Source organism: Anser cygnoides, chromosome 6, assembly GCF_040182565.1.
Source record: "Anser cygnoides isolate HZ-2024a breed goose chromosome 6, Taihu_goose_T2T_genome, whole genome shotgun sequence".
NCBI classification, from domain to species: domain Eukaryota; kingdom Metazoa; phylum Chordata; class Aves; order Anseriformes; family Anatidae; genus Anser; species Anser cygnoides.
Genome location: NC_089878.1, coordinates 12,551,663 through 12,623,073, shown reverse-complemented (window position 1 = coordinate 12,623,073; position 71,411 = coordinate 12,551,663). Strand labels below are relative to the sequence as shown.

Here is a 71,411-nt window from a genome sequence, read left to right as displayed (position 1 = left end):
AAATGGGAATTTCTGGCCAACCCAAAAGAAAAAGGTGTATTTTCTGGTCAAGTAAGATATTTCAGTCAGCCTGAAATGAAATACCTTACTTGGAAACTGAATGTTTTATACTGTAAAATTAAAAAAAAAAAAAAATCCTTTCAAAGCTTTAATTGAGAAAGGCCTGAAATATGCTGTTCTGATTTTTTTTTGCCAGATTTTGTTGTTAAAACCAAGCACTCAGTGAAACCGCTGCAAATTGTTTTTCTTTTAAATATCCATTTGAAAAATATCACCCAGCTCTACTTAATCTGGCTTTTTATGGCTTCCCAAAGCTCCAGCCAGCAATCCCTGAATAATTAGCTTCTATCTGCAATCTAGGAGCTCCACATCTGCAAGCCAAATTTCACCTGTAGGTGATTGTCAATAAAGCTGAGGACTGAATTTGAGAGTCTAGGAGTTAATGAAGAGGAAGATGTTTTTGGCACCAGTTTGGGAAAACATCTCAGCTCAGCACAGGCCTGTAGCATGTACTTAGATGCAAGTGTGCGCGTAAGTCCTACTTGGCACATGTTTGAAGTGCTTTCCTGAGTCAAGGCCTTCAATTTCAACCTCCTAAAAAGTTTTGGCAAACCATGAAATGTGCTTAAAGACGAGAAATGAAAACACGTCGTAGTTGGCAATAACCTTTGAGTTTTGAGGGATGTTCATTTTATAGGTCAAAGACATATGGGAAAAATTCATACATTTCCCAAATAACAATGCATAGCATTGGGAACAATTTAATCTGAAACAGCAACGTGGGGTTGGGTCATTAATGAATCTTGGATGCAGTCATCCATATGCTGTGAAACCTGGCCCAAACAGGGCGCCCAGCTAAGGACAGATGTGCCCCGATGTGTGGTGGGCTTGGACCACTGCTTGTGCCCCCATTTGCACCAACAGGCTGGTGGTCCAACTCATGACAACCGGCACAGTGCTGAGGTGGGTTCTCTGGGTGCTCAGGGCCGAGTGCCGGCCACCTGCGTGTCCCTCGCACCTCGTCCAAGGAGGTCCCCAGTGGCCAGCTCTTCCTGAGCCAAGATCTAGAGTTCCTCTGGAGCCATCCTGGCAGAGACAGAGGGCCTGTGAGTGGGGAGTCACTCTGCTCCAGTCCTACAAGTGCTCTGCAAAGACCTTGGCAGTATGAACTCGGGGGAAGCCAAAAACATGACAAGGGTGGACAGGCGTAGCGTGTGTGTGGGAGGCGCAGAGGTCGGTACGGAGACACGACTGCCTCCTCTGAAAAGAGGGAGGCTGAGCAGGGCCTGGGTAGGGTCTTCACAGGCATCCGCCCCTTCTTGTGAGATCTGACCTTGTCCCCCTCCTCGAATGCTGAGTTGGGGCAGGTTACTCTTCATCACGGTGGATGGGGTTTTCGAAGGAGCCCATTGGAGTTCAGCCCTCTGTTCTGAAAGATAACAGGAACGTCCCAGCCAGCAGGACTTGGATTGGGATTTTAACTGTACAAAGGAAACCCCAGCCTCATGATTCGTTATCCCCCTGCTCGTCACTTGGCTCTGTTTCAGATTCAGCCTGTAAAAGGCAGTGGAGAGATTACATGAAGGAGCTTGATTGCACGTCCACTGCATCAGTTGACCCCAGAGTGGCAGGGCCCCATGGACCCTTTATTTTTATCCTGGGCTCAGATTGCTTTTCAGTTTTGCAAGAGAGTTGGAGGTTGGGGACTGTGTGACTTCCAGGACAGGATGCAAGCTCAGAGCAAAGAACCCACCCTGTGCCATTAGCCAAAATCCACAGCTTGATTTTCCTTCAGGTTTGAGAGTAGGTTTGTGCCATTAGACCAGACAGCCCAGGAGGGGCTGACACATTCATGTGTGTATTCCAGCCCTGTTTCTAAACACAAGGGCTTGAGTAAGGTAGAGTGAGTATAACACATGCACACACAGCTCTGTTTCAGCTTCTGAGCCGTTTGAGCACAGCAGAGACCTTAATCTCAACTGCTGTTGCTTTCATTAGAGCATCATATGGGAAAACTCCCTCTGAAGATCTGCTGTCAGCACCTGGAGATGTTGTGGAGTAGATAAGGTGCAGGTGATGTGTGCATTTGCTGTTATTATATTTATTCAACCTGTTGGAGGAAGCAGCATAGTCCCACTTAAGCTCGTCACTATCACAAGGGGAGAACTAGACTTAAAACCTGACTTGGGCAATGCCAGATTTGTCCTTTTCCCAGGGTTCTTCCTCCCACCTCTCCCCCTCCTCTTCATTGCAGCTGTATCCACACGATGGCACTAACCCGCAGGCACTGAGTGAGGCTGGGGAGATGAAGTTTTCCCCCCAGCCAGGGGAAAGTCTCCTTAACAGCCCTGAGCAGAATGAAGGCCAAGTGGGATGGAAAAGCAGAGCTGGCTGAGCTGGATATGACCCCCACCACTCACACTGGGTGGGACTTGCACACATTTATTCCTGGCTGGAGGTGAGTTATGCTGTTATCAAATTCATCCTTAGTTGTTGTGGGCAGCAATTCACATTGCTTATGGCTTACCAGGGCATAATTAAACACGTTAGACTACGCAGGAACTGCAGGAACAGCCGAGCAGTCATCCACAATTTGCTCCCTGGCTGGGTTGATGCAGAAAAATGTGTACCCTTAGCTCAAAGCTATCATAAGATTTCAGAGGAGACTGACCCCACATCTCAGAAATCACCCTCTGTTCTGTTTCAGTGTGAACTGGGGTGTGAAGCAGTCTGGGCTGCACTGGTGCCTTGGTGTGAAGTATATCTCCTTGGCTCTCCTGACACTGCTAGGAACAGTACGCCTCCATGTCCTGGCAAGGACTGTGCCATGGGGGACCTTCACACCAGACCCAGCTGAAACCACCAAGCATGTTTTAGCCACGAAGCCCTGTGGAATGTGAACCTGCAGCACCAGGGTACGAAGTGCATTCAACTCCAGAAAGGGTCAGGCTGTCATGGTGGGCTTTTCATAACCACCTGAGGGGATTTCACTTTCAGTAGGATTTGAGTACCCAGATCCCTTAACCCTTCTTGAAACTGGCTGTCTAAATCACCTCCTCCTCCTTGTATGGCAGCAGCCAATGCATTTTCCCAAGTCAGCTGATGTGTCGTTAAGACAAGCAAGTACCAAGAACCATCACTGCTGGGAAGTTTGAAAAAGTGCAACAGGAGGGGTCAGGATCTGTAAAGCAACAGAAAAGCTGAACCTTTTGGGAGACTCAGAGGTGTCAATGGCATCAGAAGGGAGTGGAATAAAAAATAAATAAATAACTAAATAAAATAAAATAATAAAATAAAATAAAATAAAATAAAATAAAATAAAATAAAATAAAATAAAATAAATAAAACAAATTCCACTTCTGGATGTGCAGTTTCCCAAGGAGAAGCACAAATGATTTGTACTTTGTCTCATGGGGTTTTGGTTGCTCTTTGACACTAAGCTTTAGCTGGGCTTTAGGGTATGTATGAGTGCAAGTAGCAAACCTGAAAACCATCTGCATTTTCTGCTTTTCCCCTGTTCTCTCTTCAAAGTGAAGCAAGCACGATCATTTCTGACAGTGGTAGGTTTTGCTGGGGTTTGGTTTTGCATGTTCCAGCCCTGAGGGTGTCAAGCAGGGGGCTGATGCTGTGGGAATATCGGTGGCAGAGCCATTAAAACCAGCAGCAGGACTGCTGATCTGGCAAGAGTTGGCTGAGAGGTTATAAGGCTGGCCTGGGGCCATGTGTCACATCTCTGCCACCTTTATTTCTCCAGCCACCCTGACTGGCACTTTGTAAGTTGAAGCATGGGGCAGGATGCTGACAAAAGCTTCCTAAATAGCTCAGAACTCAGAGAAATAAGGAACTGCCCTCTGGTTTGGGGGAATGAAATATCTCTCTTGTTAAAGAGAACGTGAAGGGGGAAAAAAGTCAGTTCAGGGGTACTAAATGAAAATTTATGAGCCAAGCTCTTTGAGGAGGAAGGTAGAGGGAGGCAATGGTTTTGTTTAGAAGAGAAATCATCGGCTCCGAGCCTGACCTTTGGCTCCTCCTGACCCCAATACTAATGAAGGGGAAAGGGCCTGGTCGTATAAACATGTCACAGCATGAGGTTCGCTAGGGTAAGATCTGGTTACAGCCCAGCAGAGCTGTACCAGAAGTAGCTGCTCCCAGCCTGGGCTGTGCTGTTGTGCTGGGGCTGGATTCCCCCAGTCCTGCCATGAGCAGAGGAGACCCCGTGCACCACCTTATGCAGAACAGGAGCTCCCCCACTGCAAACTGGAGGGCAGGGCAGGGACAAATCTACTGGTGGTGTCAGTCCCAGTCATCACAGGTGGTTTCAGAGGTGTGCAGAGTGGGAGCTCTGCAGGTCTGTTCGACATCTTGAGGAAGCATGTGACTGACAGGAAAGAGTATTTTTTAATAACGTAAATTATCTTCTCACTCCTTTAGGGAGAAACTATTGAAAAGTATTGAATCTGCTGTGTTTGCAACAAAAATGCTGACATTAGGATTTTTTTCCCCCTTTGAGTAACCAATATTCAATTCTGTTTTAATGTGGCGTTAAAAAGGATGGCTTTGTAAAGGCAGTGCTGAAGTCCCAATGTAGAGGAACAGTGAGTTTAGTATGAATGAAACTCTAACCTGAAAGCAACACATGATATATGGAAAAGGGGTCTGAGGAAACGTCTGAAAGACCCATCCATCTCCTAACTGATGTATTCATGTGCGGTCCATTAGAACAGGCACGTCTTTGCTTACCTTCCTTTCTGCACTGCGTGTTAATCCTTTTCTTCCTCTGCACTTCTCTTTCCTATATGCACACCATTCCTTTTCTTATGGCTGGGGAAGGCAGTGCTCAGCCAGCACCTAATCAGAGGTGTACCACAGAAAAGTCTCAGCCCCCCCTGGACCTGAGGTGCAGCAATACCTGGTGCTACTGCTCTGCCCTGGGAGGTGATGGATGGCCCGTGGGCATGGGGCTGCATTAGCATGGGTGATCAGAGGAGGCTGGTGAGTGAGGGGTTGCTGGGTGAGCCACGGTGGACATGGCCTGAGCTGTCTTTTTGGTCAGGGAGTTCTCACATTTAGAAAAGCAGAGTGTCCCCAGCTGTGACGATGTGCATGGAGGTGCCTGGTGGCAGCAGCATGGGGCATGATGTCTGGATGTAGCTGACCCAGCCCGAGTGCAGGCAGCTGGTGGCTTGATGCAGCCCCATCGCTGCTGAGCAAAGGGTCATGGGCAGATCTGCCTGCAGGGAGAGTGAGCCAAGTGATATCTCATGCAAACATCTCTCCAGCCAACTCCCCTGATATCTATACCTGGAAAAAGAAAAAAGAAGGAAATAAACCTTCATGGCCTAGATGTTAAAAATGGAGTGCAGGCACAACCAGATCCGCTTCTCTCCAGGGGGCTTGGCAGCATAGAGCATCCCTACACTTGCCTGTCCCCTCTCCTGAGAGCACCTCTCCTGGCATCCTGGCTGGGGTACTCAGGAGGTCATCACAAGACCGTGACTCCTTGGCTTGTGCCATTCTCAACAAACGCTGAGGGTCTGGGTGAGATCAGACATCCTCGTGTTCCCCGGTAACGTTGGTGCCAGCTGGGTACTGCAGCCTGGTGCTGCGTATGTCCATCAGAAGGAAGGTGGCATTGGTGGGGCAATGTGGTGGATGAGCACCAGTCACGACCATCACTGCTGCTTGCAGGAAGCTCTGACGAAACATGGTCTGGCGGAGAACAGTGGGGTGGAACAGAGGTGTTCAGGGCTAAGCAGGGGGAAAAAAAGCTAAACGACTATAGAGATCAGAGGCCTCATCTCAGACAGGTCATAGAATCATAGAACCATAGAACCATAGAATATCACAAGCTGGAAGGGACCAACAAGGATCATTGATTCCAACTCCTGGCTCCACACAAGATCACCCAAAATCACACCAACGTGTCTGAGGGTATTGTCCAAATGCTTCTTGAACTCCAGCAGGCTCAGTGCTGTGACCACTGCCATGGGGAGCCTCTCCCAGTGCCCGACCACCTCTGGGGGGCCTTTCCCTAACACCCAGCCTGACCCCACCCTGTCCCAGCTCCATGCCGTCCCCTCGGGTCCTGTCGCTGTCCCCAGAGAGCAGAGCTCAGCGCCTGCCCCTCCGCTCCCCTCGTGAGGGAGCTGCAGGCCGCCATGAGGCCTCCCCTCAGCCTGCTCTGCTCTGGGCTGAACAAACCAAGGGACCTCAGCCGCTCCTCATATGTCTTGCCCTCCAGACTCTTCACTATCGTTGTAGCCATCCTTTGGATGCTCTCTCATAGTTTTATGTCCTTAATGTGGTGGCTAAAGAACATCTGAGGTGGGCCATGTCTCAGGCTCGCGTCTGGATGGGGCAGAAGTGTGGTCAGCCCCATGGATGGGCTCCACCAGCTCTAGTGTGAGCCAGACCAATGCAGCAAGAGGGGCTGTGCCCATGGAGCTCCCTGCTCAGCTTTTTGGGTCCATCACCCCACCAGGACTTGCTCTCCTGGCAGGCACCACTGGGACAGAGAGCCCCACACAGCCCTCAGCCTCTGCTGAGTGCCCAGAGGGGCAAGGAAGAGGAAGGAGCTCAGCCAGCCCCTCATGCTGGTTAGACCCATATGTGAGAAAGCGAGGGCTCTCGGAAGCGGAGGGTCAAGGTCCAAAACCAGCGGTGCAGGTGCTGAAGCTGTGTCCTGGCTTGAGACCCAGGCGGGCCGGGGGACTGTGGTGCAAGTCCCCACCTCCCATGGCGCACTGAGAGCCGCTGTCTCGCACATCTTCAGGACCGTGCCAGCTGGGTCGTGGCCCAGTTCCTGCTGAGTTTCCACCAGATCACTAATTTGGGAAAGAAAGCTGCAGTCTGGCAGGCCGCTTTTGAAAGAGGTTTCTGAAATAAGGGATGTTAGGAAATTTCATTATGTATCTTGTGGCCATGTGTTAAGCAGGAATGGTTTTTCAAATAACTACCCGGACAACTCAAAAGACGTGATGAACTGCAAATGACCCACAGAGCCCATTGTTTGTAGTAGCTGGTGAAAAAGCCACAGCGACTGAGGCAGGGGTGTTAGGCTGTGTCTGAAAACAATGCTGCTTGAGGTGGTGGCATGCAGCAGGGGGAGAGGAGAGTCCCCTTCACCTCCTGACCTGGTGGAGCCCAACTGAGGGGGTCCTGGGGGGCTGGCAATAAGGAAAGACCCAGAGCAAACCATGAAGTCCCCAGCCTCAAATTGCCTTCAGATGAGAGCAAATTTGCAGTGGTGTGCCATGCCTTCGAACTTTGAGCAAGCACGCCAGCACTGTAGAGGCTCAACTGGAAGCACATGCTTCAGCCGTATTCATCATCCAGGCTGAAGTACGGATGAGGGAGGCTAACCCTTTTGTAAGTGTTGGCCGTAGGAAATATTACTTATCTTAAAGAAATGAATCATGTTTCAGCAAATGCTTCCTGCAGAAATATTTTTCTCACAGCCTTTGTTTCGGGTTTTGGCAGATCTGGAGCTGCTGGCGTTAGCAAAAGCAGTCCCTCCCACCCACTGTTCCTTGGGCTTGAATAGGAAATAAGGAATAAAGGCAGAGGGTACGTGGAAGGCTAAATCCATCACCACTTCTGCTCCATGCTGCAGCAGGATGTGCAGCTTAAAGGCAAATTTCAAAGGAGTGCTCCCCAGAAAGTCAAGGAGAGCTGTGTGCTTGGCTACTCTTGCAAACTTACCTGTGCTGGGCATTAAGCTTGCAAATCTGCCTTTACAGCTTTGTAAAAATTCCTGTCAGGTGCTGAAGTTTGTAGGAAATCAGCCCCCAATTCCCTTTTTCTTTCCTGAAAGACAACATTTTAGTAGGGGTGACAGGGTAAACCTCCTGTTCTCGTTTCATAAAATGCACAGTTTATTCCCCCCACACTTCCCACTCCCTCACCCTCTCCAAAAAGGAAGAACAAATTATTAAATAAAAGATTATATTTTTATTTGCAAATCAATTGCTAGCTCCTTGTTTCCTTCTGCAAAGGCTTTGGAACTGTTCCTCTCTGCCTGCAGGGTGAGAGCACCATTTACAAGTGTCGTCTGGGGCCACGGTTCAGGAAGGGAGGGAGGAAAAAGTCCATCTTGATTCTGGAGAACTTCAAATTTTTTCTTTCCAATGGCAGAGAATTTTTCATGGGAAGGCAATTTCATTCCCCTGCCTGGTAGGCTCTCCGTTCATTTAAAAATAGACCCCCAGGGGAATAAGGCCTTTAAAAGCTCCATTTGCTCCCAGTCATTTTACACAGTAACCCAAGCTGAAGTGAAAGATCTTTATTTAAATATGAATTAAGCTCCAACCTTACCCTTTACTGGGTTATTTTCCTTTGAGGTTTACTTTGATATTATTTCAAAGTCTTGAAGCTAACAAAATGCTGGCCAATATTTAAAGTGACAGGAGAGTTCTGGAAAAAGATTTAGGAGGCAACTAAAGTCTTTCAGTGCAAGACTCTGAAACAAGACAGGAAATCATAAAAGGGCTGAGTGCACTTTACCATACTCAAAACAAATTCTGAGACTACAAAGGCGAGTGGAATGGCATCAAAACCACAAAAAGCATCAAAATACAGCTGAAAAACCTACATCAGCTTGAATTATTGCATTAAAACATGGCTGAAATGTTGGCAATGTATGGTGTTTGCTTCTCATCAGGGTTTAGGGGACCAGCTTATGGTTACTGATTTGGTGCTAGAAGTGGGAGGAAGTGTTAAAGATGAGGCATAAACTCATGATGTTTAATGCATTGTGAAGACAGCATGCCTGAGTGACGGATGAATGGGTTGTGCAAGAGGATCTTCTGCTGTGCTTGACCTCCCCTTCTACCTTTCATGATTTCCACAGTCCGTCTGATGCTGAAGCAGCTGCTGGAAGGGGGTTTGTCTGACTGAAGACAAGTCTCTTAGCAGCTGAAGGATCTCAACTGAAGTTCAGATGTTTGGATGCTGGAGATGAGCTGGGCAAGTCTCTTCTAAGTAAAGATCTGACTGCAATGTGTGCACACAGAGAGAATTTAGGGTCTTGAAAATGACTTCAGTTTTTCTCTTAATAAGAGCTCCAGTATGGATGCTCAGAGATTTGAAAGTGAGTTACAATGCCTGCAGAAGGTCCCAGTGGGACCTAAGTGGGACCTAAGTCCCAGTGGGAAGTTAGCAGGTTTCTTCCTGGTGACATGTGACATTAGTTTTAGTAAAGATCTCAGGCAACAACACTTCACATTTCTTGTGATTTCTGGGTACAGTTTTTGCCTTTATCTTTAACCCTGATAAAGGCCACTGTCACTATGCTTCAGAACAGCCATTCCTTTCTCTTGCAGAAGTCAACAGAAGGCTTATCTTTATCCTGATTATATAGCTGACTCCATCTAGGTGCCACTTGAAGTCCCACGGGCTCCCTCCTCTTCCAGTGTTGGGTGGGATGCATGTTGCCCTAGCCGAGGTCTCCGTGAAGCGATGACGCTAACCACCTCAGACTGACTACCTCTCTTTGCAGTCACCCTTTAAGGGGGGTTGAAATCCCCATCCCAGCGATGGTGCCTGGGTGGTCCCAGCCAAGCGAGGACTCCAAGTTTACAAGCATCTCTGGGAAAAATTGTCAGCGTTCCCCCTCCCTCGTCCCTCCTCCCCTACTCTCTGTCAGTGGCTGGGTGAAAACGGGGTGGCCCTGGGGGAGGCCAGGGAGAAAAGAAAGAGATTCCAAGGGGTTGGATGTGGGGCTTGGGTTTGTTCTGGGATTTTTTTTTATTTTTTTTTCATTTGGACTACATCAAGGACTCTAGCTGAAAACTTTTTCACTTTTGGAAATGGGGGGTTTGGCAGTGCTTAGCTGAGCTGGTAGTGAGTAAAAAAAAAAAAAAAAAGCACGCTTTATATCACGACCTCAGGACTTGGCTTCTTTCCAGTGAACACTTTACTTTGCTATTAGCTGGACCCCTGCACAAATAGCATGTGCTGGGTGTTTTCTGTAGCCTTTCACGTACGCAGAGAGCAAGCAGTTCAGGACCCATATTTAGCCAGGTCCTGCACACGCGGAGAAACCCCTGTTGTGAGGATCTGTCAGGTTTGGATGGGCCTAGTGCATTACAGGATTTTGGTTTCGTTCTCTTTTGCACAGGAGAGTATGTCTCTGTCCTAGGAAATGCCAGTCTCTCATGGGACCTAGGGGTTTCATGCACGGATGGTTAAAGGACGAATTTGGTCACAGTGGGAATTAGGGTGCGCACTAAATGATAAGCACTGATAAGCACTAAAAAACTCCTGCATATAAAAAAAGAAACGCACATCTATCATGTGCTGTACAGGACAACATAGCTTCAGTTTTAGGATCTGCGTTTTACCTTGTCTTTGGCTTCCTCCTAACATTGTTGGTTTACAGGCTGCAATTTCTGCAAGATGAACTCATACAAGATGAAAAGCCTTTTCAGCAATTTATTGAAACACGCACCTCTTTATCCATCAGTTCAAATGTGTTGTCTGTTAAAATGTGTTATCCAGACAATTTACAGGTCTCAGATTATCAGAATGTCTTGGAGTGTTTGATATCCCCCATTCTCGCCTTGTGACCTGAAACCACTCATTCGAGCCCCATGGCATTGCTGTTCACTGACTGACCTGACCAGCTTCAGTACTTTCTGCCTGGAAAAAAAAAAAAAAAGTTGTATCCTGGTGTTCTGGATTTATTTCTGGTCTCCAAATTTACTTTTCTATGGCCATTCACCCACAGGAGCCTCTGCTAACCCCCAGAATCCATTGAAAAGGGACCCAACTAGTGCTTGCATTTATTTTCACTGTTCACCTGACAGTGGCTACTAGTGCACTTTGCAGTGAGGGGGAGAGAACAAAAGCTTTGATCTACCATGAGATGTCCTTAAATGCCTGGTATTGTCAGGGAAGGTTAGCAGCCTTGATGCTTTGCAGCATTAAGGAAGGCACATGGCAGCTACGGTTGCAGACATCTGATCTGACCTGCCAGGTCTCTCCTTCTGGTTCTGGTCACATTCTGGGAAAGAAGAGCAGCACATCAGGCTCTTCTAACAAATAATTAATGGGGTTGAAGTTGGATTTATGGGCCCATGCTTGGAAAATGCCACTCTTTGTGGTGAAATCAGCTTAGTGTGATTTGGAGCATCATTAAAGCTTCACAAAAAATGCAGAAGCTAACGTGCACGCCTAGGAAAAAAAAACCTGCTTGCTGCATGGCGTGCTGCATCACATGACACATGTTACGTTCACCTTCTTAAATGGCATTTTTGGCTCTGCTGCTACCAAACGCCGAGACTGAGATGTCATTTACTTTTAAGAAAATAAGAGCTTCTAATGGACTTGATGTATTTTACTCCATGCAACTCTGCTTGTTTTAAAATAAACATTTGACATTTAAGTTCTGAAGCCTATCAGGCAATTAATACTTCTGATGATACACACATGTATGTTCCGGATTTGGCATGCTAAAAAGTTTTTCTCTGAAGCTGGTTTAGATGGAATGACATGATTTATTTTTTAATGGCTCTAGACACCACAGCATTGCTTTTATTTCCATAGCCAATTATCCTTCACCATCTTTTCCTTTTCCCCCACTACACCACTCTCTCCCAATTTCTGAGCTGATCTTTCTTACAGAGATCTGTTTTGTCTCTTGCTTTGCAAAGTGAATTGATAATTCCAGCAAGGAGCACTGAGGCTCCCAAGCCGCCTTTGCCAGAGACCTGCCGTTTAATCAATCTCTGTCTGTCACCTCGGTGTTGCAGTCCAGATGCTCCCAAGTTAACTGGCATGGTTGTTAATCCAGCAGGGAAAGGGTGTGAGAACAAAAGGTCATTTGGGATAATTTAGCCCCATGTTTCCAGATCCATTGTGACTGTTCTTTAAAGGATTTTTTTTTTTCCTTTTTCTTTTTTTCTTTCAGAGCAAATTCTTTTTAAACGTGTTATTTATGACCTGGAAATTGAAACCTGGCTTCAGCATGTGTGTGACCACAAGCCTGATGGGGCGCTGCGAGGCGGTGGAGGAAGGCTGGTGAGCACCAGCAGAGCCCGCTGGGCTTTGCTCCCAGGGTGGAAGGGAAGGAGGAAGCACACCAGCAACCCTGGGTGACCACTTCTGTAGTGCAGCTAATGCTTTTTGCCCAGCTTTTATGGGTTATGCGTCTTTTCTGAATGCAATATGAAGCCCAGAAACGAATAGCAATTCCAAGGCTGCGCAGTTCAACTCCAGCCCATCTACATGAAATTTGTTTTGAAATTATTACAAAGAGTTCTGTGGAAAGGCTGAAAGTTTTCTTTGGAAAGGCAGAGTTTGCAACAAGCAGTGCGTTGGAGGCCATGGCCCTGCAGATGCCCGAGCCCCTTCCGCAGTGCTTGCAGCCTGAGTAAATCTCCTGAGCAGGGTTGCAAGCGAGCAACCAACTGCTCCTGGCACATGTGGGCAGACATCACCACAGGCAAGCGATGCTGAGCTAACACCTTCTGCACCTATTGCCTGCTACCTGAGGAATGGATTTTAGCAAAGTCGGTGAGCACTGAGGCATTGGTGGGGTGGCTCAGCTCCTCAGCTTCTGCTCGGGGCTGTGCACTCAGAGTGTAAATCAAATACCCCCAGTAGCTGCATGACATCTTTATTTTTATTGGCAAGAGAAGCAGTATACACAGCGACATTGCAGTCTCTTAGCTCGTTAAAAATATCTCAATAAATAAAACAAATAAGCAACATATACACTGGAACAGAAAATGAAAATAAAAAGGAGGGGAGGTGGGGCCTGGGAGCTGTAGCAAATCATGGAGCAATAAGGAAGAGGCAGCAGAGTGTGGAGGGCAGTCTGTAGTCCAGGCTGTACTTGAAACAAATCATGCAGGGAGCTGGGGACACTGAGGCCTTTTTTCTTCCTTTTTTTTCTGAGAGCCTTGGTCCAGTTTTGACATTACTGTACAAGAAATCATGTTTTGAACTAAAAAAAAAAAAAAAAGAAAAGAAAAAAGGAAAAAAAGAATACAGCTAAGGGGAAATAAAATCCGAACCCAAAGATTTCTCATAAAGGTATTCCTGAATTAAGATTTATCAGAAAGAAAAAAAAAATAAAAAAAATAAAACCAAACGCACAGACAGACACACAGACATAAAACCCAACAACAATGAACAATCAGGAATGTTGCTTCTCTTTTCTCTTTGGTCAGTCACTTGGGGAGAGATGTTGCAAAGTTTCAGACTGTTAGCTTTGGTGCTGGTTTCTGCTCAGTCTAAGCGCTCTGCAAGAGTTCAGAGCGAGGGAGGTCAAGAGGGGTCTTTTGGACCAGTTTACTTGAGGTTGTTAAGGTTTCAGAAGCTACAAACTTGGATACATCCCAATTCCACTTCAGTCTCAGACACTGGACAGTCTAGAGAAAGGGGGAAAAAAAAAGAAAAATAAATACACTGAATACACTGAATACAGCACATCTTTGTGTCATATATATTATCTCATAAGCTCTTTTCCCCTGCAAACCAAGGCAGTGTTTGTGAAAACCCATAACCACATGTTAAAATCTATCCCTGGTGCTGGTAGCATGGAGACACTTGGTTAATCCAGCAGCTGGGCAAGATCCAGTGCACCAGGAATAGCCCTCGTGGTCTCTTAACCGAGGAAAATGGGGAGATCGGATGCTCGGCACTAGTGTTGCTGCCAATTCCTTGTTGTATTTAGCACAGGGCTCCCAGCAACGCCCAGGGAGCAGAGCTAGGTGCCCAGAATGTACTTACACAAAATGTAATCCCACCCATAGTGACTCTCAGCTCTTCCTGCAAAATCAGGCAAGCCCTGCTGAAAATTAATGTTTTCTTCCTATTCTTGGCTAGCACATTTATGTAACGGCCAAGCACATCCAAAATAAAAGAAACCAACATAAATCTTACAATTCCTTTTGGATGTGTAACTTCAGAGCTTAGTAAGCCTTTTTTTTTTTTTTTTTTTTTCATTGTGACGTGAAATGGTTAAATCCATAGGCAGGAGCAACGCATCTATCTAAAAGTCCATATGCTTACAGCACCTCTCTAGCCCCGAGGGATGTGATGCTAAAGCCCTGTTTTCCCCGCGGTTCCCAGCGACCCAGCCCTGCGTATCACCTCTCCTCTGCTCCGCTTTCTGGGATGTGACAGGATGCAGCAGCACGGCAGGGAGCTCTGTTACCTGCGGGCTTTGCCCTGGTCTGCAGCAACCTGCTGCTGCTCGTCTGCGGGCTGCTGGGACAAGCTGTGACCCAGCAGTGCCCAAGGGAGATCCCAACCAACTTGGGGGAGGGATGATTTTTCATGCAAGATGCTGTTTCTGCCTCCAGAAAGCCATCTCAGCTCATATATCAAAAAGCAGATATAATTATTTCCTCCCACTAAGGAAAGCTTCCATTTAGCTTATTTCCTTTCCTTTCCTTCTCAAAGTTATTAATTATCTAATTACAACCACATTCTGCAGACGAGCTCAGGACTTGACAAGCTGCCCAGGACCACTTAGGAAAGCCTAACTGCTTGGTGTGTGCGAGCGGCCGTGGTTTGTGTATGAGCACGTCTGACAGATGACAGACTGGCCCTTTCTTCATGCTCACATTGCCACAACCCCAGCGAGGGGAGCATGGTGGGGACTCAGGAAAGAAAAATACAATAAAGGAAGGAGGAAGACACCACAGAGTGAGTTTCTGCCTGAGTCTGAGGCAGCCTTTAAGCTCAGTGATCTTTTTTTCCACGATTTTCTCCAGCAAGCAGAGGAAAGGGTGGATGCTGTTTGCTTCCAGCCACATGACAAAACACTGTGCCTTGCTCCTTGCTCAGCCTGGCTGCCATGTAAAGGAAGGTAAAAATGGGTAGAAAACAACATTGAGCTGGTCTACTCCCACTTATTTTTAAAATCCCATCCAAGACAGGACAGGTCAGCACAAAGCTGTTCTTGGAGCAAAACTGGTGATTTGCAAGTCAATGTCTTCACCCCTGGGTGAGATGTGCCGCTCTGACTGCTGCTGCAGTGCAGGATCTCATTCTCACCAGTCCCTTAGGTTTCCAGCAGCTCTTTTGGCTCTGGCCAACTGGAAAAAATGGGAATTTCACAGCAGCTCAGTGCTAACAGGGTGTTTTGACTTCCCTGTTACAGTGAGACAAACGAGCACAGATCTACACAGCAAATGGCAGCGTTGCTGTGCCCCAGGGCTCTGGCTTGGCTTTGCAGGGTAAGGAGCACCCTTACTGCTTACCCCATCCCTCCCTATCCTGCACAGGGCACTATTTTTCTAATTTGTCTTTTCGGAACTGGAGCAACACCTTGTGAACCCAACCTAGCATTTTGATGAGAGTTCAGAGGCAAAATCATAGGGTGAAGAGGACCTAGTTTAGAGGAACTAGTAATAATAAAGAGACATTTCTCCGTAAGTAATTGGAGTAATTGCTGTCCCCATGATGCCAAAAGAACCCTCAGCCCACATGTCTCTTGGGAAAATCTCTCCTGTGCTGGTTTTGGTTTGTTTGTTTGTTTAATACGTGTGATGTAAAATTAGCAGATCAGACCAAGCAGCAGGTGACCTGTTATCTTCTTCTGTACAGCATGATCTCCATCACTCAAGGTTTTTAGGAAAGGGTTACACAAGTCAAGTACCATCTGGTTTTGTTGTAGTGGATCCAGCTGAAGGACAGGAGCATCCAAGGACTAGTTAGTCCTTCTGGAAAAAAATGCCATTTTGTGCAGCAGTGCTACAATAGGACACATTCACAAGCAAATAACAATAGGTCAAATGTTGAGTGTTCCTTTGTTAATTTTGCTGTCCCTCATCTCGTGTGCGAGTCTATTATTTGGATTTGGGCCTGTGTGTGTGAATCACTTTCTGAAGTCTTACATCTCACTAATGATTTGTGGACCACAGAATGGGAACCACAGCACCAGATGATCTGCTCGACTATTTTCCCTCCTATTTTCTCCAATTATCCACTGCATATTAAAGCAGCCTCATAGCTGATGAAGCAATATTATGCCCAGATACAAAGGTCACCCAAAGGCAGCTGCTACACCTGGCCACAAAAGGGTTATTTCCCCCAACTTGACAAGTACTTGTGTTTAAGGTCACATCATTTAACCTTTTGTTAGTTGTCATGACCACAAATTCTATGTAAGACCCACACCAAAGAGTAAAACCCACTCATTCACAGACCCACTCTGTCCACTCAAGAGGAAAGGGAGCACAGCATTAGAGAAGCTCCCCGTGTGATCTATTCCATGTATCTTCTTGGTTTGCTTAAAAAGGAGCTACATATATTGGAGAAATTGTTCTCTAAATCTGGTGTGTCATCCTTATGTCACAAACCTGATCCTTGCTCACTGTGGGGTTTGAGTCTCCTGCCTGAGGAAGACTTGCTGCCCCCAAAAAAACAGCGGGCTCGTCTTTCCTCTTCTCCTCCCCAGTGCTACCACACCACCGCAGCCAGGTCCTTTGTACTACCCACCTCCTCCCGTCCCTTCTTTCTGTAGATCCCAGCTCAAAGTGTCCCAGTAAAACCAGTGCACTCAGAATGTCCAGCTCTGATCCCAGCTCAACATACACCAGCGGGGGAAGCACTGCCCTGTTGCCTTCAGGAGCTTTAAAAATGAACCAGCAGGGCCCTTCAGGCTCTGTCACCTGTTAAGTTACAGAGAGCTTTTCCACAACAATGGAAAAGCTTTAATGGACCTTCCCAAGGTCATGCTTCAGGTTTATGATCCTTTAATCCCAGAGGGGCTCAACAAGGCATTCATCAAAGCCTGCCAACATATCCAGCTGGTGGCTACTCCTGCGAGCTGGGCCCATGGAGGTTTACTGGAGAACTCCTGCAAGCCTGGCTCACTCGTGGCCTCACTGCATGTTTGCCGTGGCAGCTGAGTGGTGAGGTATGGATTTATGGGGCTTCTTAAAGGACACAGCAAAGGCCATAGCGGATTTCACAGGCAGGGGACAGAGTTTCCTCCCTGGATGGCACTAAGATGGAGGGGTAGGACAGCAGGACCTTGCAGAGCTCAGTTTTAATCCCAGCTCATGCACAGGTTCCCTGTGTAATTGCTCTCTCTGTACGTGCCTCAGTTTTCCTGGCTGGGAAATTGCAGCACATCCCTGCCTCTCCTACAGTGCACATGGGCTTTAATTAACTAGTGTCCATAAAGCACCTTGTGATTCTCCAGTGCACTGCTGAAGAGCATAAAGCTACACGATAACAGTGCATGATTACAGTCCAGAGTGAGAGATGATACACAGTGAAGCTCTCTGCTGAACGTAATTTCTAAACATGTCTTTTATCCTGCAGTTTATAACACAGAATATGGCTGTTATGCACTCTGGACCCTGTAGCATTACAGGTCCAGTGCATTTTCTATGGTGGCACAGGCTGCTGCTCATTTTTATTTGCTTTAGAGCATTCCTCAGCCCCAAAGCACAGCAGGGAAACACGGCAGCTGAGAGCTGCAGGCTTGATGTAAGGTGGCAGCAAGAGCAGGGCCCCGGTCGGAGGAAGTTTTGCAACAGGTCCCTGAGGTCCTTGCTTATATAGGATTAGGGTTGGGTTTGGTTACAAAGGGATTGAAATCATTTCCATAACACAGCCAAGAATGTAAAAGCAATAGAAATCACAGGAAAACCCTTTGAGTATTTAAATTGTATTTTTTATTATTATTATTTTTAAGAAAAATATGCTATTTGAGCTTGTTATATAGGTTGCAAAGTCAGAAATGGTTCTGTACCCAGGGTCTGGCCACTTTCCTACCAGAAAGGTCCCAGCCCACCTAAGGGGTCATGGGTACCTGGTCCTGTTGCCTTGTGCTCCTTACGGAGCTGGGGTCAGGCAGCGAGGGGGACGATGAGGGGCACAAACAGCAGCACGGTGCAGCACCCGCCAGCTGCTCGCCCCGCGCCACCTGGTACTGATTTCAGCAGTCGCTGAGAAGTTTATAGACTGTTTCCTCCCCCCTTCCCCTTCATCTTGGGGAAGTGAAAAGCAGCGTGGGTCAAAGCCGAGACCCCAGCCCCGCTCAGCGGATCAGTGCAGGGCACACTGCCCATGCCCCCAGGCTGGCGATGCTGCTTTCAGCTGCCTCTGGAGGGGACACGGTTTCTGACTGAGCATCCTTTGCTGCTGAATGGGGCTTGAATTGCAGTAACGAATGCCTTAAAAGTGACACCTGTGAGTGTGCTCCTCTCTGTCCCCATGTGTGGCTGGCTCAGTCCTGGCTCAGTAGGATGGAGAGGCTGATCTTCCCACCAGCCCGCGGTGCCCCAGCTGGTCTGCCGCATTCGGCACAGTCCCCACCACTGCATTTTTGCCTCCTTTGAAGTCTCCCTGCCCAGACTGTGCCTGTTCTTTAAGCGTCCCCAGAACATTCATTTTTAATGGGATGTTAACTTCAAAGGCTGCTTTTTTACAGACTCTGGAGGTTTGGAGCAGGGAGCGGCATTTCTGTGAGGCGTGCTGGCGAGCAGCGGGGCTGCCTGGGGTGATTAGGTAGGACGCAAGCAAACACGCGCTGAGGAAGCAAATATGAAACCAGCCCACGAGAAAGCACCAAACAAACTCAGCTGGAGTTCCCCATCGTCTCAAAACTCATCCTCCTAACATGAGAATAACCAAAAGGGAAAAATGCGAGGAAACCTACAGCAAAAGCCTACTCAGGCTGTCACTAGTCCTGGCCCACACTGATGATCAGGTTGTTCCCATGCTAGGTGCTGCACAAGAGCTGGTAAGAGCGTTTTCCCCTTCAAGAACAGCAGCAGCACAGGAACAAATTCTCCTGCCCAAGGAAAAGCTGCAGGGCCCCCGTCCCCATGTGAGAAATGGTCCTGTCTCCATCTCCTCTGCTAGTGATGGGACGTTATGGGGTGAATGGGGAAGGAGAAGTCCCCTTCTGTGCTGGACCTGCTTGGAGATAACACTTGACTGAGACAGGGCAGAGCAAGAACATCAGGCAGTGACCTCTCTAGTTGTTACCTAGGCATGTATTTTCAGGGCTGGATATGCTCTGAATATTTAAAAAAAGAAGGGAAAATGTGCTGTAGCTGATTTATTCTGGAAATGTCCCACCACTGGGTTCAAGCACTGCTGGGTTACGACACAACGGGGGACACTCCTGCTCTAGAAAATCAGTAAAATGTTTCTGTCAGTGCTAAGTAGCTGCTGCCCTTAATATTTTTCAAAACAAATAAATGTGGCTAGTTTGGTTATTGCATGATGTCATAGCCCTGGTACGCCCACCCGCCACACCAGCACTGTGTGCATACTGCCCCGTGGGCATGCCGTGGTTGGGGATGGGGAAAACAACAACGAACAATGCAAAATGTGACATGGGACGCACGTGTCCGCGCCCATGCCTTTGGAGAGAAAAGGTCAGCATGGGCTGATGTGAATTTTTGAAATGCCAAAGCAGGCTGCTCCAGAAATCGCGCTGTTCTTTTTTAGATTAGGGAATGCCAAGCTGGAGGGGAAGACGGATCTCAGCATCTTGACTCTCAGGCCAGAAAGCCTGCATCTGGGTTGCTTCTGGCCACAAGAGTCCCATCTCACCTGGCTACCGAGGCAGTGGACTGGATGTGGCCCATGGCAGGCTAGCTGGAGTCCTGAGAGCAACTTGTGCTCCTTTCTCCCTAGTGCCTGTCACCCTACTCAACCCCAGGTTTGCCATCCAAGAGGACTGCCATTGAAGCTTACCTGGCAGCTTGAAGTGCAGAGGTGTGAGATACCCAGAATGATCATGCTGGAGACACAGAAATCACCGAACCTATCGGGGGTTGTCATCATCTTGAGCAGGGTCCCTACATGCGGTGCTTAAGGCTTATGTGCTTACTGTCAAGCACCCCCAACCTTGCCCTTAACCTTGCTCATTCCTGACCTTTGTGAACTGAGGACCATTGCTTACAGCTTAAAAAAGCATGTTGCAAGTATTGATCATGATATCCACGGTCAGGTTTGTAAGCTTTGCTATCCAGACTCCTGTTTTTTTTTTCATCTGTTCATAGCCTTCTGAAACTTGTGCTGCTTGTGCTGCAAATTTTCCATGCCCCAAGGTGATTCCTCTTTCTTGTTGTTGCTTTTGTTTTCTGGAGACTAGGCAAAAATGGTTCAGCTGTTTTGGAGCACAGGGAGAGTGGAAAACAGCCATGCTTCAAAATGCTAAAAGCTTTCCTGTGACTGTGTGTTGGAGGCTGTGATGGCCGCGGGTGGAAAGCTGAAAGGCGGCATGCAAATAGCCCGGTTCACAAAGCAGCGTTCCACCTGGACCTGGAGGAAATTAAGTTTGTTTTGACCTAGTTCTGAGCCTCCCCAAATCGCCTTCCAACTATGCACGGGGTGAGTTTCTGTGAGCCATATGAAACAGACCTAAGTCAGGAAGAATGGGGAGTTATTTTGGCTTGGATTTTATCATAGCACCATTAAACTTACAGAAGAGAGGTGCTAGGGTGGAGGCAAGGTGCTGGCTGCCAGGACCTGGCCTGGAGCTGTGACCAGCACGTAGGGACGTACACAGGCAAACAGGTATTTGCTAACCTCCATCCTGGAGGATTAGGCAAAACATGTAGCTCCTGGTTGCTATTGCTCCTGCAGATTATGAAAACCAAAAAGAACCGAAGTGGGCTGCAGCAGAGGTTTGTGGACAAAAACTTTGCTCTGACTTCCTGTTGTGTAGAGTAAAAGCAAAGGAGGAAAGAGACATGTCTATCGCCAGCCAAATCTCCCAAAGCAAGGCTCATTTTCAAAGCTGGGCCCCGTCCTGGCCTCCCCGGCTGCAGAGCTGTGCAGCCTGCAGGCAGTGTGAGGCCCTTCTGAGGCCTTCATCAGCCAGGGCAGGCAGTGGTGAACCTGCCCCTTGCATGTGTTTCCTTTGACATAAAAGACCTCATAACTGGTGGAAGCAGGGAGCCTGGCCAGTTTTAGCAAACTGACAGTGATCCTTGACCCTAGGAGGTGGGATGCATGCCCTTTGCCTCCCTCCTGAAGAAGCACCTGGTGTCACACAGCATGCTGAAGTTAAGGTGTGCCTGAGCAAGGGCTGCACATGCAGCCTTGCCCCTCTCCTGCCATGCTATCAAACCCACCAAGACCTCCTGTGAAGGAACCTGTTAACCTCCCCTGCTGATTTCTCTGCCTCCTTCATGCCAGAACAAGTGTGATTGCTCCACAGCTGGTAGCTGATGGCCAGTATCCAGACCAGCCTGGGCCTCTCCAACCCTACAGCTCGTGCCAAGCTCAGTGCCCAAGCACCCCAGAACTGAGCCCTTCCCCTGTGCTCCCTGACCATCACGGCCACTCTTGGGTAAAATGGTGGATTCCTAAGAACAGTTTTATCCACTGCTGCGTACTAAAGACCATACAGAGGGACCTGCAGCGGGCCTCTGTCATCTGGACTGGAAAAGGAGAGTGCTGGGGTTTTGGTTTTGTTCCCTACCTGGGTAAATGGCACCTCAGTGATTTCCTTAAGAGCCTTGAAGACAAGGATTGTCCCAGCCCAGGTGGTGGGTTTCACTGCCATCATGGCTTTGCTAATCTCTGGCTGCAGCAAAGACTGGCTTGGTGCTCCAGAACCTGTCCACACCACCAAGCAGCTTGGTTCAGACCTGACCCGCTTTTAGACGTGTAACAGGGCCCATCAGCAGTTTTTCTAGAGAAACTTCTGCTTTGTCAGTCAAAACTGGCTGTCAGAAAGGGAAAGTTAGAGTGAGATCAGAAGAATTTTCAAAGGCTTTCCATTTTTGCAATTTCCATGCTGAAATTTCTATATAGTATAGCTTGTAGCAGGTAGGCTAAAACCAAATCAAAACACACAGAAAATTTTAACTGAATTCATCAGGTCTTTAGGTATGTTTATGAAAGTAAGTCTTTGGTCTGTGTAGGAATGGGAAACCTGTATCTGTACATGTTGTGTTCATATTTATCCATAGTTTATATATGAACTAATGTTTTTATAACAAAGTGAAAGGAGGAAAGGATCTATGCCCTGCTACAGGCATTGGCTGTGTCTGTACCAAAGGGATACTCTCAAATCATCTTACAGATTTGTCAGCTGTCCCCAGAGCCAGGGTAGACAGTAGTCTATATTTAAGATATTTTTGACATTTGGATGGTGCAAAAATGCAGCTTTTTGGGAAAAATAACATATTGCTTAGCAGCAGCAAGGCCTTTGCAAGCAGGTAACTGTGTGCTGTCTTACATGTGAAAAGCCAGCATGAGGCAACCCCAGAGAAGGACAAAGAGTCATATTTTGGAAAGCTAATTTCCCCATACTAGCGTGCCAGAAAGGGTCCCCCTTCTGCTTGGCCACAGGATGGCTGGGTGGGGAGAATGAGACAACAGCCGTGAGGTGGAAAAACGATGTTTTGGCTGTGTCCTTGGGCACATCTACCTTGCTGCCCACACAACTGTACAGGAAAGCAGCCCACACTGGCGTGCGTAATGGTCCTTGGGATGCCCCACCTGCAATGCAAGGGGTTGGGGAACACAGCTGGAGGCAAACAGCAGAGATGAGGCACAAGGGGGAACTGAGGCACCAAGGAATGGCACTTGTGAGCGGTTAGGTGGTTAGAACAGTGGAAATCCCATGATTTCTAGGTTGTTTCCCATCAGAAAAGGCTAAAAAGAAGGGGATGGGGTATAAGTTCCCAACACCATGGTTGCACTCTATCCCCCAGGGAGTCCTTGTGACTGCAGCACAGGCAGCTACACTAATACAAGGTGACTGGGAAAGGAGAGAGCCCAATTGCACAACCATCCCTAACACAACACGTGACTGCTGCTCTTGCAGAAAAGGCACAAGGGCCGGTCTGCAAGACTTCAGAGGGGAGGAAGCAGTGGAGAAAGGAATTCAGATAATTGTGTACATGCAGAGGGGGGAGAGGGCCAAAATCAGATCTAATGCTACGGGTACGGACAGACTGAAACCAGATACCTTGGCTTGTGTTTTTCTGCCTTTGCTGGTATGAACTCTTATCAACCATCCGCTCTTGAAGTCTCCCAGATGAAGGAAAGCCACAATTATGTGCATCTTACAGCTGGGAAACCATTTAAAAACATATCCCTCGCAGTTGTTCATTCCCGAGCCGCAGGGCCTCCCCTTGCTCTCTCCAAACCTACCCCTGCCTCAAGCGCCTTTCGCCGTCTAGAGGAAAGCCTCTAATCTAATTTACCCCAGGCTTTTCAGACCTTGGAGGATTTATCTGCCCATGGCTGGTCCAAGAGAAAACATCCTCCCTGCGTCCCGCGGCTCCCTGGTTTGTTATCGGGAGTGTGACTAACTGTTTGACAGGGATGTAGGAAAAGAAAACATACAGCCCATCTGGAAGAAGGTTTAATCCTTTCAATTCTCCTCCCTCCAAGCCTGTTTCGGTCTCGCCAGCCCAGCCTGCGCAGCACCGAGGAAAGCCAATGGCTTGCTCACACCTCCCTGTTCGGGATGAAAAATCCAAAAGAGACAACGCCAAAAAGGAAGCCAACAGGAGAACCCGTGACCCTGGACCCGTGTCTTGGCCTTGGCCAGCTGAGCAGGACAGAGCATGCCTGCAAGGCTGGGGACCAGCTGCCAGAGCTGCAATAAAGCTGGGGTTCTTGAGTGCTCCTCTCACAAATAGTTATCCACAGAAAAGAGAAGTAGATTGATTATATATATAAATATATAATATATCTAATATATATCTAATATATATAAGAATATAATATATATAAGAATATAATATATAATATATACTTATATAATATATATAATAATATACATATTATATAAATATATAAATGAATTTAATGACAACAAGCAGCCAATATTGATTGAACTAACCTTCCTTTAAATCCTTTTTTTTTTTTTTTCTCACTGTCCTGCAGGAAGAGTCATTTGTATCTATGGCCACCTATCTAAATAGACTTTACCTATGTCAGGGCTGGCTGTCCTGGAAGTGCTGCTGGCCCTGTAAGTCCAGCTTTACAATGTTGCAAATTATTTGTCACCGTTTTTCAATTTTTTCAGTTTTTTAAAATTATTTTTTAATTAAAAAATAATTAAAAATAAATTTAATTAAAAAAGAAAAGGAATTTAACATAGTACAGAAGTTAACATTTTAAAAGTTAATGAGACACTACTTGTTTGCATTTGTCCAGTGTAATTTATGGTGGTGCATTTACCAGAAAGGCCTGCATTTAACATTGATTTATTAATGTGTAATCTATAGGTTTATCTATGGATATATTAATCAGCAGTTCAGTGACTGTTTTTGGACTGCCACAAACTTTATTATTTTGGTATCCGTCATACAGCTGCCCTTCTTGCACCCAGTTCTTATTTAAAGGTGGAAAATGAACTCTTCTATTCTCTCAGCCTCAGGTACACTGCTACAAGCTAAGCTCTCTGGAGTAAAATAAGTTTCTCCAGTACCAGAGAAGGCTATGACTCTCATGAGCAACTTTAACACCTCTACAAACTCTGATCTCAAAGTTTCCTTGGCTCCTGTTAAACTTCCCTTGCATCTCCAGCTCTCTATCATTTGAGTTTTGATTTATTTGAGTGTAATTCATGCCTGGGAAGGAATACAGATTGTGGTAATTTCACATTAATTTCCGAAGATGGTTATTTTAAAAAACATACTGTTTTCTTAGGGTGGGGAACAGCCCAGTAAAACATCCAGACACCTCTTATAAAAAAAAAAATAAAAAATGACAGGAACATAACAGCTTGAGAGCCTCCACCGAACCGGTTGACACCAACCCACAGATTACAGAAGCTGAAGAAGGAGGGAAGCTGGAGGGTCAGCCCAGTCCGACCTTGGGCCTGCAAGATGCCTGGAAGCTCAGAGCTCCCCTGGGACACCAGCCCTGCTCCCGGTGTGAATCAGCACAGCCCGCCCCAAAACACGGGAAAGCTGAGCTGTCCTTCAATGCACCCAGAAACTCACGGGCTCAACCACTTCCAGCAGGAGAACTTTCCATTTAGGGTCCCGAAACACTTAGAAAAAAGCCACTTCTTCAGCATTTTGGCTTGTGGCTGATTATTCTGGCCGAGATAAAATTAGTAGCCTGGGGCTGGCCTCCCAGTATGGATGACAAGTGAGAGCTCTGCAGTGAAGTATTTTGCTGCTGGGACTCTCAGGGTTTCTGTGTTGTGTCCTGCCTCTCTGCAGCAACCTCCAGGCAGTCAGTATGCTTGCTCCAAGGTGCTGCGTCCCTCCCTTGCCAGAAAAGACAAGGAAAAAAAAAATCTTGAAACAGGAAAGAGCCCCCCAAAGGAACAGTTCCCCCAGCCCTGCACTCCTCCACAGTCCAAGCCTTGGCCTCTCCGGGGCAGCGGGGTTCGTCGCAGCTGGAGGAGGAGGTAGGTTTGTGGGAGCCCCTTGTTAAAATCTTGGCAGTACATCACTGAAAGCGCGGCTAGAAATTGCCAAAAGCCGGAAGCTGTTAATGAGCAGTTGGAGCAGGAAAAAGCAGAGCTGTTTCAACATTTGAAAGGGCCGTCTAAGCTCTGTCCTCGGCTCTGCCCAGCTGCCTCGTGGGTGGCTCTGAAGAACAAGCGCTCAGGGACACCACCAGCATTTTACTGACCCACGAAAGGGCCCATGGTGCAAGGGGCCAGGGAAAGCCAGCAGCCAGGGGCAAAGAAGGACGTGAAGGATCCAGCCATCACCAGCCCTCCTGGATAACACCACAGCAGAGAAAACCCACCTCCGGACCACTTCCTTGGGCTCATCTCTGAGGCAGTCTGGAGTGAGCCTGGCTTTACACAGGGAAGGTGTGGAACAGAGGAGCAGGGAGGGGAAGAAGGCAGGGAATGAGATTTTCTTCTTTAGCAGCTCCAGTAAAATAAATGGGAATGGGGAGGGAGGTGGCACAGATGCACACATGTCCCTGAACAATAGCTTTGAAGCTGGTGAGGCTTGTGCCAACGGCATTAAATATGCTCCCTCTCATCTCCCTCTGCCTCCTGAGCCCCTGACCCTCCAACCTCAGGGCCTCTCAGATCTATATGGGTTTCAGCTGCCAGCCTGTAAGCAATTCTGGGCAGGCATTTGGCTCTTCCTGCCTGAAATACACACTTACGACATGCTTGGGCCAGCCAGATCAGTGCTAAGCAGTGGAAATATATTGCACAGAAATCAGATAAGAAAGGCAAAGTGGTCATGCATGGGCCGTACATTTCTGTGGAGATGCTCACAGCAAAAGCCATGCTCAGTGCTTACCCTGCATAAATACAGCTTGCAAGCTAAGGGTTAGTATACTTCAGGATGAAGTTGCATGACCTGTTGTTACAGTTTATTGACTTGTCAGCTATGATGACTGAAGCATGCACATGCTAAGCTGTTTGGAAAGTAAAATATATCATGTTCTTGTAGGCTGGGAGGAAGATATCAATAGGAGCAAGGTTCTTTTTCCTCTCGGAAATACGTGAGACTGGTGCCTCTGGGCAGCTGGTGCTGCACACTGTATGGTATGCAGCCTGCTCTGACAGTGCTGGCAGTCAGTGTGAAATGTCTGGTCCCTGTTCGCCTCCACAGGAATAACCACAACAGAGGTATGAAATGGGCTGTAAAAAAACCCTTTGCCTCCACCTCATTTCAGGAAAAGGAAAGAATATTGGACAGAGGGAAACCTTTTCTCCTCCCCTCTCCACGCCTGCCAAAATAATACAAATTCTAGGAACAACACCTTCTCTAAAAATAAATATATACATCTGCAGCTTTATTCTTTTTCCAAGGGAACTCTTTTGGTCTGGCCTGCTCAGCCAGCACCTTCCCTGCTCGCCTTATTTTTCCTGTGTGCAGCGTGTATTCAGCTGCAAACTTCCTGAGCAGCAGCATCCCCACGGGGAGGAAGAAATCATGTTTTCTGGCTCAGGGATTGGGACTGGGCACCAGCAGGTCCTATCCAAAGGATGAATCCTTTCTTACTCATTTCCCCACTTTACCTGCCCCTCTCCTGTGTTGATGAGGTATTTTGAAACAAGCCTTGCTGTGTCCATAGCCAGCTGAGCACAAAAAGGGCCGATCTCAGCTTTTTTACGTCAGTGCAGCACAAAGACTCTGTGACAACATTGCCTCCTAAGAGTAAATCAGCAAGTGGGTGATAGCAGCCATCCGTTATGACTGACTCAACTAATTCCACTGATGGATTCATGCCAGTGGTATTAACAACAACAAAAACCCTGCTTTGAAAATACCTCTGTTTCAAGCTCCTGATTTGAAATAAGTAAATAAATAAAAATTGGGGCCACCCACTAAAAAGCAGAGACAGTTTGCATAAATTCAATGGCATTTCATAGGCTCCTGTGAACAATCTGCGGGACAGGTATGATTTCCTTATGAACGCGGGGTGCTTTTTAATGTTTGATACAGTTACTGACAAATAGCAGCTGAAACACCTGTATGCCAGATGTGCACAGCTGTACGTGTGCTGCTGCTGATCAATCTTCAGATTACATCACGTTCCAGATGCCTGACTTCAGAAACGCTTGGGAGGCAGAGCTGAAGCGAGCAAACTGCAAGCTTAGGCATTTCTCCTTCCCGATGGTGTTGCTGGGCCTCTGCACGCAATGCCGAGCCCTGTTTTGTCACCTTGACCTGTGCGATGCTGCCTCAGAGCAAAAGCATCCTTTAGCCATGAATAACATCTGTGCATGGATAATGCAATGGGGAGGTGGGCTATATGCTGTCCACCCTGCTTTCCTACCACCTGAGACCAAAAAGCCATCAACACCAGCCTGTGAAGAGGTTTATTCCTGTGTTTCTTCATGCTGCAACCCAAGCCACACCTTCAATGTCTCCCCACAGGCACACGTGTGGCTGTGTGTGGCTGTGTCCACGTGCACGTGTACAGGAACTGCTGTGAAAGTCAAGTGCTTTTAATTTTCATTGGATTCGTTCCCCACTAGGAGGATGGCATTTGTTCCAGTTACACTGGGAAGCAGAACTTGGCCTGCCTTGAAAGAGGTTTGGAGGTGATTGCTACAAAGATGCATTATTATTATTATTATTAAATTATTATTATTATTTTATGTCTATTTATTTGTTAATTATTGCATTTGGTGTGGGGAAGAAAATTTTCTCTTTTCTGAATGAAACTGTGCTCACCCTTCAAAACTGGTTCTTCAAACTGATGCCAGGACAGATTCCCTGAAGCTTTGTAGATTTAACACTAATTTTTCACACTAAGGATCTTAGAGAGCATCTCAAAAAGCCCCCAGTGAGAAGCAGCAGGATTGACCCATTTCCTTGCCCACCATGCTCATTGCCACCACACCTGGGTTTTGTCAGAGCTGGGACTTGCATCCCGGATCACATTCCCAAACATTTGCAGAGGAAACAGTGCTGCCTTGGCATCTCCCCCCTCGCATGAGGCAGTGTTTGAAGAATGTGCCCTCGCTCGCCACACCCTGGTCCCTGAAGTCGGTGATCGCAATGGCTCGGCCCGAGCCCAGCAGCGTTTCCCACCGCAGCAGGTGCAGGTTTTTGATAACCACCCAGGCTCTGAGTAACTGCAGTGATTCAGTGCGAGTGTTACTAATCTCCCAGGACTTTTGGACGGGATTGTACCAGGCCAGGTCTCCATCTGGGATTAATCAACACAGCTTCATTGAAGTCAAGGGGCCAAATTCTCACTCGGAATAAACTGGTTTAACTCCACTGCAGTCAATAAAGCTACTCTGATCTTTTTTATGGCAAGAATAGTCCAACTCTTTAAAATACATGGGGTTATAGGGTGTTGCCCTCATGCGGAGGGAGTTGCACTTTTATATGCAAACATGCCTGCCGTGGTAAGAAGTTCTTGGCATCAAGTAAGGCACTCCGGTGTGTATCTGTGATGCTAACCACGCCATACTTCAGAGAAAGCCGTCGGGAGATGCGTGGAGCTACGTTAACGTGGACATAAGCCTGGCAAGAGCCCTCCTCAGTCCAGCATCACTACTAGGTCATTTCTTCCATCCTTTGCTGAAAGTATTGCATCATACAATCCTTCCCCAAAACTCTACAGCTTTCGTCTTACATGCAGATGCTTAAAAGCAGCCCTCTAGATCTTCTACTCTGTTTTTATTACCAACATCTTCTCAAGACAGGCGCTCTGCTGCGTGGGGTGCCTAAGACAGTCCTGCATCAAGGGACTTCTGCAGGACAAGTGGCAGGAGGTAAGGTTATTTGCAGAGCTAAAAGGGGATTCACAGCCTGCAAGGCTTTTTGTGTGAGTATGCCATGCTTCAGCATGGTCTTGTTTGCTTTGCTTCAAATCTTTTGGCCTTGGCTGGCTCTGACCCACAAATGTTTGAATGTCTCTGTTATCCTTCAGCTGTGCTTGTGTACCAGGGCTGTAGTGGTCACTGGAGGGGCTCTTCATTAAGGTAGTGATAGGACAGTAATGCTGCAGGTAATAATGTGGCAGTGAGTCTCCCTCAGGGCTGCCCGAGGGTGAAATGTTTTATCTTTTATTGTCGTGGTTTCTGATGCCTAATTCAGGAGCGTGGTCTCCTGAAGAGGTAGCAGTGACCCACCAGCCCATGGCCACGCACTGACCTGCCGTGAGTCACTCTTTTTTCCAAGACTCATAAGACTAGCATCATTGCTTATAACTCGGCTTGAGGTTGGCCAGCTGCTTTACAGGCTTTCCTGAAGCTGTCACATGCGTGATGCAGGACAAGCAAGCAACGGGAAGGAGAAAAGGGAATGATCTTACTCAGAACCTCTTTAGCAACACGGTTCCAGTCTGAATGGTGCCATGAACCTTTGTCAGCCGGCTTGGCCTTGGTGCTGCTCCACGGGGTCAGGCTATCCTGTCCTACCCCAACCTGCTCTGCTCCAAGAGGCTGCTCTCCTACAAGCTAATCCTCCTCCTGCATTCCGTGGGCTGCAATTTCCTCTGCACTGAGGAACCAGTGTTCTTAATTATTTTTTCTTGCACATCAGAGAACTGGCAGTGAACACCAAAGGTGGTGTATTCTGGTTGCTCTCTACCAGCTCTCTGTGTTGCTGCTTCAGGTTTCCATAAAATAGGTTATCCTGCAGATGCTTCCGTTTTTCATCACACATCTAAAATTTATGGCTTTGGGAGGTAAAATATGAAGCTGGTCATTCCCTTGCTATGATTTTTAAAAGAGGAGTAAACATTCTCACTCCAGCAAGTTCAAACTCCTGGAGGAAGAAACAAGCAGAGATGCTGCTAAAGAAACAATTCGAGTGAAAAGAAAAAAGAAAAAAGAAAGAAAAAAAGGCCAGCATGTCCTAAGCTTGCCTCTTCTTAGTGAACTATTTAATCACATGCCTAATTTCTAAATGTGTGCCCCTAGCCCCCCCGATTTCAGTGGGATTTATCACATGCACTAAGGATGTGTCATGTGCTTTGCTGAATCAGAACAGACTAACAAATGACTACCAAGAACTTGAATTGTATGCAACATGCACACAGAAGCCTATAAAAAGCCCTGGAAAATTGGTTTACATGGTCTTTTCCAGTCTGTCATCCTGCAAAATGCAGATGTACATTTTTTTTGACTCCAGTTGTCGGGTTTTTTGGATTTGGGTGATTATATGAACGGGTTAAGTCAACGTTTTCAACCAAATTACTGTACAGATGACTCAGCTCAACACCAGCTGGCTGGTCTTGTTTAGGTTTGCCAGCTGCAAGCTGGACTTGTTTGAGCCTTTGAATCTGAACCCTGCTAGTTTCCCACTGAGCTAATAACCTATATTACTGTGATACCGATGCAATCTCCTTTCTGGGGGAGGGAGAGGAGCTCTCTGCATCTGTTCAAAACAAAGACTTTGTGCTTTGACTTTGGCAATGCTGTTCCTCTCTGTATTTCACATAATGTCCTAGGATGTGCAGACCTGAGCTAAGCTCATGCTCCTGTGAATCGGGGACTTTCCTGAAACTGCTGCTCACGTGTTTCTCATCTGACTGCCTGTGTCTGTGACTGGTGCTGAATAGGTTTTCTGCTCCATACAACCAAGTTTTACATGCAGCTTGTGTCTGCAGTACAGAAAAATGTTTTCTTACATTTCTTACCCCCAAGTTAAAACTGCATAGGCATGTTTGTGAACGGTGAGGGAGGCTGGATGAGTCCAGTGACTGAAATGGAAGCCCTACAGGTTCAGTGAGAACTCAGACTGAATGTAGGTAGGGTATAGGGAAGTACTGGTCTACGTCTGTCGTAAGAAGTGTGCTTCTACACTCAGTACACAGATCATCTGTGATACCGTATTTATACTTACATACACTACAGGTATGGAAGAGTACAAGATGTCTGTAGTAACTTCATTCCCCTGCACTTTTCACCATTAAAGTTGTTTTTTCCAGCCATTGTGGAGTGCAGCCATAGGGATACCATTGAGGTCAGCATTCAGTAGGGCTCCCGTACTTTTCACTCCTAATTTAATTCTCTGTTTGGCTAGAAGCAATATGTGCACTATGGGTTTTACTTTGCTCTTCTGACAAATGCCTATCTTCTCTCCATGAGAGATAGCGAGTGAGGAGGGGTCACACACACTGCAATTTTGGCCCAGATTAGGGATTTGAGCCTAGTGTATGCCATGGGCTCAGAAAGCTGCAAGCTTCTGGAGTTTAGGGAGGTTTTGGAGCTCTTCACTCACTGCCTCAGTAAGTTCTCTGCTGAAATGTTTTTTTCCCAACCACTTCCTTTACCGAGGTCCTGCAAAACTCTTCTCGAGAAAAATAAAGCTGTTTTTGACAACCAAAGAGATTTTGGTTTTAGACATCCCATCTTGCAGAGAGAGCTTCTTCCATCTCATTCTCAGTTCTTAGCAAAAGCGATTACCAGTATTTCTTATTACATCCTCACTTGAAAAGTAAATAGGCTTCTAAGGATCAGTTGTTGCCCAGCTTAAAGGACCCCTAGAGACAGCAGTACCTTCTAGCAACAAATGAGTAAATGAAATGGACGGGCTCAAGGATGCTGGATGCTTCTTGGAGTACAGTCTTTTCCCTTGAATGTGGAAGAAATGAGAAGTGCTAATGGAAAGGAGTTCACAAGTTTTCCCTTCCCAAATGTGAATGCTTCAGCCAGGAATTATGAAGACCCCTACCTAGCATAGCATGCTTGCTGAGAGCTAGTCTCTGCAATGTGTCCGAGGCTGCAGCCCACTCAAACTGCAGCTGGAAATCTTGCAGCAGTGCAATGTGCTCCTGTTCCTGTGGGACTGGCGAGAAGCCCTTGGAAATCTGCACTCCACAAATGAAGATGGTAACTTGTTAGCTTGTGCCATGCCTGGTGACTGGGGAGGTGTCCTCAGATTAGAGGAGCCGTTGGGCCACACTCATGTCTGGGAAGAACATGCACGCACCCTACAGGAAACTTAACCTGAAATCCCACACAAGTTGGCTGAATAAAGTGATCTCTGCCCTTTCCATACTTATTTATATTTTCAGTTGACTGCATAATCTGGCCCTCTAGAAAGTCCCTTCTGAAGGTCACACAGCTGAAATAATAGCTAATGAATTTTTAAAAATGATTTGGGAGTTATTAAATACTTTCTTCTTCCTTTCCTTCCCTCCCCTCAGTCCCTCTTTGGCAAACACTCCTGGGTCATTCCACCAGAGCGTTTTCCCTTCCAGAGCAGGGCATGCTGGAAAAGCATCCTGACGTGTATGAAGGGTCTACACCCATCTTCAAGTGTTTGCACATTGCCCCAAAGCTGGGTAGGGCTGGGATAAGGAAACTAGATGAAGTGTGCAACATCATAGCAACTCCAGACACTAACCAGAATTGCTGGCATTGCTTTTCCTCCCAGAGACGTCCCTCTCGGCTCCGGTCACTTCACTTGCCTGTTTCATCTCTGGCAATTGGATGCTCTTAAATCCAGGCGATGGGGCTGTCAAGTTCCTCCTGTATAAACCACCCAAACCATTTCCATCTATGCTCCATTAACCAAAGGAGGAGCTGAGTTTATTGCTTTTGTTGGAGCTAGGCCTGGTTACACAAGCTAGCCTCTGGCTGCAGAAGTCAGTGTTTTGTATCTGTCCTGGGGGAACCTGTTCCCCTTTTCCATGTCTGCAAAGATCTTCCCATGCTCTCTCTCGGGCAGGGATAATAATGCCTACATGGAGCAAGGATTTGTGCACAGACGACAAAGCATTCCAGTATTACTGGGAGCTATACTGGTATGTCTGGTGGAAAGTCTTACGTTGCAGGTGCAGGCCAGTGGTGGCTGATGTCTGTGGAGACGGCCTGGGCCGTTGCAGTAACAGGACATATGTAGGGGCTGCTCTGAACCATCTTGTGCCTTCTTCTGGACTTCCAACAGTACTTGCATAATCCCCTCTCATCTTGGTCTGGAATGTTATGGCTTAAAGAAACTTTCCCAAGGGATTCAAACAGCAACTAAATGGTAAAGAATCTCAGGCATGAACATAGGCTGATATTTCCAAAAGGACTGAGGAAATTTGGTACCTTTCAAAAACACTTCAGCTCTGGAGGGGTCCTACATTTCTTTGACATAATCTCCCAATTCCAGTCTGCCTGTCAGGTCCTGTCACTTCCCCAATAACTGGTCGGAGGAAGGTGGTCTTGGCTATTTGAAGGCCAAGTTCAGTGTGATGCTCTGGCAGGGAGTGTGCACTTGCAGACAGTGAGGATGAAATAATTGCTTCATGCCTCAACTCAGTCGTGTTTGGCTGAGTTGGTTCTTTCCTTTGTGGGCCTCCAAAATAACCTGGATGCCTGCTGGCTGGGGAGCTGCAAAACCATTGGGGTGAAGTCTGAGCTCCCCCAGGTTTGCAGCAGCCCAGAGGCTGCAGGTGGGGAGCTGGGCACCTACAGCTTGGGTGGAGGAGGTGGCGGAGGCTTCAGCTCAGCTTTGGGTTAAGATTTGGATGAATGGTGGGACAGAAAATGGGGAAACCTTCCCAGTACCCTACAGCCTGTCTCTGGGAATCCATTTTACATCTCCTCTCCTCCCCTGACTTTTGTACCCCTGGAACACATCAGGTGTGAAAGAGGCACCCTTGGCCTTGTCCCCATCCTAGGTATGCTGCTGGCTCCTGGGGGCCTTTCTGCACCCAACCTGTCTTATTTTTGCCCCAACCCTGATGCTCGTGGCAGGTCTGGCTGCTCCCCACGCCATCCCAGACACCGTGCCCACAACATCCGTGGGCAGCGAGGTGGTGTGAGGCGGTGCTCCGTGGAGAGCCCCGGGCCCCTGAGGCCTGTGCAGCCAGGCGGAGATCCCCACTGGGAACACACTCCTCATGTTAGCGTGGCGCCTGCTTAGTCTCAGTCTCCCTCTGTGACACGTCCCAGCCCAAGCTGCGCTTTCTGCCTGGCAGCTTTTCCTGGGCCTCCAAGGCCCTTTGCTTCCTCTGCTGTTGGTCTCCCAGGCTCCTCCTGGCCTGCTCTTTCCTCCCCCTCAGCTCCCTCTGCTCCATCTCTCACAGGAGATGAGCCCAGCGCTTGGTTCAGATTCCCCTTTGCTTTGTGTTGTGCCTTCTCCCAGTTTAGAGCTCTTTGCTGGCCATCAGGCTCGATACCAGCAACAGACGGGGAGATGTGCGTGAGCACACATGCTCCAGCAGCCCTCTGTAATCTCACTGACCGCGTTCCCTAAGGCTCCTCCTTGCACAAGCCTTGCAAAGCAGCACAAAATCCTCCTCCTGTGCGAGCAGTGAGGCTTCAGAGGAAGCTAATGCCTAATTTCCCTCTGCTTCCCAGTGGTTCCCTGGCACCTAAAGCCCTGGGGATGGCTCCTTCCCACCGCCACCAGCGTTTATTAGGGTTACACTGTCAAAAGGTGCATCTTCCCCAAGATCCCAGAGCACTTCACAAAAAGGGGCTGCAGCACAGAGGCTGGTCCTGCAGTTTTGTGTCTATTTGTAGCAAGCAAATGCCAGTGTATTAGGATCTAAAACAAAGGGAAGAAAAGGAACAAACTGAACAGGGTGGGGAAGGTACAGAAACACATATCTGAGAATGTCCATAATTAGGGAACACCCCTGGCTCAATAACATCTGTAATGTAAAAAATCTTGATTCTTCCCGTTTTCCTTAATGCTTCAGAAACCTCTCTTGCTGTCACCATGCCTAGCTTTATCTCTACTTTATTGATGTTTTCTTAAAGTCCCATGTAATTTTTAAAATGTTATTAACTGAGCATGTAATGTCTTATTTACTCAATGCAGTATTTTTAATATATATATATTTTTAAGTCTCGTCTTTGGACTTTAGGTGGAAAAACTTGAATACATGAGCTTGTACAAGTTTAAAACTAGCAAAAATCTTGAAGTATGCTCTCTGAAATACTGTCTCAGTTCTTTTTTGATCTGGGATTTTGGGGACTGCAGGGGAATCTGGAGGAACCAGGGGTGCAGGCTGTTAGAAGTTGCAGAAGCACAAGAGGGCTTTCACAGCAAGGTAGAGAGAAATGCTCAAGGAATCAGCATGGCTTTCAACAGTCCTGAATTCCACAGCAGTTGTCACTGTTGTACAGGGTGCTGCATCCCTGGGCTAGGGGATGAGGGAGAAATATAGCCCAGGAGGTGTCTGAGCCTGAATTATCCAGTGGCACCGCACAGACAGCTCTGTCTCTGCCCTGAGCTTTGCATCTGTATGCTGACCATAATGGTCATTTTTAAGTGCATCCCCATTTCAGTGCAATCTTGGCTGGTGTGCGAACCATGGCACAGAATCCGCTGACTTAAAGCATGCCTAAACATTTGAGGAAAGTCTGATTTATGCTGCAAAAGCTTGCTCATCAGTTTTCCTTTTCATCGTTGCAACTGCTGGGACTCCGAAGCCCCCTTGGCTCCCCTGGTCACTTTGCACGGCTTTGCAGCGATTCTGCTTTAACTGCAGTCCTCGGGATGGCTCTGGCCCAAGTGAACTCCTCAAGATCCCTGTGCAGTATTCTCCTGGTGGTACCCTGAGATCAGCAGATGCTGGCCTTTCTCTAACTCCCACTCAGTGCCTCAAATCCCAGGGAAAGCTTTCCTTCCGCTGCTACACCCTGTGCTTTGAAGGCAGAAATAGAGACATTCAACAAGATCTTGGGGGTTTGCATGGTTCAGCTGCCTTCAGTGCTTTTGCAGGGCTTCCCAAAGCCGAGATAAGGGCACCTCCATGCACAGCCTGCAATGTGCCTTCTGCTCCAGCCCTCAACACCAGTGCACGCACGTCCTGTGTGCTCGGTAAGACCTGCTGCTGTGCCTGCCGTGAGGCTAATTCTCACGCCAGGGATCCCATATGCTGTGCCTCTTTGCAATTATGCAGCCAGCTTTCCCCCGCTTACACACCTGAGACGTGTTTTGCACTCAGCCTGGTGCCTCTAGCCCCCCAGAAAGCCGCAACCAAACTGCCTGTGGGTAAATAATTTGAGACTGTAGTGGACATTCCTCATCGAGCCCATGCAGCTGCAGGAAGAGCCTGGGTGCAAACCGTTCTCCTTCGCAGAGCGGGTGCCAGTGCCTCTCAAACGAAGGTCTTAACAGCTGACCTCAGCAGGAGCAGGGTCCGGGGCGTATTTTCCTTTATTACTTTTTTCTCATTGTGCCCTAAACTACGAGCACTTGGCCAAGCAACCTCCCTGTGCTTGTCTGGGAAGCTGTTGCTCATCTCTGCTGCATTGTGCTGCCTGGAGCTGTTCCCAGAGAGCAGCACAGCCTCCACTCTGCCTCTTTTTCATTATCTGTTCAGCTAATGCATGTGCCCGTCTCTCTGCCTTTCATGTCTGTTGCTCCTTCTTTATTTCTTTTTCTTTTTTTTTTTTCTTTTATTTCCTTCATCTTTAGGGTCACCCATTTTGGGTTTCTTTCTTGTTGGTACTAATTCTACTGCAGAGTTTTTCCAGATTGTTGCTTTTCTGCCTCTGGAGGGTGTTTGTTTTTATCTTTCATTTTTTGTTGTTTTTCTCATTTATTTGTTTTGCTGGCCAGAATACAAAAGGTTAAACAGTTTGGAGAACTTTATTCTGTATTTACTGCCGAGGTAGGTTTCTAAATCAACAGTAGGTCGTGTATTGGAATGACTCACAGAGCTGTTTAACCTTTTTACTTCCGTTTTGTCCCTCTCCAAATCCGAAGTGCACATCTGCAATTTAGATCTCTGAGACGAGGAGCTGTGAAATGCATATAAATTGCTGTAGATAGGCTTCTCAGACTGGCCCCAGTGCAGAGCCATTTTCCATTTGGCAGCAATCGGATCCCGCTGGGATGCAAAAAGCACCTAAAAATACGACAGAGCGGGCGGACGATCCGCACCACACGGGGACGAGCAGCAAGGAGGACAGGCTGCAGGGAGGTGTGGGATGGGCGGAGGTGTGGGATGCTCTGATAAAACCTGGGCCCTTCTACATGCAGGTCCCTTCCCTGCTTACAGGCTGCATGTGGAGGGTCCTGTCTCATGGAGAGGCTGCAAGGTTAGCAGGCAGCATGGGCACTCATAGGAAGAGCATTAGTGTTGCTTTTCAGAGGGGGAAACTGAGGCATTAACCAAAATTAATCCTGCAGCTCCAATACCAACGACTGTCCCATGGCATTCGGGGTGCAAATGTGCACAGCACCCCCCACCACCCCCAAAAGCAGCAGCACAAAACAGGCTGGAGCCATGCAGAGCAGAAGGGACATGGGTCAGCAAGCACTGGGGCTCCTTCACCGACCACCGTTCCTGCAGAAGCTCCCCAGTTTTCTGTCCTGTGAAACACCCCGGTCCCTAAAGCTGAGCAGCAGTTACAGACACACACACACCCTTCTGCCTTAGCAGCAAAGCAGGGTAAGGCATTTCCACTCTCAAACTTCAGCCAAAAAACAACCAAAAAACCGAAACAATAACCCACCACAAATTTCTTCTATTTAGAAGGTCTAAGTGAGAAAGAACAGCCATATTTTGGTTTTGTCCCTCTCATCTCCATGACCCAATATCTCAATTACCAGCCTGAAAGCTTCCCCCCTGCCATCTTTGGGTGTCTCAGCTTAAAATTCAGGCTCTGAGCAGGGGTATCAGGGCAGAGCGGCTCTCCTGGGCTACAGCCTGCTTGGTAAGCTAAGCACCTCACTGGGCTCGCTTTGCAATCCCTCCCCCTTTTCCTTACATTTTAGAGGAGCTTTGTCTTACATTTTAGAGGATGATGCTGTCTGGCAGACCTTCTGGCACCCTTCTAGCAGCCAGGAGGGGACACACAATACACCGACTGTGTTTGAGCCACTGGTCGGAAAGCGCTGGCTCCAGGCAGGGGTTTGCCACACCAATACAACCCGACCCGTTGAGGTGCTGGCATCTATGACAAGTTGTGATGTTGACAAACAGTGCTGCTTATTCCGTGTGCGACCTGGTGCCCACAACATCTCCTGTGTTCACATATAGGGTATTCCCATCAGCCATGCTGTGGCTGTAGGGACGGGAGGTGCTTTCCTGGTGTTCAGACCCCAAATTACCTTTCTCTTGAAGCCTACCAAATGCTGCGAGGCTTTCACTAATGAAAGGGCCACCCCATAGTGATCTTTCAAAATATTGGTTATTTATTGAAGCGGCTGACAAAAAAAAAAAAAAAAAAAAGGAGTAAACCTGTACTTGTTTTGTCTGGAGCTGGTCTTAAATCTCCTATTAAGATGAGAGGACAGGACAGGTTTAATCATATACATAGAAAAACACACCAGTGCTAAGGAAAATAAAGAAAAATGCCACTTACAAGAGCCTGAGCTACAGTATTTTCAGTGTAGCTTGTCTGCGCCTGCTGCACTGATCCGCCAAATGCTTTTGCCCAGAAACTGCCACACAGTGCCAGCCAATATTGCTCAGAGCATCCCCTTGCAAGACAAAATGTTTCACCTTGAATTGCACAGCTGGGAAAGCAGAAAACAGCTGTGATTGCAGCGTGGTAGGCGTGTATCTGCTGCCATTCCGTGTCCTGACTCAAAAAAGCTAGGCAAGCCGGGAGACTTGTCCTGCTGCAGCACACGCTGGCTGCGAAATTCGTGTTCTCCTTGCTCTGTGCAGGGAGGCAGCTCGTGCCCTGTGCACGCTGCTGGCAGGGGAAGAGAGGTGAGATGTGTCCCCTGCATGCAGCCTCTAACCCACCTTACTCTTCCACGTAGTGCATCCTGCCCTCTAGTGCCAGCAGATGCTGAGTCAGCAAGGGACCAGGAGCATACTCCTGGTGTGAGGTGAAGAGCTGTGCTCTTCGCCTCTTTTTGATCAAATAAACCCCCCTGAGCCTGGGAAGCTGCTATCGGGGGGCTGGCAGAATATGGAGAGCTGCTCGATACGTTTGGGCATCATCGTGTTTGTGCAACAAATCGGGCACCCGGCGTCCCATCGCCCCTTCCCGAGGGCACAGCCTCTTGGAAGTTTCTGCTGGAGAGGTGTTCGAGGAAAATGGGATTTGCAATGGAAGCAAGCAGCTGCCTGCTATGGGCAGACCGGCCCCAACTGCAGAGCTGTGCTCTGGGGCTTTTGCACAATCTCCCGGGTTATTTTGAGCTGTTGGGAAGTTGCAGGAAGGCACGTTGTGTTTTTGTGTGCGAGCCGAGCACGAGCGAGGCTGCAGAAAACGGAAAAACTTTTGTATAAACTACTCTCCTCCTCCCCTGTCCCCTCTTCCTTGGATCAGAAACCTGCCCTCGATCGCTGGATATCAGGGGAAGAAAAAAAAATAGAAAAGAAAAAAACAAAGCAGCACGTCTGAGAGGTCACCCATAGTTTTCCTCTGATGCATGGTGAGGCGCAAGCGCTCGCGTAGCTGTTAGGGTGGGTTTGTTTCTTTAAGGTGTCTCCCAGAGGGAGGATCAGCAAAATGCAATGTGGCAGCTATGGTAACTCCTCTTGGCTTCCAGCACGGCCCTCGCTGATCGCACAACTTGCTAGGGAAGAAGGTACAGCTGTCCAGGCCTTGGCAGGGATCCCCACCCTTCACTTGCTGCCAAATACCATTTTTCTTCCTTTTTTTTTTTTTTTTTTTTTTTCTAAATTAGAAAAAAAAAGTCTTAGTTTCCTAAGAAAATGGAAATTGGCGGGGCAGCTTCATCTGCCTCTCAGCCCCCTCCGACGGCTCCTGCACCCTGGTGGTGCCACATCCCTGCGTGGGGAAATGGGACCGATTTGGGGTGGCTCCTGTCCTGCTGCCACATGCTGGGGGGACAGGGGAAAGGGGGCCTTTGACGACGTGCAGCTGGCAAGTTTGTGCGGAGGTGCTCCTCCGAAGGTCCCCATGCTCGTTTGTCAGGCCGAAGCTGCTGAAACAACCGAGAAGCCCCTCGTTTTGAAATATTTTGGCCATGTGTGAGATTTTAAGGAAGTGCCTGAAATAAATAAGAGCTGCAAGGCAGACGGATCAGTGCAGTGCAAGAGTTATTCCAGAGGGCAGCCTATGGGTTTCCTACCTAAAAAGGGGTTTTGCATTAATAATAATAATAATAATAATAATAATAATAATAATAATACATCCAGCCAAATGCTGCTAAAGCTACATGTGAAAATTTGTGTAGTAACATTTAAATGACAGATTAAGGAAAAATTGCACTGGAGAGCAAAGATACACCGCCGCGCTTAGCACGGCTGGTGAAGTTTTGGCGTTAGGAAATAGCACAGAATGGGCAATAAACGGGAGGTTTATTTTTTGAAGGATCACGGATGAATGGGCAGATCTTACAAATGTACCGGGACCTGCTCAATCATTATGTGGTGTGCATGAAAAGCCTTCCTAGTTTTGGGAGAAAACAGGACAATAATGGTTTCAGAATAATAAAATATTGTCACTTGTAAGCCAGGCATTTCTCTTTAATTCTGACAGAATTCACAGCTAAGAAGAGGCTACAATTTTCAAACCCATGTCAGTATTTCTGAGAGCTTCCCTTAGGCTCCTGAGACACTTTAAAATATTTATTTTCACCACCCACCATAAGTGAAAGTATTGCCTGCTTTAAAAAATAGCGGGGCTTAAGAGTAAAATTTTGAAATTAACTAAGTCCTATTGAAAATTCACTGCTGAAAATGCTGCCCCACATCCCCAGCTCTCTGGGCACACTGCAGTGAAGTGACATTTGTTGGCCGAGAAGGGGCCACCTGTAATTATGTTCTAGGGTAAATAGGTCTTTCCATGGTGCCCTCAATTGCTGTTTTCCCTGGGACAAACTTATAAACCCATGGAGAGTTCCTACTTCACACACATTAAGTTATCACAAGAAGTTTTGATCTCTAGGTTGTGTGGTTAACATTTCTAAGGAGATCACTGGAAAGGCACGATGCCCCCAAGAGAAAAAATCCTCATAAACTGCAGTTCCAAACCTGAACCACCTCTCTGCACCAAAACCTAAGGACGAGTTGATTCCTTCTCCACGGGGAAGGTGGCTAGAATGCATACGCTCAGCTGTGCTCCAACAACGAACGATTCAGACATATACGGCATAAAAAAAGATTATTTAATGCTGGTAGTAACAGGAACCTATTAAACAGCCCTTCTCGTGGCAAAAGATGAAAAAACCTCTTGCAAAATATCTGCTGTTCAGTGCATAAAACCCCACTGAGCTGGAAAAGAGCTTTGAGATTGCAGGGTCGTGCCTGCAGCATCACGCTCCCAATTACAGACAACAAAATGGACTCGGCTATATCAGAAATTTCCTGGGCACATTGGAAGAAATAATAAATTTCCTTAGCAGAATAGTAATGTTACCTAATGTGTAAAAATATACATTAATATATTGTATGCATATATTCTTTTTTTTTTTTTTTTTTTAAGGGCAGTGTTATCAAGCCTGTGTAAACCTATCACATATCTTTACATCCCAGTGCCTTCCTGGGGAGTGTTGGCCATGGTGTTTCCCTGGTATTGTGGGGTGAAGAAAGCCTTGCAGGTTCACAGGAGCTCGCACCTGTGGGATGTGAGTTGGTGTCAGCGGGACCCAGCACACACGGCGATGGCATGCAATAGAGACAAGCGGACAGGCACTCCGTTTAGACACTCTGCCAAGCTATTTTCCCTCTTTCTAACTCAACAAATGGGCTATTTGTGCCCCAAATGCCTTTCTCCAAGAGCCCGCTGTGACGCTGGTAGGAGAGCATGCTGTTTGCATCCAGGGTCAGCCCTTGCGGAGGACGAGAGCCCGCTCTGCCCCACGCCAGGCGGGCAGCAGCCCCAGGTGTCAGGGCGCAATGCGGGATGGGACCATGCAGGAAAGCCATGAAATACAGAAATGATCAGCAACCAAAAGCCATATTTTCTCTTCTTTGCCCTGGGTGCCCTCGGGATGGGAGTTTGGTGCTGTGGGGCAGGCAGGCACCCACATGGACCCCACAAGGGGACAGCATGGGATGTCGGGGTGCCACCACACTCCCTACACACAACTAAGACAAACCACGCTGCTACTAATGGCATATCATGTGCTAGGAAGCATACGCCTGATCACCTCTCTCTTGAGCCTGCCCTTTGTTTTTTCCTAACATGCCCACGACTTTCTGAGCTGCCCCTCCTGGCCAGGAATTTCTTCTCATGAGCCACATTACGTGGCTAGATTTCTTCACGACATGCAGAAAACATGCCGCAGGAGTCAGTCTCAAATGCGTATGTTTGTGGTTGCGTGAGAGCCCTCTGCTAAATTAATTTTATTGAGGAGCTAATGCGGGCATGGGTCTTGACTGCATTTCAGTCACTTTACCAGGCAGTGAAATTCGCTGAGGTTCGGGGCTGCCTGCACCGTGCAGGAAAGGTGGTGGATCCCCAACCCGCACAAAACCCTTTCCCTGCCTCCCTCCCACCTCCCAAATTCTGAGCAACTAGGTATATTTACACTTAAGCAAGAATATGTGATTTTTAAGGGAGGCCCGAACACCTTAAAACAAAGGCGTAATCACATAAATTATCGCATGAGGGTTTTTGATGGCTGAATTCATCCAAAACCTAATTCATACATTTGAAAGCACGTGTTTGGCAGGTCTGGTGTCTCTTAAGGAAATGGTAAAGCTGTTTCTTGCGGGTGGCAGTTAACAAGGCAAAACTATCTTATTAGGAATTCAATTAAAGCTAGCACAGGCTTACTGGACCTCTTCCAGCGAATATATATCAAGCTGAACCAGTAGACATCTGTCTCTTTTTTCCCCTCTTTTTCTGTTTTCCAAGCTGTGGTTAAAAGATGGAGAGGAGAAGAAGACGGGAAGAAGGAAAGGGGAGGGAGAGGAAGAATGGTTGCTCATTTCCAGTTCACCATAGAGCGCACTGCACAGGGGTTATTTTCATTTTGATGTCTGATCTCTTTTGCGAGCCACACAGGACAGGGTCTGCGAATTTCAAGGTGCCGCTTCTGCCATCGCTTGCCGAAGTGCAGCAGCACAAAAAAAAAAAAAAAGGGGATATAATATCTCTAAACCCCTTTGAAACCCTGTTTTAGCAGCGGGACTTAGCAATTGTTGTTGCTTGGTTAATGTTTATATGGGAGCCATTGCCAGCAGCCTTCCTGTCGGAAGGAGTCTCATCCGCACCCTCCTGCAGCAGGGCCATCCTTCGTGTCTGCAGGTCCACGTTCACCTGGTGTCATCCTGTGGTGCAACATCTCCTGATCAGGGCAGAGGTTTGCCTTGCCGGAGGGAAACCCTCCTTACTGATAAATGCTGAAAGCCTTGGACTCTCGGGGTGACAGATTGTGGGGAAAAAAAAAAAAAAAGATCAGCTCTATTTCACCAACCGCCCCGCGATGAGACCCTGCTTTAATGTAGGGGGAGATGCACACCCCAGAAAGCCATCGGAGCCCCCATCACCGCCTTGCACACAGAGAGAATGTGGGCAGAGCCCAGCCGAGGGGAAGCTTGCTGGAGAAGGGCCTTTTTGCTGCTTAACTCAGCTTAATATTCCTCCTGGTACAGAAATCCCACCGAAGCAGGGCTAGGAAGGCAGGGCTGGCACCCCTCTCTGGGAGATGGACACAGGCATTGCAAAAGCTGGCCCTGATGGCACAGTTTTGCCCACGCAAGGAGTCCTCCGTGCACAGGCGAACCTGCTGCGGGGCAGTGCCGGGGCCGTGCTGGTGAAGAAGCACCATAATTAGGGCTCCTCCGGTGACAGGAGAAGCCACCACCGTGCCCAGGGTCCGGCCGCAGGGCTGGTGTGGAAACGGTTACAGAGCCGGGTATGAGAGTAAGGGCTGCTGTGCCTTGATTTATTGGCTGGCTGAGTTAATTTGTTATTTGTGTATGATTAGTTGTTGCTGCTGAGTGGTCATCTTCTACAGCTACAAATCTAATTAAATGCTGGGGTGCCTAGTGCTTTTTTTTTTTTTTTTTTTTTTTCTCCCCAGCAAATATTTCTACTGTTTTAATTCTCAAGAACTAATCATTAATTAGCGCGATGCTGCTAGTATCCAGCTGGAGGATTTGTTGTTTTTCTTCACTTCCAAATTTGCCTAAGAAGTAAATCATGGCTGGTGTATAGCACTCTCCAAGTCACTTACAGCAACCCACTGAGACGTCTGATGGGATCGCCCGCTAAAAGAAGCAGCAAGGATGCTTGGAGCCAACAGAGAACCTGGCCCGGAGTGTTTTCATGATGTTTCATCAGCCTTTTTTCTCCCTAATCTTCTGTAAAGCATGGAGAGGGAAAAAAACTACCCCAAATGCATGCTTCCCCTGCCCGGCAGTTGTAATTCCCCGATTACATGTAGGGCTTGCTTTGTGCTCTGGGTTGTGGTGGCGTTCCCTTACAAGTTTCATGGCCTCATCAGGCTATTCCTACGGTTTTGCAGCAAGACATAAATTCTGGAGATTTCAGGCTTGGAGATTTCAAAGCCGTGCTGAACCACATGGAAATGATTCTCAGAGCTGCAGCTATAAAAATAATTATATTGCTAGGGGGAAAGAGTGACAAGAAATGTCCCCAAAAGAGATTTCAGCTGCGGTTACAGGATCTGTCCCGGCTCTGTAAGAAGCAGCAGTGATCTTCAGGGCTAATTTATTACCACTACCTATAACTCTGTGAAATATGCCCAAGGAGAGCTGAAGGCAGGAATGCGAAGGGAGGTATTCAGAAAGCACTGCAATCTTCCCCTTTGTTTTAATGCTGAAGCTCTGTGTGCTCTTAAAATTGAAGCTACTCCGCACAGATGACTAGTGTGAGGACGAATAATTTGGAGACAAATTAGGTCTACTTAGCTGAAATGTATGCCTTTACTGTTCCCTTAATGACCCTTCAACGCACATCTCTCCCGACAGGACTTTTACCACAGCACTGGCTCCAGTGGATTAAGCAAAAACCATGTTTTTACTGCCCTTCGAAGCACCCCTTCAGTTTCAATCCTACACATCTCTCCACCATGCCTGTCTCTAACTATTGATGATCATTAATTAGTTTATGTGCATATAGTCCATGATTTGCCTGTCTGCCTCGCTGGAGAATTTTTCTTGCCCCCTCTTTTTACGAAGGTCTCTGAATTTGAGCATTTTCTGGCTGACCGCTATGTATTTGGTGTACGCTCTCTAACAGATTTATTCTTTCCCAAGAAAAGACACGAACGTAAACAGAAGACCCAAAATGCATTTTGCTGGGCTTTTAAATGCACTAAGATGAAAAAAAAATGCTATAAACCTAATAATGTAAATACCAAACTTTACAATCCTTCCTGTCAAGGAAATATATTTACATTTTCTAAGGATGCGTATAAAAAAGCAGGGCTTTGGGGACAAAAAGGGCTTAGTTCCAGTGTCACAGCACCCCCAGTTAACTGTCCTGCTCTCATAAACTATAGAATTAGCTTGTTCCCAGGGCCAGCAGAGATAACATCTGTTTGCTTCTTTAAGGACGAAATGAAATAGGATGCTAGCATTTTGTCCTGGAAGCGGCCCTGGAAATCTTAAGGAAGCAATGGTGAGAGGGCTGCGTATCGGACACGCACGCCGCGCGTGGGTTCCCGAATGCAGACCTGCTGGCAGAGGTGCTGCTGCTGCAAGTGGCAGCCCGGGGACAGCGAAGGGCTCATGGCAAACCCATGAGTGAGAACGGGCAGAGGGGGGATGCTGGCAGAGCCCCCCTGCCAACATGGGGGCTTGGGGTGTGTGTGCTCCGCACCCCACTGATGCTCCTGCCATCCCACCCCTGCCATCCTGCATGGACAGGCTTGTTTCCACTGGGTAGAACAAGGGGGAAATGTGTTTTCTTTCCTCCTCTTTCTTTTTTTTTTTTTTTTTTTTTTTTTAGTTTTAGAGCACTTTGAGCTCTCTGAAGGAAAAAGGAAAAGGTGGCTGCAAAGGGGAACGGGCACAGGTGCTGATGGTGAGGACAGGAGGTGGGGGGATGAAGGCTTAGCAAGACCCGAGCTTTGCATGTCTGCTGAAACATCCGATTGCCTGATGCACTGATTGAGGTGCAAAGCTGCGCCTGTTTCTCTCAAAACTACCGGAGTAAGTTGCCTGTAATTACGGCGAGCAGAACAGGAAAACCTCCCATGGCCAGAGGAGCGAGCCGCAGTGACCTGCTCCCATTCGCAAAGGCCAGGTGGCATTTCACCAGTTCCCAAGGCTCTGATTTTCTAATCAAAGCACTCCTCAGATTTTTCCATCCGAACAGGAACCACCACCCCTCCAAGAAGACCCTTCCTTGCCTACTTTCCCCAAAACACATGCAGACGGGAGGACGGCTGTGGCAGTCCTGGCCGAGCAGGGCTCACCCGCCGGGTGCCGCGCTCGCTGCTCCCTAGGAAAGGCAGGAGAGGATCCCAAATTAAAATAGCCATTCCCTACAACTTTTTTTTTTGCCATATAAGCTGCACATGCAGCTCGCCTGTTGTGCATAAAAACACCTCTGGCCGGGACAGGCACATGTGGAAGCCCACACCATGCCGCCTGGCTATATTTGCCCATTTCGGAGCGTTTTCTTGAGGATCTTGTCATTTATTTTATTTTATTTTATTTTAATTTTTGCTGGCAGACATAAATTTTGTCACCATAAATGATAGAATCTGACACCGCACCGCACCACACCAGGCCATATGTCAACAACTTTTTCAACAGTTCAACCGCACGTGTGTGCATGCACACCCGGACGCTGAAAGCGGAGGCGAGCGGGACAGCCAGGGGGCTCGGGGCTGCATGGGGAAGGGGGACATCCCTCTGCAGAGTGCCCAAATACTGAGCAAAAAGCCATCTCTCACTGACAGGCTGGGAGCTGGCTACGGAGAAGGCACTGAATGCCGACTGGCTCCGAAGGAGACCAAAAATACGTCGGGATTTGGGTCTACGTCATCGGTTTTCACGCAGCCTGAAATGTCTCTCTCGATTTCTTTTATGTAGGGACAAGCTCTGAGCATCCGCATACAAAACCCGCCTTGTCAGAGTGATGTTAGTAATATTTCCACTGACACGGAATTTCAAATGGGGGCAAAAATATGCAGGGTTTGCCACTAATGCACTGTGCGATAGAGAGGAATGGGTATATATTAGATAATAGATTTTAAAAAAACATTGGCTAATGGCAGCACATCACTTAGGAAACAACAGAATAAATGCATTGTTCCATCCCAGCGCTTCAGTATTCAGCCAATCTAAACTGCTGAAGAAATATGTGTTTGGGACATTTTACATCTGTTTTTGACAAGAAGCCTGGGTTTTGCGTGTGTTTTGTTAATCTATTTGCTGTAGCTCTTTCAGCCAGATTAGCATGGGAAAAGGCGCTCAGTCTTACAAACAGAGAGTTTACCCTTTTAAAAAGCGACTCGACTTTGGCTTTTCACAGTTGAAATTAGGGCACAGCAATGCAAAAAATAGCAACACTAGTAATAGCCATAAAACCCAAGACAGCAGCGTTACCTATTTAAACAAAACTGAACAGCAGACAGCCTTTATTTCTTGAGAGCATGCAATGGGTAGAGTAACTGATTTTCAAGCAGCCTGGCATTTTGGGGAGTCCCCAGGAAAGAGCGGAGAAACTTTAATCGCAGCACCAAAACGCAGACAGCTTCAAGACGCGAAGGAAGCATTTACTTGAAGTGGTTTCTAAAATGGTTTCAAGTCTGCGTTTTACACCACCAGTAAGCCCTGCATGAGCGCTGCTTGGCTTTTTCAAATAACATACCGTAGCTCTATCAAGGTTTTTAAACGGGCCATTGATTACTGCTACAACAAGGATGGAATTGCCTCATTAAACAAGCCTGGCCAATGGGCTGGGACAAACTTTCTCCCCGTCTTTAAGGAGCTGGTTTTCCAAATGATGGAATTATTTCATGCACCACGTTATGGGGGGCAAATTCCCTTTTTGAGCCGACTGCGTCCTGCAGCAGCAAGCAGGGTTAGTGGGCTCTGCTTTATGTACCGAGTCCCAGGGAGCCACCGGCCCTGCGCAAACTCTGGCTGATACAACGCAGAGCTGCTCTGCTTAATTAGCTTGAGATGAGGGTGTTATTAAGAGCTGATATTTTTTTTTCCTTCTTTCTGTTTATTCCTCCCTCCCACCCCAAACATTACAAAGGCAATGTAAAGAGGAAGCAGCTTTCTGGCAATGGAAAATGATGAGGAAGAGTTTAGTGCTGAGAGTAAATCAGAAACTACGATAAAAGCCTAACACCAACCTTCGTTTTGCCGGCGCTTTGAGGAAGGGAAACCAAACCAGACGAAAATTTACCCAAGCCTCCTCTATCTTTGTTTGCCTTTATTGAGGGAGGGGGAAGGGGCCGCGGCCCAGGGGGCAGCCAACATCTGCTGCTCGTTTCTTTTTGCAGAAACCCAACGTGAGGCGCAGCGGGGTGAGCCGAACCCCGACGGGGTCCCACGGGCCCCCCGCTCCCTCTCTGCCGAGAGGATGCGGCCACCCTGGGGGCTGCACGCCTGGCCCTGGATTTTTTTTGGGCACAGCCGCCCTTGTCGTGGCGCGGCAGCTGTTTTGGATCCCCTTGTCAGCCTGTTTTACGGATCGCCTTTTCTCCTCTTAAAACCCTTCCCCAAAGCAGGCACTTTCTGGCAAATCTCACCCTGTGGCGGTTCCCCCTTCCCTCATCCCCACAGTCCCCTCTCTGCTCCCCAGTCCTCACAGAGTACCACAACGCCAAATTTTTTTCAAAATTAAAAATAAAAGATGCTGCACTCTAAATTATTATTTTCTTTTTTTTTTTTTTTTTTTTTAGGCCAGGAGGGGAGTTTCTTTTTCTATATTTCCTCCACTGCGTGCACCCTGTCCCGCACCCAGGAGCCCCGAGAAGAAAAGCGGTACCTACCCCTTTGGCAGCCGTGCTCGCCTCGGCCGGGCGGTGGCTAGTGTGAGGCCGACATGGACCACGCTCCCTCCATCCTCCACACCGAGAAGGCATAACTCAGCCTCTCGTGAGCCACGTAACTGCAGCTCGTCATCTTACTGTCCATCTCGTCGCTCTGTAGCACCTGGTAGAGGAAGTCTATATACCGCGCCGCGAGCTTGAGGGTCTGGATTTTACTGAGTTTGTCAGAGGGCAACGTGGGGATGATTTTCCTCAGGGCGGCAAAAGCTTCATTGAGCGACTGAGTCCTCTGCCTCTCTCTGACATTGGCCAGGATCCTCTGGCTCTGCAGTTCTTCATAGGATTGGGAGCTGGGACTAGACTTTTTCCCCCTCTTCCCTGGGTTGGGGCTGCCATCTTCGCTGGACTTCTTACTGTATCTTCTCTTCCTGCCAAATCTCTTTGGCTGCCTTTCCAGCTCCTCTTCACTGGTCCCCAAGCTATCCACAGGGGAAACAGGAGAACTGGAGCTTTCTTCCATGCTTTCTGCAAGAAGGGGAGGGGAAGAGCCTTTCCCCCCCTCCTTATGTTATGTGAGTGTGTGTGTCTTAAATGTGCTTTAAATTCCTGAGACAGATCCTTTGGAAAAACAGGAGGGTTTTTTTTTTTTTTGCTGACCAAACGTTTTCCAGGTTGCTTGAAGGGCTCTTATTTCAAGGACGGGGTTGTGCAAAAAAATTGAGGTCTCGGAGAGAGGAAGTTATTCTAACTTTTTGGAAACTTTAGCTGAGCTCAGTTGCTAAATAGTTGTCAGAAGTGAGGGAGGTGCGGGGCTCCCTTCTGATTGGCCGGCCAGGTCGGTGGGAGGAAAGCTTTTCCCCTGCTAAACTTTCACAGTTTTATGTTACACTTAACTAAAATCTTGGGAATGCACCTCAAATAAAAGATAGCTCGCGACCACCAGCCCCCCACCACCCCCACCCCAGGAGATGCACAGCTTGACGCTGGGACGGGGACCCCTGCGGAGCTCCCCCCCCCCCGTCTTCCACCATGGGATTTTGGGGTGCCCCCTTCCTGCATGCAGCGACGCAGAGAGCGAGCATGTCGCTCTCACCCCAGCTGGGGTTGCTGCCCCTCTTTTTTGGGGACCTCGCAGCCCGCTGCATACCCTCACTGCCACCCCAGGGCCACCCCACGGGTGATGTCGGGGTGGCAGAAGCTCCCTGGGATGCACTGGGTGGAGGTCTGGGGGCAGCTGGCAGGGTACTGCTGGTGGGGGACACGGAGAGACCCTCCCAGACAGACCAAGGATCATCCCAAAGTGAGTGATAGCTTGTGAAAAGCCCTGCAGAGTATGTCCCAGAGCCCGTCTGTCTCACATTTTTCTCCCCACTTCTCTCCTTGGAGCCCTTTTTGGGAAACGAGATCCAAAGTGGGTCGGAGGATGTCTTTTCCTCCAGTCTATCCTTCAGCTGAAATTGTGGGAACCCCAGGCATATAAAACTGTGGCAGGGGCCCTCGGGTTTCTGACACATCAGACAGAAGACAACAGATCTCTTTTTTTCTCTCCATCACACCGGAGAAAATTTGGGAAAACTCTGCTCTCTTCCATGGAGCTCGTGCAGAGAAAATTGGGATTTGGACCTCTGATTTCAGCAAAAGCCCAGACTGCAGGAACAGATACATTCCTGAGCAGCGAATATCATGTTTTCAATACGGAGCAGGAAAATAAAATACATTTTAAAAAAGTGAAAGACAAAAGAAACTCATAAAATGTAGATGTTGTATCAGAAGAATTAGTTTGGAGTACATTTCTTTGCAAAGTTTTCCAGTAGGTATCAACACTCATTAATGGAAAAAATAATGTCTGGTTTGATTGGAAAGTGTTCTTTGGTAGGAGAAGGAATTTTGGCTTGCCTGGGGCTGACTCCACTACTGGTAGGTAATGTTTATAGTGGAAAGACTTCCCCAGGCAGCCCCTGGGGAGAGCCTGTGTTTGCTTTCAAAAGGAAAGGTTTTCAGGTGCAGCACAGAAGTCGGAAAGCGAGGCAGTTCTGCAAATAGATTTTTAATCTAATTTAAGACCCCGCCGAGTCGGACGGGACGAGTGCCTCCCGCTCGCACCCCAAAGCCAGGTTTCCAGAAGGGTTTGGGGCATGTGACTGGGGCCAAGGGTTGGTCACTGCTCTGTGTTTGCGACCTGGAGGTCCGTGATCAGATGCTGCCCTTAGCTGAGTTAGGGCAAGAGACATCTAAACCCGAGCTACAGCCCCTCACCTGTCCCATAAGCGAGACAAAATGCTGTCAGTGCAGAGGCACCGATGTCAAACTGCGCCTTGGAGGACAAAGCCCCCCTTGTAAGTGAAAATATCACACAACAAGCTGAGGAAACCAGGGGGACATCTCCTCCCTCCAGCCACAAAAAGCAGGGCTTCCTAAGCAAGCAGGTTTCCCTTCCCTTCCCGGTGCAAAGCCGCGGGGCCGCGTGGTGCACAGGAGGGCAGTGGGGCTGTGCACGATGTGTGCTGCCCAGAGGCGCTATTGGAGCCTGCAAAGGCTTCCCGGGGAGGGCACGGGGCTGCTCTGGGCTGAGTGTGAGTGTGCCAGGAGCACGGGGAGCAGAGCTGAGCTCTGAGAGCAAGCAGAGCCGATCGTGGCTGCCTCTCCTCTCCGCTGCCTTGCTGAGGTGCATGCAACGCGTAGTTTGCATCTTCCTTTTGCCCCACAGTGACCACCACGGCAGGGCTTGATGTCCTGGGGCTTGAGGGTCTCCCATGGGGTGAGACTCAGTCCTTCCAGGGACAGGGGACAGAAGGGTTTTGGGGAGATATGTCCCAAAACACACTCCTCTCATCAGGCACAACCATTTTGTCTTTGCAGTAGCCACTGAGCCCATCATGGAAAGGCAGAGCAGGGTACACGCAGCTCCTGGGCTTAGCTCCACAGGGCTTAGCCCCAGTCCAGCTCAAATCTTGTCCAGGCTGTGCAGCACAGAGCAGACACAGTGCTCCCAACGCTCCTCCACATCCTGCGTGCACCACGGCTGTGTTAAATAACTGCATGAGCAGCCCCGGCCCCCCGCCTGGCTTCTGTGAACAAGCCCGAAGGACTGTTTGCATGACAAAACGAGGCAGGATTTCTCCCTAAGGGGGATCTTGCTGCGCACAACCTCTAAATGTGCAAAGCTTTTTAGTATCAAGCAAGCTTCATTAAGGGAAATTTATGGTGAAACTAGGCTGTGCCATAATTATAAAGTCTATAAGCCCAGCTCCAACCAGCATCGCTCCAGAGCTGCTGTGTATGCTTGTACCCTTTATGGCCACCGATTCCCATAGCAGTACTTAGTGCCAGAGCTACATGTGGTATTGACAATACTGCAAATATCCTCCTTGGAGCAGACCAAAAGCACGGCCTAGATGTGTGCAGAGCCAGGTGAAATGTGAGCTGGTTCTCCTGAAGGAGGAAGGAGTTTGAGAGGTTTGTGGTGGGCCCCGTGGCACAAAGGTACCTCTGGCACAGGAGGATGGTGGATGCATCCTTCCTGCTGCACGGCAAAGAGCGGACAAAATGGAAACTGCAATGTGAAAAATAGACAAGTTCTGGTGGGAGTTTAATGTTCTCTTTTAAAGGGGTGACACCCCTGTGCTGCTGCTGCTGTTCCTGGCTCCTAAAGTTAATTGTCAGAGGAGAGCAGGGAATATAGACCGGACTTCAGGGGCAGTGCTTATTCTCCGTACAAAAGCTGTGGTCCTTTGTCCCACCAGCAGGGCCTGGCCAGCAAATCACCCTTTTTGTGCTGCAGAGGATCTGAATCTCTGTCTGCTGCTGTCCTTCCCCTCTGCTTCCAGTGGGAAGCCAGGAAAGGTTGGGTGCCCTGGGGACTGAGGGGATAGCATTTCAGCATGCTTTTCCAGCTCCCCGCTGTTGGGGGGCTGCCAAGGGCACAAATCTTTGGAGCAAACTGAAAGAAGAAAGATGCTGTCGTGCTCACTGCCTTCCTCCTCCTCACTACCACTGCTAGGGACAAGTGGTGCCTCTCACTTCAGAAATGCCCCAATTGCAAATCGAATGGCCTCTATTGCAGCCAGGTCTTCTTAAGCTGATTCTTTCCCTTGCTTTTGGTGTGGCATAGAAAGGCGATAATTCCTTGGTGCGTGGGCAGTGGGTGCTAAATGTGACCTGGGGCGTGCATCTTCCCCGTGCTGCCTTTGCAAGGACAGCCATGCTTTGCCTTGCAATTCCCCTTCACGTTTTTTTTTTTCTTTTTTTTTTTTTTCCTTCGGCTGTGTGCTGCACGGATGGATGTTTTCCGAAGCACAGACCCCGCAGTGACAACTTTATAATCAAAAGCAAAGGAGCAGTGAGTGAACAGCACAGATAAGAGGCAGGAGGGAAGGAGAGCAAAGCTTTAGGGATAAGACAGTGGGAGCAGAGTGCAGTTTCAAAGTAATTGGATATGCTAACGTCGGAGTTTTGCACAGGAATGTACATCTGTTTCTGAACTGTTACCAGCTGATGTGCCCACTCTTCCTTTCTGCTTTCTCGGTTGCAAACCCCGAGAGCAGCAGGCATACAGGAGAGAAGGAGAGGCTGAGCAGGGTACAGCAGTCCGGCTGCTTGCTGACCCTGCCAGTAAATGCAGCCAAGGTAAAGGAGCGCTTCTGGTGGGCAAGGGTGGTGCTGGGGCAGCTTAGGTGGCTTCCTCAACTTTGTGCTTGAGGAGCTGGAAATACGGACCTGTTCAGGAGATTAACGGAAAACAACATGGAGAAGGACTTCCTGAAAAAGCACCGCAGGCCCTTTGTCCATCTCCGTGTCCCCATCCCTTCATGAGGCTGGCAGCCAGAATCAAGTTTTGACTACGTGTGTGAATCACAAGGGCCATTTCCCCTCATCAGGTTTCCTGAAGAGCAATGCTTTCAAAAGCATAATTTGTCCCTCACATTCCTCCTGCAATGCTCACAAGAATGACCAAAGCCAAATGTTGGGAAAGGTGTGTGTACTGGGTATATGGGTATCCAGACCCTACATTGCCTAAACACTTGCCTTTTCTGTTTCTTTCTCTCAAATTATAAATCTTGCTTTATCTGTTGTGTACAATGCCAGGGCAGACTGTCTACAGTGTAATAACTATGGATGCAAATCAGAAATAACTTTCAAGGAATATCATAGCACGTCAGATTGTTAAAATGCGCAGTAATTCGTAGCTTTCCTACCTGAGGCCCAGCCTCTGCAAAGCACTCAAGCATGACTTGGAAAACAGCACTGCATCTGAGATGTGTCAACTCCTGTGGAACACAGGCAGGTGTGTAAAGCTACATATATGTGCTAATTAAAGCCCGAGTTTCTGATCTGAACAACCCCTGAAATAATATATATACATATATATATATATATATAATATATATAAGATCTTCAGTGGATTCAGCATGCTTTGAACTGGGGTCTGACGCATCAATGGGCCATGCCACAGCTCCTGGTAGTCCAAGCTCCATTGTCAGTGGGAGAAGGATAATTTAGACCAGATCCAGTTCTGCCTCGAACACTTGGTGCAGTGTTTCAAGTCTGATTGTTGATTGCTGGCAAGATTAGAAATCTGCCTAATTTCTCATGTCAGTATTGTTGGAAAGATAGTGTGTGTTCTGCTGCAGGAAGAAACCAAAATGCACTGGCATTGCAATTGTGGATTCTATTTTTAATGATAGTGCAAAGCAAAAAAAAAGAAGAACCAGCATTTGGGGGAGTAAAAAGTAGTAGCTATCATGATTCCAAAAATAACATTTCTATTTTAGATCATTTACCCAAGGCCACCACTAATTGCAGATCAGAGCGGAACGTCTCCCTGGGAATCCACAGGGAAGACAGTTTTTTTCCTCTTTTTGGAAGGTGAAATATTAATTGCGGCTGCAGCAGTAGTAACTGTAGCTTAAAACCTGGGCTAGGAAAAATGAAAATATTTTTTCATGAACTGGAAAATCAAAGCATGTGAAGCATTTTGTTCTCCTTGCCTTTTCTTCCCTCATCTCCAGCCTCATGAAATGGGGGTGGAAGGGCTTCCTACCAATGTCAAGGAGAACCCAAAACCGAGCTGGCTTCAAGGCAGGTATATTCATAAAAACATCAAGTTGGGCCCCCAGTTTTTTAGTATTGCTTGACAGCTTCTCCATCTGCAGGAGGTGGAGAACTGCTTCCACTGAGGAGTCAGGACTTGGACCTGAGGTGAAACTTCGGTTGATTTTAGCAGTGCAAGCTGCAGACTATTATCTGGGAAGAATTTGACCAGGCTGAAATCCTGAAATCCTCTCTGAAAGGATCAGCAGGCTCCCAGGGTGAAAACCATTCCTGCTGGGCACAGACAGTCTTTGCAAACACCCTGCGTCTTTGTACACCTCCTGCTTTGGATCCAGCCAGTTTGCATGGTGGTATTTCAAGCACAACAGCCTGTGGTGCAATTACTCTTTTGACACATTCCGAAACCCAGAGTTACTTGAATTCACGTGTCTGGAAAGCCCACCAAGAAAAAGTCCAAAATATTATTGCTGGTATTCCTACATTTCAGTATTTTTGAGGATAGGCCAGGACTCCAGAGAATTAAGTCAGACTTCTAGTTAACCATTTTGTGAGTTGAAAAGGTAGCAACGTGGTATTGAAAAGCAAAGCCCTGGTGTAATTATAATGTCATTGAAACAAATGGTTTTCCTCATGAGTCCACCAGTTTGACATCCAAATCACTTTTCCTCACTTACCCTCAAATTAAAGCACTTTGAAGGCTATGTCAAGGGGATGTGTGGCACTGGTGACATGCCTTCTTGTTGCTGGCCAGAGGAGATCGAAAAATGCCTCCTAACTGCACAGATGAAAATGAAACCCTGAAAAATTGCATGACATGCAGAAAGGCAGATTGAGAAGCAGTTTTGTTTGCCTGGGTGTATCGCTCCATAGACATGCACACAGTGTGGAGGGATTCATCACCCTGAACTTCAGCCAAACAAATTTCAACTGTTGAGGCTACCTCTAGAATTTAACCACCAAGGTACATCATCTGGCATTTCAGATTTTGGGTAGTAGGGAATCCAAAACAATGGACTTGGACACAGACCGTTACTAGATAGCTCTGCCTGGAGGAAGTGAAGCCCTCCCAGGATGCTGGATGCATCTTGCTGGTGGTCCCAGCTCAGCCTCAAGAACATCTGTGCTGGAGCCCACCAGGATTTGGGGAATTTTCAGAATTTAGAAAATTTCAATTTTAAAAGTCAGGGCAAAACAAGAGGAAACTTTTTAGGGTTTCTGAAGTGAGGAAAGCTGAATTCTTGAAGAAAAAAGGATGGAGTCAGTTAAATCTTTTGTAGTCTTTTTGGCCAACTCTGAACTTTACCTTGGCTTTGGCTAATACATAAGCTTGCAAACACTCAAGCCTTCCTCTGCCCAGATAAAAGCAGGCAACATCTGTCCTCACTTCTCACCCCCCTGCACTGTAATTGTCCAATCATTTCTTCCAGGGTTTAAGGCATAGTTGAGGCCATGTATCATGTTGCATGTGTCTTCTGCCTAAGGGAGACTGGACAGCTCATTAGCAGCACTTGTTGATGGGCTGGATGGGTCACTGCTGAGTGACAGGTCATTCATCACAGTTCCCAGTGGTGAAAAGTCTTGCCTTCAAATGGTTCCCACTCCCCATCAGCCTGGTAGTGGGATCGTAGAGATGGGATCTTAGTTTCCTGCACCAGAAAAGAAGAGCTCTACCTGTTGGGTCATTGCCACTGCTGGGCCAACTCAAGAAACTGGGCCGAACCTCCCCTAATATTCATTCACTTTAAAAAGACACCTAGACCTTCTGCCTGAAAGTCTATAGAGCTAGTTTTGAGCCAAAACATAGCTGTTCTCCCACACTTTGATGGAAAAAACAAATGCCTAATGTCTTCCCTTTCTTGGAAACTCTGCTCAAAAATCACATCCACTCTTCTTTTCCTATTCATCTTTTTTAGCCACATTTTAACTTTTTAAGTTCTTTCCCAACAGTGTTTCTCTATGCTCTCTGTGCAGCTTTAGCTATTAGAGACATTCCCACAGCAGGAGGACAAAAGGCATCATCCCAGCCCCCAGCCTGTTTATTGCTTTTTGTCTGAAGAACGTGGGCCTAACCCATAGCCTCAGAAGAGCTGTGGCTCATGCTCTGTGGGGTTTGGTGGTCCTGTTTAACATCTTCTGTGGTTTATTGTCTCAGCAAAGGGTGAGACCTGGTGAGGAGACCTTCAATAATCAACCGTGAAATAAAGGGAAGTGGACAGGATCCTCCTTTCCTTGCTTTTTTGTGTTTAAATAGTTGACAAGAGGGAAGGGCTATCACCTTGGAGAACCCCCTGGATGACTGCTGAACTTCTCACGAACTAAATAAATAAAAACATGGCAGAATTCATTATTGAATTGATTGTTTGGAAAAATGTTTTATATAGATTCCTTTAAATAGAACAACATTTCAAGAAACATTCCTAAAAAAATATATTTTGAAAAAACAACCTAGCTCTGACCCCCTTACTTCAACATGCTTCAGTTTAGGTGTCCTTGTTTCTCCTGGTACTTTAGCTGCCTGGTTCCCCTGTTCTCCCTTCTGGACAGCCCTAACAGACCTTGAGAGCTGAGCAGGAGGCTCACTATGCCCAGGGTAGCCTGGCCATCAGTGGAGTGAGCACAGAAAGCCACAGTGCTTTACTTTTAGTTCTGCTACAGTGATGGGCTGGTACCTCCTGATGAAATTGCTTAGTTATCAGTTGATTTATCTTCTCTTTGGTATTTAACTTGTTGCTGAAGTGTTGAAATCTTCCATTGGAAAAAAAAAATGCTTTGCTGAGTAGCTACACTTAGAACATCAGAAGAGACAATCAACCAAACCTGCTCAGCTGAGAGGGGACGTTATTTTTCTCAGCCTGATTAAAACTTCTTCTTTGTCTTTACTAACACCTGTTTGACTCAAGCACCTGAATAAACTTTGAGGAGGAAAGATAGCTTTGTTAAGGACTCAAGTGGACCTCAAAAGATCAGGTTCCACTTCTGGGACCCTCAGCAAATCCAGGGGAAGCCAGGCTTGACATTCCTATTGAGATCTGTGGAGAAAAAGCAGGAAAACCCAATCATTTCTTTCAAAAACAATTAGGTGAAAAGCCCCAACCCAAACAAACAAATTCTCAAAAGTTAAGGTTTGTAGAATTTAAAAGAAGCAATCATAACAAAACGTAAATTACTAGCATTGTTTTTGGAGTGTTGTTACAGAAATATGAAATGTACTGGCTGTTTTCTCAAGAGTAATGACCTCTATTTGTGTGGACTGTATTGTCTGTTGGGGTATTGTGAACAATTGCCCCGGTCTTCTTGACCTAGATCTGGCTGCAAATACACCACTGAACAGACATCAAAGCTGGTCTGAGGAACATGTAGTAGCTGAAGCACTGGAAATGAAATTATCGAGGAAACAGCTGCACCCCTGAAAGGTACAGGAAGAGCATTCCTGCAAAGCATCTGTGAATTGCATGTGTGGTGTCAGGGAAGATGCATGTTTGGGTGAAGCAGCAGATATTTTAAACCCCAGACCTGTTGCATTCAGGAGTCAGAGTATCCTTCCCACTCCCTAGCTCCCATAAATGGCTAGCTCCATTGCATCCCTGCTGTTCTTTGCTGGGCAAGGGTGACACACTGGGTATTATACTGCACCTTGTGTCCTACCTTCAGCATCGCAGATGAAAAGTGGCTTTGGGAAATATTCCTTTTGGTGAGGTTATAAGACACATTACAGGGCTGGATGCACCAGTGCAGTCTTCATGGTGAGTCACATTTCAGTCTCTGTGGTATGCAGTCAACTTCAAGCATATAAGGCATTACATGAAGTTAATATATATGTATATATATTGAAGTTAAGGGGGTGATGCATGTACCCAAATCCTCCCCAGGAGCAGCCCCTGTTCAGGAGACATGGGCAGCATTGCAGCCTAAGGATGTCATCTAGCCTCCATGGTATCCAATCACCGAATTAAAACAATAACACTGAATAGTAGATGTCTTTGCCACGATGAAGAACACCACAGCCTGTAGTGGATTACAAAGTATTACATTTTTTCTGTATTTTTCCTCAAGTGTTCTTTTAACTTGCATTTAATTGTTGAAGGAGGAGAGCTATAAAATATACCTGTCCTCAGCCTGAACCTCCTGAAGCTTTTTCATTATCAATTGAGCTTTGTGACTTTTTCTTTTTTTTTTTTTTTTTTTTTTCTGGCATCAATACTACTGTGATGTTTCATTTCCTTCTATTTTGTGCTTTTGGCAAAGATAAAGTTTACTGTCGGTTCCACTATATTCTCTATCAGGTGACCTGGAGCCTGATCCACAACTTGCAAAGTCAGCAGAAAAGTTTATGTTGTTCTCAGCAGGCTTTACAACAACCTTTAATAACTCTGCCCTCCCAAGGGGGCTGAAGTACGAATCCAGTAGGCATTTGTCGTGTCTCCATCTCCTAAAGGGCCAATAATTTCTTGCAATATTTTTGTAGGCCTTTGATCCATCACTGTTGCCTGATTGTGCTTTGAAGACTTAATAGTGCCCCATATCCCGCACTTATTAAATTCAAATTCTCCAGTTGCATTTCCCTGGAAGATACATAAAAATAACACATGGAGGAAATATAACTGGAAGATCCTTTGTATATGCTGGCTTACATTTCTTATGTGGGGAAGACACCAAAACCATTGCTTTTACACTCGTGACAGAACCATCTGTATAATTTTGATGTAGTGGAGCATATCTGAAAAAGCAATAATAGGTTGAGGAGCTGTGTGCTGGCATCAAAGCTTCAGTTTTTAGAGTGCCGCTAGGCAGCCTTTCATTTAGCAAGAATTATCAATAGAGGGGGCTCACAGTACAAATTGCCACAAGCTCTGATAATAGATGGGTCTGGTGGGATTTTAGTGCAGTTTTATCATGATCAGGACATCGTTATTTCAGGGCTGGGATAAGAATACCATTGAAGGCTCCTAGAATTGCTCAGCTGATTGGAACGGAAGGGTGGAACAGTATGACAAGCCATTTTCTTGAGGATGGTAGAGAACGGAGTGGGAAATGTAGCCAGTTTGGGGAGGAACCACTCTCACATCCAAGCAGGAGGAAAGCTGGTCCATAAACTGCTGAATGGCCTTGGGGATCCCCAGGTTACTAGGTCCCCTTACCATCCTTTATCAGCAGGATGGTGAGGAACTTCTGCTCAAGAGCAATGTCTGGGGACTGCACCTAGGCATCTGGCAGTTGGGCAGGGGTGAAATCTCCCATCCAGATGGCTTGAGAGGCTGGGAATTTGGTAAGGATTCTGTGAGGATTTATTCTTCCAGGCAGTCACTCCACAACTCTACTTCTCCCAACCTGCTTGGTTGTCTTCTGTCTTCCTTCTGTGGTGGGGACAGCACAGATCCACAGTGAAACTGGGGAAATACTTCTGGTCACACTTCACTTTCTGGCATCACACCAGGAGGCAGGTTGGACCATGTATAATAAATTCTGGTAAAGCTACCACATTTCCATACAAAATCCCTTGCAAGGATGAAGCTACTCACAGGCATATGAACTGTCGTTTCCTAAGACCTCACCTCCATTAAACCACATTCTCCCTCAGAAAGCACTTCCCTCTGCATAAGCCTGAAGAGATCTCCAAAAATAAAATGGGAGAAGAGCAGCATTGGGCCTGGTGATGAAAACACTTCCATTGTCTTCCATTTGCCCCGAGTCAGCTTCACCTCGAGAACTGTGAGACCTGGGGGGCTAATAAAAACCCAAGATCTCCACTTCTGCTCCATCAAAAGCACAAGCAGCACTTTCCGAACATTTGGCGGGGTTGGTGGGACACATACCTTCTAGCTTACGAGGCGAAGCCTAAATTAAAAGCTAAAAGAGTCAGCGTCTCACTACATGTTGTGCAACCAGAGCTTAGCGATATTTTGTAATTAGAGTTGCTCCATGGTTTTTGCTTCTGTTTTTCAGTGGGATCTGACTTTTTGATGGTAGCATATGCAAGTGTTTTGCTGAAAAACTGATTTGGAAAACAAAAAGGGGGAAAAAATAGTTGGTTGAAAATAAACAACTTGTTTTCAAGGAAGTTGAGGATTTCCTAAAGGAAGTTTTCACAAGCATGAGAAATTTTGCTGGGGGAAAGCAGGAGGCCACAGGCATCAGTGCTTAATGCTAGTATTGCAAAACCTGAATCCTCACGGATAGATAAAATAATTTTGAAAACACCGAAGTGTGACTGCTATTTTAGTACAGTCTTTCTTCTCTGTACAAAAATAGTAATGGGGATGTGGATGGAAGGAGATTTTGAAGTGAAATCTTTCAAGGTGAGTTTTGCTTTGGCAAAGGGGCAGAGAAGCATAACACGCTATTAAGATTTTACTGTTTTGCTGGTTTATTTAGCTGCAGGCAGGAATAGGCAGACTGCATTGCTCCTGACACACATGGGGTAAACCTCCTCGTGAATGCACTGGGAGCAAAGTGAGGCCAGTGCAGACTGATTTAGAAATTTGCAAGCAAACATCTGTCAGGCACTCAGCAGAGATGAATAACAAAATCAGACTGGAGCAGACATATGACGAAATCCTTCCATGTGGAGGGAAGGGGAAGGGGGAGGGAGATGGCAATCCAACGTTTACTAATATTTTTGTTATAATGCAAGACATATCAGTAACACACACACGTGAAGCTATGGAAATGTGCAGAATATTGTTGTGCCATATGTTTTAAATATCATTAAGTAGGCCAGTTTTGTTGTATATTTGATATTCTGGCTGTTGTCACTAGGAATGGCCCAACCAATTCATATGGAATATGAATTGGCCTTAAACTTTGTCTAATCGCTGACCCAAAGAGAGTTTGCAAAATGCATTTCTAACCTGAGAAATGATAGGCTGAATCTTGTGCTGTGGGAGGAGGCCAATTGGTCATACGCTTGACCCAGATACAAATCTCTTGGGTTAAAAATAAAGAGGCTGTTGGATAGCGGGGATCAAAACATGTCACTGATAAGATTTGTTTTGCTTTGTTTTCTTTTTGCTGGAAAAGTACATCTCAGGCAAAAATTCTGGTCATAATTTTTTGCAAGTTAGACTTTTCAATATTTTCCCATCAGTGTCTCAAAACAAGGAGGAAGTAATGATATGTTGATTTATCCACATTTTTAATTTGGAAATTGATGTAAAACTTACACATTCTTTCAGATTCCCCCCAAAAAAGAGGAACAATTAAATTTGAAAAGTGGAAGAATTTTTCCTTCTTGTATGATTTCTTACATTTTAAAAAGAGAGGAACCCCACCCAATTCCTCAGCATTTTAGATAAGAAGCATTGCCCTCAATTTTGAAATACTTAAATAAAAGCCTCCTAAGTTTAGAAGAAAGCAAGGGCAATATTTCTACAGACAAATTATTTTATTCATCTATTTCACTCCTGCTTTTTTGTTTGGAAGGGTCTCCCTGTCAGAACAAGAAGAATAGAGCAGAGGAAATCAGGGTGTGGAGAGTCATTTTCTTATTATTAACATTTCTTCAAGCAGTTCTTGCTTCTTTTCCACTTTTTTTTTTTTTTTTTCCAATTTTATTCCCCATCGAGAACAAGGAGGAATCAGTGAGATAAACAGTGGGGACCACTCATGCGTGACAGATCCTTTCCCCTCTTATCCCCACCTCTTGGAAATGAAATTGAATTCACAAAGAATTTCAAATGAAAACACCATGCAACAGATTTTGGGGGGTGGGAAAATCTGCTTGCATGTCTGGGTAGTCCTAGTTTCTCTTTGCAGAATGTGGGCTGAGACCTGAACATCTCGCAGGGCTCCTTCCTGTTCCCACATCTGTGCCAGGAATCGGCCTCTGCGGGAGGATTTCGGTTAACGTGTCCTGGGAAGACGGGAGCCAGAGGGAGATGTAGCTCCCTCTCTCAGAGCTGTCCTGAATCTGCAGCTCCTACACAAGTAAGGGCACTAACGCTGCTTTTGTTGCTGGAGTTGTCTGTGAATGTGCACACGGATCAGAGCCCACGACTCAGAAGATGCTGTTTTTACAAGCACTTTGCTGACTACAAAGTCGCTGTCAGAGTTTGGCTTTACCTTGCTAAACCTGTATGTAAAACGTGTTGCCTTTCCCCAGAAGAAAGCTGCTTGCTGGCAATTAAACCAGCAGCTGTTTACACCCAGATTTGCTCTTCTTTGGTGCCATCGATTAGCTCATCACTAAAGTCAAAGACTTTCAGAGGCACCACTCATCCCAGCTTTTAGGCTCCGGACAGATCAGTTGGGCTGTTCAATAATAAAATTCTCTGCCAGTCTTCTTTGCTGCTTCCATTTCATCTTACACATTAGGGTCTAGTGCGGGAACAACCAAAAGGCAGAAATTGTGGGTGCTTATTTGTACAAGTCCCGTTGGAGAAAAACTGAGGTTCAAAACATGGGCTGGACCAAATCGCCATGATGTGTTGAAAATTCAGGCAGGCCTCCTGGGAGCCATTAATGCTCTTCACTGCTTTAATCACATGTTCAAAAGCTTAAAGCCAAAACCCTTTGTCTGATCACTTTGGCCTCTTGTTTATGGTAGGCTGGAGTGCTTTAGCCACTTACACCTGTTTAGAGACCACTGATGTGCTTGCCTAAATGTTTTTAGTCCCCACCTATTTCTTTTATCTCTTTTAAACTTTACACGTTTCCCTGTGCTATTTTAGCTTCATCCTTTAAACAATACTGTCCTCCCGCAAAAAGAAAGTAGGATAAAAAGTAGAATAAAAAGCAAAACCACCATCCCTGAATTTATCTCTTCCTATCCCCTTTGCAGCAGGAAGAGAGGGGAAAGTTCTGGAGTGAGGCAACTGGTCTTGGTTCGGAGATTTTGAGAATTGCCAAGTCTGCTACTTCTTCTAGCGGTCTGGTTACCCTTAGAAGAGCACATTTTATTCCCATTTCACGGATGGGATGTCTATGGGGTGCTTTCACTCTGTAAAGCTACTGGTACAGGACTCTTGGCTGTCCAAGAGCAGTGGGGTTTTGGGAATCACTTGGCACCGTGGTGGTGAAGGCAGAGAGGTAGAGAGGACAGCTAGGATGTTAATGTGATGCTATTTCAGTCTGGAAATCATTCATCGATGCTTCTTCAGTTGCACAAGGTAGTTTTGGGTTGATAAATCTGTTGCCAGTGACGGTTCGGTCACGTTTCAATGTCCCTGCAAGTTCTCTCACAAATGATGGCATTTCTGCTGTGATGGAGATGTTTCATCCAGACCCATTTTGAGCCACTGCACGGTCCATGGCTGCATTTCAGTCCACTTACCAAATGTGACAAAAGCAATTCTGGCTCCTTTGCTGCAGTGACTCATAAGGACAAGTTTTTAAGATATTAAGTCCCAGGAGCGGGGCCAAGAGAGTTCAGACACTGCCTGCCTCACAGTTGCTGTCTCCGTCCTTCTCCATTGCGTGTTTACATATCAGCTGGAAATTTCCTAAATATGTTGACTCTAACCATCAACAAATACCATTCAGATAATGCACATTTCATGGTAGTTTCCAGTACTCTGCCTACAGGAGGATATAAAAACTTCTTTTATTATAATATAGCCTCCTTGGCAGCTTGTAACTCAGTGGGAAAGACTCTGGATTCCTGGAGGAGCACACTGTGTCAGCGATTTTGGGTATTTCAGGGAGCGTGAGGCCTCACTGGGGAAAAAGGAAAGCCCGAGAAAAACACTGCTCTCCTTTAAGATGAATCAGTAATCAAATTAGGTCAAAAATCAAAATGTGCTAGTAAAGGGTGTGAAAAGACAATCTCTATCCACAGATCTGGTGGGCTTTTATAGGAAATAGGAACTCTGCCAGCTGTCTACTGAGTGTGCGTCTGTGTCATATTTCATTTCAAAATGAAAATTCAAGGAAGTGAAATCTTCCATACACGCTTCCCAGTACTTTAGTTAGCTTAGGAAGGTGGCGGCAGAGGTAGCTTCCATCCCTGGGTGTGCACAACCCAAAAGGGGATGCCCTTGAGCGGGGACATTTTGGGGACTTTGTTCCAAGGGCCACAGGCATCTGATGATCTGTTTTCTCTCTGAGACAGGCATCAAGGTGTCCCCGGCCAGGATTTCTTCCATCCCGAATGCTTTCTATGCTGCATGTTCCTTAAGAACCTTTGTATTTTCAAGGAAGATTTTTTTTGAATGCAGGAGATCCAAGCAAAAGGTTGAAATGTATTAAGGCTTCCTAGTGAAATCATTCCCCTACCCAACTGATTTTTTGCACTAACAAAAATTTTTCTGAAAAGGGTTTGTTTTCCTGAGAAATTAGAGTTCAACATTAAAAGTATCTCAAAAGGTTGGATGGGAGATTTTTTTATTATTTTTATTATTAAAATAATTGCAAACATAATTTTCACTGAAAATCTAATGTTAAAGAAATCTTGAGTTGAAAATTTTGACTGAGTCAGTTGAGGCTTTTTACTTTTACTTTTTCATTGCAAATCCATATAGAACTTTGCTCTCTGCCTTATTTGCTCTGACCATCTCTGTAAAACAGTAGAGAGTTGATGTACTCAGTCATGAAATGCATCGCACTGTTTTTCCTAATGAATAATAACAGAATGGCATAATTTTGGTTTCTCATTGAAAAAAAAAATGCAATGACCTTTCCTTTCCTTTCCTTTTTTTTTTTTTTTTTTTCCCTGCCTAAACTGCTCTGCACAGACAAAGTGTCTTTTCAGATCAAGGGTGGTAGGTTGGAGGGTTGTTGGGCAGGTGTTTTGTGTGTTCACCAAAGAAAACTCTGGCAATGTAGAAAACATTTCATAGAAGTAGAAAATTTTAAGGTTTTTTTTAAATTATTATTATTATTTTATTATTTTTTAATGTCTCTTACTCTTTTTCTTGAACACGTGGCTTGTAGGGTGGAGGCATCTTGGACACTGTGCTCGTTTGCTGTCAGATAAGCAGCCCTTCCATGCAATGCTTGTAAGTAGGAAAGAGCTACAGGACTCCTGCTCAGAATGTCAAGTTTGAAAGTATGTGGCATCAGTGTGGCTAGGTTTTCTGTTAAAGGAGCTGATGCCAAAGAGAAGTGTCATGGACAGTTTGGAAAAGCAGATTGAAATGGCTTTAAAATGTGGAAGAAGGGTCTGGGAGCTGAATTTAGGAGGGAACTCCCGACCTCCTTCCCAGCCCCCTACTCTGGAAAGTACCACCAAAACTAAGCTGCTTGGGAAAACACATCTACAAGTTGTTGTTGTTGTTGTTTAGCTGACATATTAAATATGAAAGAAAAAAAAAATCCTCCAGAATATTTCTTTTCAATAAAGGGCCTTCTTTCAACAACAAAAAGACAATTCAAAGGAATATTTCAAGCGGCTGTTTTTAATTAACTCACGTGATCAGCTGGTGGAAGAATTAAATTAGAGTTGCCTGATTTTATTATGGGTCCATTTTATCCACAGACCAGCAAAGGTAAGAGGCAAAACTTCCATGAAGGTCCTGATCCAGAGCATGCTGGAGGTTTGGAAAGACCCCCTCCAACTCCCAGCATCTTTCAACTGGATTCATCAATAATTCAAAATCTGCCTCTAAATTTATCAGCTCAATGTCTTTAACTGAGTGTATTTTACATGAATTTATTTTTAATCATGTGCTGTGGTACAATGGGCTGTTTGGCGAAGAGGCTTTATAGACCCAACGTGTACACTTTTGGGGGAAGATAATTACACGAGTTCAAAGTCTCGTCAGCCAATCGTATTTTGGTATTCATGCAAGCTGTTTCATAATGCTGTTTTGAACCCTGTTGGTGGCATAATTAAGATTTAATTAAATACAGGAATAGAAACATGTTGTTCATTTGACCATCTGTGAGTCAATGACTACAGTGGTTTTCTAAGTTTCTACGCTACATGCTGTTAGTGAGTGTTTCATATTATTTTCCATCTCCCCAACCATACTTGCACGTTTTCAGAGCCACTGAAGAGCCAGAGCAGATATTATAATCTTGTGTTGATGATCATCTCTTTCTGCTGTTCTCAGCTATTGATAACGTTGAGCAAAGTTAAACCTTTTAAGTGTAGCATAAGCTGCTAAGACAACAAGGAACAGAAATGCCAGGAAGAAACGATAACTTAATCCAAAGACAAAAAGAAAAGAGGGGGTGCATTTTGTTTCCTTCATTTTTTGGTGGAGGCATGTACAAGCCGGTGGTACCCAAGCTCTAAGAACAATAATAATGTAGTTTTAAGCACTTTTTTCTCAGAATCTTCCTAGAGCACCTAGCACAAAGCAGCATTGTTCTCAGTTTCAGGATGGATGTGCCAGAGATGTTCAAAGTGTAGCAACAATCAAGTACCCAAGTGCACATCAGGGCTCCAGAGTACCAGTTTCTACACTATCCAGAGCTCAGAAGACGTTTAGCTGATGTGCCAAATAATGCATTTTTTGTGTTGACAAAAGCTATTTGTGAGTTGGTGTTGAATATAAGTTCGATTTAACTGAAAAGGGTGGGTTTCTCCTAATTAAAGTTGTTTTTTTACTGAAATTTTAGAAGGGAAATGTTTTGATTTCAACAAGATATTATGAGACTAAATTTGGTTAAATGTTATGTTTTTAAATAGTGCAAAGTTCACCCCAAGCCAAAACTGAAACATTTTGTTTCAGATACAATGAAATGTCATGTTTGATCTGAGCGTTTTTTCCCTACTGTTTTCTGGTTTAGTGGATAAAAGAAAAAAAATGTTTGAGTTAACTCAAACAATATTTATTCTTTATTCTTTATGGGATTTTTCTTTTTTCTCTTTTTTTTTTTTTTTGGGGGGGGGGGTGGAGGGGAAGGAATGGGAGTGTTGACCACTAACCCCCAAAATAAAGGCTTTCCAAAACTTTTGCTGAAGCATCTAGGAAAAACACAGAAGGATTTGCCCTTGCTCCTGTTTGAGTTCCTGTTTTGTAGTCTACCAAAATAAGCTATACATTTTCTTTTCTCACAAGACAGCTTTTAAAATCAGAATTTTCACAAATACATTAGATTAACTCTTTTTTTTTCCCTATATTTAAACACATTTTATTTCTTGTATTCACTTTCTCTTTTGGTTTTCTGCTTTGATATACAGATGATGGTGATGAATCAGGTGAGTAACAAAGGGCACTGCCAACAATTAAAAAAAAAAATGTTTCAGAAAGTGAACACTTCCCAGAAGGGGTGGGGGGGGGGGGGGGGGGGATGGGAGGGGGAAGCTAGAAATGACTAGGAAAACCTTAGCAGGAATTGATCCATGAGCTTTCACAGTCATGATCCTGATGCAGACAAATTTGATTCAGTGCTTCAGTGACGTTCTTGTTAATGATGCTCTCCTGTGAGCATGTGGAGGACGTGACTGTACCATCTCCTCTGATGCTTAATTTATTATAGTTTCCATGAATTTTCAGAGCTCAGAAATGACTTTTACCTGCCATACTCTTCCACATGATTCCAGCTACTTGCTGAATAGATCAGAGGCAGAAGTGGTGCTGGTGCTTCAGAGCTTACCAAAGGCTATTTTGGCTCCCACCATCATGAACTGGTGACAGCAGTCCTGTGATCCCAATTTCTGAACCAACCGTGCTCTTCTCTTGCAAACGCTGCTGAAATATGTCCCAGCCATCTCTGGCTCTGCTGCTGTTCCTCACATCTTTATTGTCATGCATGTCACATCTTGGAGAGATCACGGCTCCCAGTGCAACAACATTTTTGGCAACAGGGAATGGTAATGTTCAAGGGGGTGCTTTGGAGTGCTGCAGGACAGGGGCTATCAGCATCTGTCTCCTCTTGAGATTGAAGGATATTGTTGAAAGAAGGATCTAGTGTAACGAGGAGTTGCTTTCATTCTTATGCCCATCCCCTATTTTAATGATATTTGAAAGTCCCTGCTGGTTTCAGTTCCACTCTGTGTAAGACCTTGGGATTTTGCAGGTGTTAGGATGGCAGGAGTTTTAAAATGTTTTGCACTGGGCTGTTCCTTCTCCTTTTCAGACCACTGGTTGAAATCTTGCTAACATCACTGGGCTCAACACCAAACGCTCCAGAAAATCCTACCTTTATTTTTAAAAAAAAAAAAAATGCTGGTCGTGTTAAAAAAAAAGAAAAAAAAAAAGTGAGCAGGAAGGGTCCGTTCTGCAGCTGTGCCTCTGCGGAGCAGCACTGCACGCCTGCTTTGCAGCCGATGAGCGGATGGCATGTTCCTTGCCTTCAGCACAGCTGCTCGGATTTCCACCAGGCAAGGATCTGGCTCAGAGCACAGTGTGTGAAGGTGCTGCCGTCTCCGTGCTGAGACATACCATGGGGATGGATGCAAGTCGAGAAGCTCCGACACTTGCAGCCTGGAGGTGCTACCTCCTTTTCAAAGCGCTCCGGGAGCCTCCGTAACATGTTCATAAAGGGGCATGTTCAGATACCTGTTGCACATAAATAGATCACCAGAAATAAGCAGAGATATGTGAAATGTAGAACAAACTCATAAACACCTGCAGCTATTTTCAAAGTCAGGTATATAAATGGATCTATTATATTGCACAGTGATATCTGTAATTGATTTCAAGTTATCAGCCTATAATATGCAATATATGTCTTAATTTAAAAAAATAAAAAAATAAAACAACAACAACAACACAGAATATTTCTTCTTCTCAAAGCAGATATTACCATTATCTCATTACTTGACGTAAGTTTTCTTCTGTCCCTGACACTAAGCATTTACATGGAAGAAATACACAGCACGTATGGCCGTGACTGTGAAACAGAATTTCCTCTAGTAGAACTTTGCTTCTGGACAGATGTTGCAAAGTCACCTTTCTGTCTGCCAGAGCAGATGGGCTCTGCAGTCTCTGACCGCTCTAGGCAATTTAGGGAATGATAAAGGCAGAACCAGAGCCTGTGTTAGTGCATGATTAAACTTTGTAACATCTCCAGTTGCTGTTAGAAGTGGTTGTTCAGTTTTTAATCAGTTTTTTAAAGTATTTTTTTTCTTTAACAGAATGAGTTTGTCTGTGGGAAAAGGTGTGTTTTTTTTGTTTTGTTTTGTTTTGTTTTGTTTCACCCATTTTGGCTCCAAAATTAGGAACACAGAATCAAAAAATGCCATCTGTTACAAACTAAAGTAACGCCCATTTTTATTAAACATTTTCAGTTTGCCGTAAATTCAGCATTTGGCAGGTATGTTCGATTCTGTTTTATTTTATTTTATTTTTGTGAATCGGCTTACACCAGCAATTAAAGTGGGAAACATGACTGGCATTTCCCTCGCAGAAGCCGTATTTTTCAAGCAGCTCTGCTCCCTTGCGTGGTTGTTTCTTCATCTTTGACTTGGTGGAGACGTGTTGGAGCTTTGCTTTCCTTGGGGTTCCGCGTCATCCTGCACCGAGCACCCTGTGAGCTCCATTCCTAGGGGTGGCAGAGACCTTCCTGGGGTTCGTGCCGCTGTCCCCGTGCCCCAGGAACCTTCCCTGGGCTACTCAGGGTGGATAAAAGGGAGCACACGAATAGCTCGCCGCAGGATCAGGCTCGCCGTGCGTAAAGCACTGGCGTAAGCACTAATGCTTTCCAGACTCACGGCCACAGCTAGCTGCAGCTATCTGCTGAGCATCTTTTTAACCTGTTTTGACTCCTGCAGTATTGACAGAGTTGCTTCTAAAACATGGCATTTTGAGAGGAATATTTTCTTCTAACATTTTTCCCCTTCTTGCAGTTTTTAAGTGGTAAGAACAGATGTTTATTTGCAAGCCAGTGAAGAATACTATGGTATTTTCCTGTTTTCTTTTTTTCCCCCCTCTAAGATTTTATTTTATTTTTTGGCACAGCTATGAATTAATTAAAAAATAATAAGGGTTTCAAATGCTTGAAATTCTGCCGGTGTTGTGGTTCCCAGGGGGACCTCTCCAAATTGCAGCCCCCATGTGCTGTTACCATGACAATCTCCCATTTTCCTTTAAACTTCAGTACGCTGCATTCCATAAAATTTGCACAAAAAGTGTCTTTATTATAAGCAAAACCTTGTCGGTCAGGTACTTAATGTCCTGTATCAATAAACATGTTGTAGGGCTGGCTTTCCCTCTGCAGAGAGAGCTGGTGGGTTTTTATAAAACATATCCGTGGATGATCCCAAGGGCTGTTTTACAGTAGAAGTAGGAAAGAGGGGAGAATGTCTGTTGGAGTGAGGGAGAGGAGAGTGTATTAGCTAATTGTTGTCTCTGCAATGAGATAGATAATATATACACATCCAAACAGGCTTATATCCACATGTGTATTTATCTACACAAATGTGAAGCTTCACAG

General features: G+C 46.4%; 1 protein-coding gene across 1 annotated transcript; it reads right to left on the bottom strand.

The window, feature by feature from the left end:
* Positions 1–12,600: 12,600 nt before the first annotated feature.
* On the bottom strand, positions 12,601–49,873 carry TWIST2 (twist family bHLH transcription factor 2). Its single transcript, XM_013178812.3, has 2 exons — positions 49,101–49,873; positions 12,601–13,373 (listed from the first exon to the last, which is right to left on the bottom strand). The coding sequence occupies exon 1, from the start codon at positions 49,618–49,620 to the stop codon at positions 49,138–49,140; it is 483 nt and encodes a 160-aa protein (XP_013034266.1). The 5' UTR covers positions 49,621–49,873; the 3' UTR covers positions 12,601–13,373; positions 49,101–49,137.
* Between the last annotated feature and the right edge of the window lie 21,538 nt (positions 49,874–71,411).

What these genes read in the sequence shown, in the direction of transcription:
- TWIST2 (XM_013178812.3), bottom strand. Translation starts at nt 49,620, where the DNA reads ATGGAAGAAAGCTCCAGTTCTCCTGTTTCCCCTGTGGATAGCTTGGGG.